General features: G+C 41.0%; 4 protein-coding genes across 6 annotated transcripts in view; 1 reads left to right on the top strand and 3 right to left on the bottom strand.

Moving 5' to 3' along the window:
- LOC127656476 (transmembrane protein 245-like) overlaps nucleotides 1-4,849 on the bottom strand; it is a 41,304-nt gene extending 36,455 nt beyond the window's left edge. Inside the window, exons 1-2 of the mRNA XM_052144822.1 lie at nucleotides 4,223-4,849; nucleotides 3,383-3,500 (exon numbers count right to left, since the gene is read on the bottom strand). Coding sequence (XP_052000782.1) covers nucleotides 3,383-3,500; nucleotides 4,223-4,816 — 712 coding nt within the window. The 5' untranslated portion in view covers nucleotides 4,817-4,849. The remainder of the gene's footprint in view (nucleotides 1-3,382; nucleotides 3,501-4,222) is intronic.
- Nucleotides 4,850-14,373: 9,524 nt separating this feature from the next.
- LOC127655567 (DOMON domain-containing protein FRRS1L) lies at nucleotides 14,374-20,699 on the bottom strand. Its single transcript, XM_052143464.1, has 5 exons — nucleotides 20,328-20,699; nucleotides 19,456-19,540; nucleotides 17,939-18,077; nucleotides 17,605-17,851; nucleotides 14,374-16,611 (listed from the first exon to the last, which is right to left on the bottom strand). The coding sequence occupies exons 1-5, from the start codon at nucleotides 20,530-20,532 to the stop codon at nucleotides 16,439-16,441; spliced, it is 849 nt and encodes a 282-aa protein (XP_051999424.1). The 5' UTR covers nucleotides 20,533-20,699; the 3' UTR covers nucleotides 14,374-16,438.
- Nucleotides 20,700-50,284: 29,585 nt separating this feature from the next.
- On the bottom strand, nucleotides 50,285-55,515 carry alg2 (ALG2 alpha-1,3/1,6-mannosyltransferase). Of its 3 annotated transcripts, none has more exons than XM_052143460.1 (4): nucleotides 55,422-55,506; nucleotides 54,218-54,262; nucleotides 52,887-53,196; nucleotides 50,285-51,725 (listed from the first exon to the last, which is right to left on the bottom strand). In XM_052143460.1, exons 3-4 carry the CDS (start codon nucleotides 53,193-53,195, stop codon nucleotides 50,826-50,828), a joined length of 1,209 nt encoding a protein of 402 aa, XP_051999420.1. In that variant the 5' UTR covers nucleotide 53,196; nucleotides 54,218-54,262; nucleotides 55,422-55,506; the 3' UTR covers nucleotides 50,285-50,825. The 3 variants fall into 3 exon arrangements, with proteins under 3 accessions (XP_051999420.1, XP_051999422.1, XP_051999421.1); XM_052143462.1 differs by having other exon boundaries at nucleotides 54,218-54,259; nucleotides 55,422-55,474; XM_052143461.1 differs by lacking the exon at nucleotides 54,218-54,262 and having other exon boundaries at nucleotides 55,422-55,515.
- Nucleotides 55,516-55,782: 267 nt separating this feature from the next.
- Nucleotides 55,783-61,554, top strand: sec61b (SEC61 translocon subunit beta). Its single transcript, XM_052143466.1, has 4 exons — nucleotides 55,783-55,921; nucleotides 56,582-56,679; nucleotides 57,776-57,880; nucleotides 61,236-61,554. Exons 1-4 carry the CDS (start codon nucleotides 55,919-55,921, stop codon nucleotides 61,321-61,323), a joined length of 294 nt encoding a protein of 97 aa, XP_051999426.1. The 5' UTR covers nucleotides 55,783-55,918; the 3' UTR covers nucleotides 61,324-61,554.
- The last annotated feature ends 10,535 nt before the right edge of the window (nucleotides 61,555-72,089 follow it).

Here is a 72,089-nt window from a genome sequence, read left to right as displayed (position 1 = left end):
CACCAAGCCAAGGCAATTAAAGAACTGCACCTGGGTAGTCCCGACCCCGATGTGCTGCAGGAACTGCGCTCTGCCACCGACCTCGCTCTTAGAGCCACTAAGGTCACAGCGTGGGCACTCGGGCAGGCAATGACCACCCTCGTGGTCCAGGAACGCCACCTCTGGCTGAACATGGTCACAATGTGCAACGTTGACAAGGCCCGCTTTCTCAATGCCCGTCTCCCAGCTTGACCTATTCGGCGACATAGTCGAGGACTTCGCCCAGCAGTTTTTGGTGGTAAAGAGACAGAAGGAGGCTATCTCTCACATCATGCACTGCCCCAGCGAAGCCTGCGCCCTGCCTGCCCGCCGAGGGTCGCCCCCGTGTCCAAACAACAGAAAGCTCTGCCTCAACCTGGGCCCAGCTCTCAGCCCCAGCGTTGAGCGCCCCGCAGGTGGCATAAGCCCCCCGTCTCAAAGACCCCCCCTGTAGGACCCTGAAAGCTCCTAAGCGCTCCTGAGATGGAAGACCCGGGCAGTCAGATTTTCGCTCCGGAGCTGGTTATGTGTCTGCTGCACGACAATCATATCCCGGGCAACCTCAGCGCGACAGCTGTCGCCCCGCAGAGAGTGGAGGCTTCACCACCCTCAGGCGGACCAGCTGATTTTGGACCGGTTCGGCATGGCACAGGTAGATCTCTTTGCCTCCCAAGACAATTCTCACTTCCCGCTCTAGTACTCCCTGACAGAGGCCCAGACGCATTGGCACACAGCTGACCCCAGTGGCTGCGCAAGTACGCATTTCCCCCAGTGAACCTTCTTGCACTGGTGCTGTGCAAGATCAGGGAGGACGAGTAACAAGTCACCTTAGTGGCCCCTTACTGGCCCACTCGGACTTGGTTCTTGGATCTCACGCTCCTCGTGACAGCACCTCCCTGGCAAGTTCCCCTGAGGAAGGACCTTCTTTCCCAGGGACGGGGCACCCTCTGGCATCTGCGCCCAGACCTCTGGAACTTCCACATCTGGCCCCAGGATGGGACGTGGAAGATCTGAGTGACCTACCACCTGCAGTCATAGACACGACCAACCAAGCCAGAGCTCCCTCTACCAGGTAGCTTTACGCCCTAAAGTGGCGCTTGTTCGCAAATTGGTGCGACCCACAGAGATGCACAGTTCGGTCAGTGCTTTCGGTGGACCCGCGGCTCTCTTGGGCAGTCCCTCTGCCCCCGGTCGCTGTGTTTGTGGAGCTTCTCCCTCATCAGGTAGGACCTGCCACCGGGCCATTCCCACATATGGTGTATTGGCCACATATCACCTCCCCCTAATCTGATCAGGATGTGGTCTCTGCAGGGTCTTTTGCCCCTGAAAGAATAGGATCGGGAAAGATCGCCTTCCCCGACGCATTTCATAGCGTAAAGATAGCCCCAGCTGCTTTACGCTCTACGCGAGAAACATAGAGAGAGAAAAGGCCGCGGCTGGATGGCTTGCTCCCATTATGGTCATGTAGTGCCTGTTCCCCCCTTAGGGGACACCTTTTTCTGGGGCCATTGGGGAGGGCTACGTGTGGCCGATACAGTTGCTTCTAGCACGCAGCAGCCTGCTTGCACCCGTTCACATAACACGGACTAGTGCATGGTGCTTTGAAATGGGACCCCTTGTGTCACTACATTCGACACAACGTTGAGTGAGTGACAGAAGGGGAACATCATGTTTACTGTTGTAATCTCCATTCCCTGATGGAGGGAACGAGATGTTTTGTCACCTTTGCCACAACACTAGACCTACTACTGTAAATGGCCATAACTTAGGGCTGGGTGATAAAACGATATCGATATATATCACGATAAAGAAAATCCATGCTAAGCTTTTGAGGAATTTTCGATATTTACCGCGTGTGGCTAAAACACAAGCAGTTCGGCTTTCTGAGGATGCATTTCCACTGGGGTGGACGAAATCCGCTCAAAGGCACTCACAGCGCTAGGAGAGAGCTTGCTCCGCATCGCTGCCAATCCTACGATCCACCTTGCGAGCATGTTGCTCGGCTTTCATAGGAATTAATTGAAAACGCTCTCAGCTTGGTAACGTAGGGTCAGTGATAACGTAGGGTCAGACTGGATGATCTTACTAATGCTAGCTGCCTTGCTAACAATTAGGTTATGTCGGACACCGGATTGATTCCATCCACACCGCAAGACTTCATGACAACGGTTGCGCCCTCACATCGTCTTTAGTGAAGAGCACAACAGAACAACAGTGATGTGGACAACAGCTCTGATCTTTCTACACTGTAATCTTGAATATTGTTCTCGAGCACCAAACATGCATCATTTCTGCCCTGTCCCGCTCCGCACGCATTGCCTCTTTTCCCTGCATGTGTGTAGACATGAAGCACCGCATGAGTTAATGTGGTTTCAAAGCACCTTTTAAACCATACAATTTTTCCCTTCTAAATGCATCTTTAATAACCAGCATGTTTATCCGGACCAGCTCCGGAATATAATGTTTATGTTTACAAATGTTTTTTTTAAAATGTTTTCTAAGTTTTCCAAATTTTCTCTCGGGACACCACTGAAACCACATTCAGCATCATTCCACAGTCACAAGGGCTTCTATGCACCATACTTGGGTATCTGAATCTAAAGAAATATAAAAAAATATTTAATTTCAATGTAAAATATTCCAACAAATACTGGACTGCTGCCACTATGCTTCAGAACAAACAGGTGATCTTTTAACATTCATTTTCAATTGATAAACGGTTCAACGGTAAAATTGGTAAAAGATCCCGCAGACCCCACTGCTTTGGCCGTCTCTGGACCCCCTGTGCAGTTTTGTCGATACTATTTTGACTGTTTAGAATTTATTTTTTATTTTCTTCTGTCAAATTTGAAATAAAAAATAAATAAATGTGTAAATGTATATCGTGATAAATATCAATATTGAACAATATGAAAACGATTATCTTTATAACAATTTTTGCCATATTGCCCAGCCTTGTACCTTATTCTCTGCTCCTCAGTGAAAAAACCTGACTGACAGACGCACGCCGCTTCCCTTTATACCCGTATGTCCGGGGCGGGACATGCTAATTCTGTCTGCCAATTTCTCCTTTTCTCAAGTTCAGAGGTATGCGAGGCTCTCAAGAAAGACACCTTGTGTCACTACATTCGACACAACGTCTCGTTCCCTCCATCAGGGAATGGAGGTTACAACAGTAACCATGGCGTTTTTCTGATATCTCACTGAATCATGACTAAAGATTAGAACTTAAAACCCTGTATTATACATTTTGGTGATGCAGGTTAACTTTTGTTTTTATTTAGTATAACTCTCAACAGGGAGGCTGAATGGCACATAATACCCAAACAGAATTATACACCCCTTCCAAACAAGAGGGTCTTACCAATGTAGAAAATTAGAGCTGTCCAAACGGGCACAGACAGTGCATGCAAGTAACCTTCCATGCCAGGTGTCCACTTAAATGCCACAGCCAAAACATAGCCCACAACTAAAGTGCCAACCTAAAAATGAGAGAGAGAGAGAGAGAGAGAGAGAGAGAGAGAGAATATGTTGGGATCTCTGGTAACACAAGAGCTACTGTGTCTACACCAGACATTTCCCACTGATCTATGAATTATCACAAAACCTTCAGTATGTTCCTAGGCCTCATTCATGAACCAATGTGAGGGTGTATTAATGCAAGCCTTTATGCCACTTTTAAGACAACAGGCAATCAGATTAGTTTGGGTCTCACTCGAGTTTCCTTGCAATGAAGTGATCACAAGGCTCTACTGGATGGGAATTTTGTTAGGTAATTACATTCTGGACTACAACCAGACATCACATGGCCTGTAAGAATTAAATGATGCCCCACACATAGGTAAAAAACAAGCGTTGTGATTGTGAGCACACATTACAATTAAAGATTGAATGGTGAGAAAATAAAGTCAGGGGGAAACTTTGTCTTCTAGGTCTTGTACCCTTAATAAGAACTTGGAATATGTTTTTATGGAGCACAATCTTGGCTGTGCAAATATTTTTAGAGGGAACTTCACATGCCAAGTTGTGTTCAGAATATGCATTTTTTTTTATATATATATAAACATCATTACACGTGGTCAGGTCATCAGAAGCAATATTTGCTGTTCAAATATTAGGTTTTCTTTGGGATAAAAGACCACTTTCACCTGCGCATCTGACAAGGGCCGTGTCAGTGTCCCATTCACATGTCATGTATACTCACCCACACAGTGTTGAAACAATCCAGGCTGAAACAGATGATGGTACATACATGGCTGAGTATCACCTGCATGCCAATAACACTCCAGAACAGATATAAGAAATAAATCAGGGGTACGCCAGCCCCGATTGCCAACAACACATTGAGTCTCTTTATGACCAGTCCGCCAACAGTCTCCACCCCGTAGTTCACACACCACACCGGTACCAGCAGAGTCCCCACCACTATCGGCGTACCGCTGTCCTGCAGCCTGCTAAGCCAAGAACGTCCCAGCCGGGCGAGCGAGTACTTGAACGGGTGTAGGAAGGTGCCGCACAGCACTGCCCACAGCAACGGCCGTAGAAAAGCCTCCAGGATGAAGTAAACCAACACGGCCGCTCCGCAACAGATGGCCACGAAGATCATTGCTCCAGTGTTGTAGAAGGCCTGCTTTATGTTTTTGTCGAACTTCAGAGAAGACTGCTGGCTCAGGAGTTGGCTAACCATCCCGACTGCTGGCTGCACCGTCTCGCTGAAGGAGACGTAGTGCGGCCGGGTTCTGCGCGGGGTGTGCGGGGCAGCGGCAGCGCCTGGACCCGGGTCCTCAGTTTCTGACATGGTCGGTGGCGTCGCTCCGCTTCTGTCCGGAGGATCCACCACCACATGCGGAACTGCGTGTTGGGCAAAAAGTGACGTAACATTAAGAAGGCAGTCTGGGAAATGAATTCAAAGTCAGAATGTTGTAGTTTTTTTGTACTGTATATCAGTCAAGCGAACATGACCATTGTTTTGTTTTACATGGCACCAGTGGTCACATACATACCCAAAGCAGTAACATACATCAACAAAAATATTAACATATAAATGACAACCACACACTCCTGTGCCTTGAACTCAACTCAGTAATTTATTTTCTCAATAAACGTATTAATCCTTTAGAAATGAAAATTAATATTGAAGCATTTATAAAATCATGACCACTCAAATGAGAATTCAGTCATGTCAGTAACATTATAAAAGCGGTTTTATTGTACATGGTGAGGGTCTCCTACAGTCTGCCATGCTAAGGCCCTTATAGGGTTTCCCACGTGCTGTTATATTTCACACAGTACAGGTGTAGCAACTTTCGTCACCATCACTAAAACTACATTCGGAGATGACCAGAATGTCCTGGGCAATAGCTAGAGGACAGTTGGCATCCTTATTATCCGGTCACAATAATGCAGTAATTAATTAGCTTAAATTCGCTGTGAACAGCCTTGAGGATCTCAGTTTGATTTGGTGTTTTGACGTATTTCCTACTGAAACAGGAAGTGAGGATGGGACATGTGAAATGACTTATTTTAAAAAATAGACAATAGGCTTTAGTTTACAGCCACACATACATTCCACCGTGCTGCTCATGTTAGAGCTGCTTACCGGGAAAACTTGAGAACCGATCTCAGTACCGGCCAGCTTTTCCAAAGACTTGAGAACCAAACGATGATCTAACCGACAACATTAATCCACAACAGCGACTATTTAGCAGAGAATGGCTACTTCTATTAAAATAATGGGTGAAATTGGAATGCCTAATGGTCAACGGATGTAGAAAAGGATGTCCCGCCTTTCAGCTAAAAGAGCCAATCACCTTTTACATACAGACATGGCCTGTCAATCAACTTGAAAACACATGCCCATTAGCTATGCGTGCTAGAAAAACTGAGTTCCCTATCGAGAGGTCTCTCCTATTGCGTAAGTAGCTTACGCTATGGGAAAACTCCGTTTCTCGAGAAATATTGAAGTCTTTATGTAAAACGCATTGCAGCTGCACAGCAGACAGTAATGAGCGAGGCAGCTCGGTCATTGGCTGTGCTGCGGCAACTGCTCGAACCAATGACGGGGCGACTCTGAACGCGCGACCAATGGGGGCGCGCCTCGCGTTCGCGCGCTCAGAGCCTGCCGAAATTAGCATAGCCAGGCTATATAATGGGCACCCCGTCATACGAGTTCCTTTAGATTTAATCTCCTTCAGCGAACACCTTTCAACTTTCTCCGGATTGTTGGAGTCTTTCGCCGTCGAAAAGCCTACAGCAGGACTGCTTAGAGGACGCCGGCGCCTTCAGCCGCCTTCGAAGCCTTCTGCTACGCCATCCGGCGCACATCGCATATCCTTTACTGCAAGCGCTCGCCCCCGCGACGCTTTTTAAAGTAAAAGAGCAATTTTTCAAGGCATTGTTTCAAATGCCTTCAGCCTGCGCCTCGTGCAGAGGCCCTCTTCCTGACGGAGATCGGCACGTCATTTGCACTCGCTGTCTGGGACCGGACCACGCAGAAGCTGCACTCATTCAGGGCGGATGCCCCGAATGCGACTCCCTGGGCCTCGCCGAGCTGCGCTTCGCTTTGCCGCTTCGCCGCAAACGAAGCCTGCTTCCACCGCGCTGCCACCTCTGTTCGAGCCAGCGCAAGAAAAGCGCCGCTCACAGAGGCTGCCGGAGCACGTAGACTTCCGTGACGTCACGCCGGCCCAGTCCCCGCGTGCGTCACCGCTACCAGAGATCTCCCGCCGCCAGTCCATTTCACGAAGCGGACCTGCACCCCTCCAGCAGAGCGGTGGGTCTCGTCTCGTTTGGCACGTCAGGGGACGACGATGAAAAGGATGACAGCTTTTCTATCAACGCTGCATCCGACGACTGGCCGGGCTCGTTCGACCCGCGCCATCGACATCAGCGGACACGAGCGGGCACCAGCATGGACTCTGAGATCGTCCGTATCCTGTCCAAGGCCGTGGAAGACCTCGGGCTCGACTGGTCTTCTCCAGAAGAACCCGCCCGCAGCCGGCTGGACGAGTGGTTCCTGCAGGCGCCGGCAGGCCCCCGACAGAGACCCTCTCCTTTCTTCCCGAAGTCCACAACGAACTCACGAAGTCGTGGAAAGCCCCGCACTCTGCTCGTCTAAAGCCTTCTTTTTCTTCCTCGCTCTCCTCAGTGGACGGCGCGAGAGAAAGAGGCTACGAGGCAACTCCGCCCCTCGAGGAGGCCGTGGCCAACCAACTGTGCCCACCCTCCACCGCTGGATGGAAGGCCAAAGCTTCTCATCCCTCGAAGCCCTGCAGATCCACGTCAGCTATCGCCGGTCGCGCATACGCCGCCGCCGGCCAAGCTGAATCAGCGCTTCACTCAATGGCGGTCTTACAAGTCTATCAGGCCAAACTTCTCCGCACCATGGACGAGTCTGGACCTGAACCTGAGCCTTTCAAGGACCTGCGCAGCGCCACGGACGTAGCCCTGCAAGCCACAAAGGCCACCACCCAATCCATCGGCCGGGCCATGGCTAACTTGACTGTCCTTGAGCGCCATCTGTGGTTGACGTTAACGGAGATGAAGGACGCGGATAAGGCGCCATTCCTTGATGCGCCTATCACTCCGAGCGGCCTGTTCGGACCGCGGTGAAAGAATTCGCTGAGCGCTTCACTGAGGCCCGGAAGGATTCGCAGGCTATGCATCACTTCCTGCCCAAGCGCTCCAGCTCGTCTCAGAAACCGCTTCAGCAGCAGCAGCGAGCCAGGGCGGCGCCTCCCGTCTCCCAGCCAAGGAGCAGACCTGAAAAGGACGCTCGACGCCGCTCGCGTTCGCTGGCCAAGAAAGCCGCGATGAGCAATGAGGTCCTCGGCCCAAGATCACACTGAACCCGAGCCTCGTAAGTCTTCCTAGCAATAGGAAGAAAAAGAGAGAGTACGCGTCTCGCAAAAGCCGGACTACTCTCTCTCAAACATGTAAACATTACCCAGTCCCCTTACAGGCGGCTGGAAATGTCTATACAGCAGTCAATGGGCCAGTCAAAGAACTTCGATCACCTGCAATCAAACGCCGTTTTACGGCGACACACAGAAATCACGAAAAGAGTCATTTTCTGCCTGTGTCACTAAGGGTTCACATGTCCACACTAAAGTGCGCATTCCCACATATCAATACTGTCCAAACAGTGCCAAATACCTCCCCAGTTCAGGCTGGACGTCCCAAAAATGTAGATCGTGTGCCTATTGTCATGTATGCACCACTACACACAAGCACTGTTCCCACAGTTATATACACTTCCCCAGTAAAAATGGGAAATACTATAAATGTAGCGCGCGTGCCTGCTGTACTGCACGCAACCCTACACACAAACACTGTATGCATAGCCAAGACATCCCCGCCGCGAGCGGAAGACTTTATGGAAGTGGTGCACGTGCCTACTACAGTATGTGCACCCCCACCCATAAGCGCTGCCCATACAGTTCCAAACAGCTCTCTATCTCATGCCGCAAGCATCACAGATGCAATGCGCGAGCCAAGAAACTCCCCGCTAAATGCGGGAAGCTTTATGAATGTGGCGCACGTGCCTATTACGATGTATGCACCCCCACCACAAAACACTGTTCATACAGTTTCAAGCATCTCTCCGACTCATGCCGCGAGCATCTCGGAGATAGCGTGCGTGCCTGTACTCTCACACGCACCCCTGCACTCGGTACTCAACACGGCGGCTCAGCGCGCACCTGCGCCTCTGGGAGCTGTAGACTCTGTGTTAGCACAAGGCAATTTGCCGGTGGGGCCCATACGTCACTGTGACATGCCCCCAGCCAGCATTCAGCCCATATCTGTGCGAGCAGAAGCCTGGGAAAAAATCCCTGACATGCCGAAATGGGTTTTGAACATAATAAAACACGGTTACTCACTTCAATTCGCTCGCAGACCGCCCCGCTTTTCAGCGGTGGTCGAGACGAAAGTGAGGAAAGATGTGTCACATGTTCTACGCACCGAGGTGCTCGAACTGATAGAGAAGGGCGCTATAGAAACTGTTCCTCCCTCTATGAGCGAGGCGGGTTTTTACAGCCACTATTTTCTCGTCCCGAAAAAGGACGGTGGCCTCCGCCCCATCCTAGATCTCAGACATCTGAACAAAGCTTTAATGATTTGCTCGTTCAGAATGTTAACAACCAAACATATCCTTGCGCAAGTTCGCCCCGGGGATTGGTTTCTATCAGTGGATTTGAAAGACGCTAACTTTCACATTCCGATAGCGCCTCATCACAGGCCTTTTCTGAGATTCGCTTTTGAGGGACAGTCATACCAGTACACAGTACTACCATTCGGCCTATCATTGGCCCCCCGTACATTCACGAAATGTATGGACGCGGCACTTTCCCCCCTGAGACAGCGGGGAGTGCGACTACTGAATTACCTCGACGATTGGCTAATCATAGCACAATCAGAGGATCAGTTAACGACGCACAGATCTTGGATTATCAGCCATCTAGAATGCCTGGGTCTGAGAATCAATTTTGCAAAGAGCGTGCTATCCCCCAGCCAGAATATCTCTTTCTGGGAATAGTGCTAGACTCAGTGCAGATGACAGCGCGCCTCTCATCAGAGCGCGCGCTCTCTATTCGACGCCTTGCAACATCATTCAGAAAGGGCGCGCACGCCCCCGTCAAACGATTTCAAAGAATGCTCGGTCTCATGGCCTCGGCATCAGCTGTACTCCAGCTAGGATTGTTGCACATGCGTCCTCTCCAGCGCTGGCTCAAGAGCCGTGTCCCCACTCACGCGTGGCGCTCGGGCCACTTTTTGATCAGAGCGAATCACGGCTGTATAAAAGCCCTGACGCCCCGGAAAGCCATCAACTGGTATCAAACTGGCGTGAGTTTGGGCGTGAATGCACGGAGAAAAATGATCACGACAGATGCCTCCAAAATAGGATGGGGGGCCCTTTACGAGGGCAGGCCTGTCTCCGGCTTTTGGTCAAACCCGGAAAAGCGCCTACACATAAACTGTCTGGAAATGAAAGCGGTCGCCTTGGCTCTCAGAGCCCTGCTTCCGTACCTGAAAAACGAACACGTCCTGGTCAACATGACGGTAGTTTCGTATATAAATCGCCAGGGTGGACTCAGGTCGAGCTCCCTGCACTCTATGGCCAGGGAGCTCATCCTATGGTCACAGCACCACCTGCGCTTGCTAAGAGCAGCGCATGTGCCAGGCGCCCTGAACCGGGGGGGGACATGCTGTCCAGAGACAAGGTTCTCCCAGGGGAATGGTCTCTCCACCCCCTGACGGTGCAGTGGTTATGGCAAACCCTTGGCGAGGCGGAGGTCGACCTCTTCGCCTAAAGGGATAATGCGCACTGCCCCCTTTTCTTTTCAAAAAGCACGGATGCGCTCGCCCAGGTCTGGCCGAGCCACCCCTTGTATGCTTTTCCCCCGATCGCGATGCTACCTCAGGTCATCAGTCGGATCAGGGAAGTGAAATGTGCAGTGCTCCTGGTAGCCCCACTCTGGAAAAACCAGACGTGGTTTCCAGAACTGATGCAGATGATGCAATCTGCCCCATGGCCGATTCCGTTGAGGCTAGACCTCCTCAGGCAGGCCAACGGGATGATTTTTCATCCCCGCCCCGATCTGTGGGCCCTCCATGCATGGCCCCTCAACGGGTTCCCGAGAACCTCCCCAGTGGAGTTTTGAGAACCATCACTGAGGCGCGAGTGCCCTCTACTAGGCGCTTATATGCCCAAAAGTGGAACGTGTTCAGCGACTGGTGTGATACCAAGAGCTTGAACCCCAAATTGTGCGAGATACCAAGTGTACTCGCCTTTTTGCAAGAGCTGCTGGAGGCGGGCCGCACACCCTCCACGCTCAAAGTCTATGTGGCTGCCATAGCTGCGTCACACAATCCTGACAAAGGACATTCATTAGGGAAAAACGATCTATTCATTCGTTTCCTAAGAGGCGCTAGGAGGATGAACCCTCCTCGCCCCCCCTCGGTGCCGATCTGGGACCTGGCCACGGTCCTGGACGCACTCAAGGGTGCCCCGTTCGAACCTCTCCGAACCGCGCACCTTAAACAGCTCTCACTCAAAACCACGCTCTTGCTGGCACTCGCTTCAGTCAAGAGAGTGGGCGACCTGCACGCGCTGTCATCAAGCGCTGCTTGCCTGGAATTTGGACCTAACGACTGCAGAGTTGTCCTTAGGCCAAAGCACGGGTATATTCCTAAAGTGCTCTCTACACCCTTCAGAGTACAGGTGATATCTCTGGCAGCGCTATCGTCCCCAGCAGACGAAAGCGACGCTAATTTACTCTGCCCGGTCAGGGCGCTCAGAGTATATTTGGAACGTTCTGCCCTGTTCAGACAGACGGAACAACTATTCGTATGCTTTGGCGGCCGCACTAAAGGTCTTGCAGTTTCAAAGCAAAGAATATCGCGCTGGATAGTGGATGCTATAGTGCTGGCTTATGAAGCCAAGGGCCTTCAATGCCCCTTAGGCGTCAGAGCTCACTCTACGAGGAGCATGGCCTCCTCGTGGGCGTGGTCGAGTGGGATACCCATTGAAGATATTTGTGCGGCGGCAGGCTGGGCCTCGCCTTCGACATTTATCAGGTTTTATAACCTACAGGTCCCCTCATTATATTCCAACATTCTATCAGCCTGACTATAGAATGGAATAGAGTATGTATATGCTGGGCATTGTCTCCTCCCTTATAAGGTCCGTCTCTGACCGACTTAGAGGATTTTTATGCGTACCAGTACATAGAAAACTCAGTACATAAGATATGTGCTTGTGTTTGTACAATGAGCGCCCCACCTTGGGGCAAAGGCGCGCTCTGTGTTATCCCATTATGTAGCTCGCCGTTGGCCGGCTCGTGGAATATTCACTTTGCTTTAAGGCTCAGGCATCTGCCTCTGGCTTTATAGAGCGAAGTCAGCACGCACGGCATTTTGCAGGGTGTTCCCATAGCGTAAGCTACTTACGCAATAGGAGAGACCTCTCGATAGGGAACGACTCGGGTTACTAACGTAACCTCGGTTCCCTGAGAGGAGGGAACGAGTATTGCGTAAGCTGCCGTGCTTGTGCTTGGTCAGTTCGCTTCAGTCGATTGAACCTAAAGGAACTCGTATGACGGGGTGCCCATTATATAGCCTGGCTATGCTAATTTCGGCGGGCTCTGAGCGCGCGAACGCGAGGCGCGCGCCCATTGGTCGCGCGTTCAGAGTCGCCCCGTCATTGGTTCGAGCAGTTGCCGCAGCACAGCCAATGACCGAGCTGCCTCGCTCATTACTGTCTGCTGTGCAGCTGCAATGCGTTTTACATAAAGACTTCAATATTTCTCGAGAAACTGAGTTTTCCCATAGCGTAAGCTACTTACGCAATACTCGTTCCCTCCTCTCAGGGAACCGAGGTTACGTCAGTAACCGAGTCGTTTTTAGTGTAATCTGAGGTAAAGAAGCACAATTTATGATACCAGTTTTGTCAGATTTTACTGCTTTTTTGTGAGATATGTTCTTGATCGTAATCTTGACAAACTGTTTTGGAGATTTTGGTCTTTCCCCGATTCAAGTAGATAGGAGCTGCACGTGTATGCTGATTGTTTACATAGAAAAATAGCTGCCTGAGAGCGTTCCACAGATGTGGACTGACTTGCTAAAAAAGACTTTGCCATGACCAGCCCACAAAGGTACACAGCGCATCACAGTTTTTGCTTAAGACGAAGCTGGGGCCGTTGTGCAAGTCCAATGCAGATGAATAAGAAACAAGTTAGTCAAATATAATATATACATGTTTTGAATCACAATACATTAAGCATAAAGAGTAAAGAACACTTGCTCAAGCTGTACATCCCAAGAAACTTCCGGCTGCACAAAAAATATAAATAAACTCCAGCAACTTTTCTGGCATCAAGCTCCAGCGTTGGCACGTCCCATTCAGAAGCGATCTGCAGATATGCCCTTTTCCCTTCGAAGACAATTGCCCTCCACTTTTAGAGCTTCAGAAGGCTGAAAGGTGATAAAGGTCAAAACTCACGTTAAAGTGATTCTTAATGGTTTCTGTTAGGAACCAAAACAAGTGCGTTCTCATTCTTGAAAGCATTTGATTGGACAAGGTTTCTCAATCTCAATCAGTCTTTTTAGCTGGAAGAGAGACTGCAGATTTATATATTTTTTAAGTGTTTAGAATTTTTTTTAAAACACTAGCATATAGACAGGTTTGGGAGGGTTAATTTTGAAATGTATTTCACTACAGATTACAGAATACATGCTGTAAAACTGAATTTGTAACATATTAACGTAGATTACTCAAGGTCAGTAACGTATTCTAAATACTTTGGATTACTTCTTCAGCACTGGTAGATTTTTTTCACTTGTTTTGTCTATAAAAACTTTGCCAGTACAGTAAGACAAAATACACATGTTAAAAATACATTCTCTGAAAAACATAAATATCTTATGCAGTGTTGTTTCTAAAACAAGATGACTCAATCTGATCTTATTTTTAAGGATTTTTAGATATTTTTACAGTACAATACAAAAATCAAGAATATGATTTCTGCCCTAATATCAAAGGTCTTACTATTTAAAAAAAAATTATGACCCAGCATGAATTTTCTTGAAAAAAAGAAAAAATATGATCGTGCCTGGGAACATGTGCATGTAAAATGGCTAGAAATAGCATTTTAGCTTAGCGTAAAGCTGACAATTTACACAAGCTTTATTTCTATTCCTTCTGCTCCAAACTTACCTCAAACGTACTTCTCTGTCTGCTCGTATGAATGTAACACATAATTAGAAAGTGTTTCACCACTGTTTAAATGCACTATGCATCGCATCATTATTAATATTAAATGAAACAAATATCAATAAAATGAAAAAGTAAACTCTTCAGAAATCAAAATACCTTTTGAAACTTTATTCTAATTACCAAAGATTTAAATTGAAACTGTAGTGGAATACAGTTACTTATATTGTATTTTAAATACGTAATCCCGTTACATGTATTCCGTTACTCCCCAACCCTGCATATAGGTAACCTTAAAACTAATATATATTGACTAAAAGTAGCAAAACTTAAAGTAATTAATTCAGCTAAAATATTCCAGATACAATGCAGACATAAAACGCATGTTAATGCCATGTGTAAAGGGGGGCATTAATTTCTACAATGGCATTGGTAACTGAAAACTATTGCGTTATGCTGAATAATGCTGCACCCGTGCCCCTAGTTGTCAGTGTAAATCCAAGGCAACATAATCTTAAAAAAAAATAAAAAATACTGAATGCACCTTTAAAGTAAGATTAAAGTTCATTATATAAGAAATGTAAAATGTTTGAACAGGATTTTTGAAGTAGGGAAGCAAAGGGAATATAATTCAGATAGCTTTATTTAAAAGTGCAGTGTGTGTATATATTGTACCACCAAACACAGGCATCTTTGTTTTCAATTAGAGTGAGATTTCACAGTAAACTCGTCAGAATGTAAATAAGCTGCTAATGTTGCAGGAAGATAGTGTAAGTAAATTATGTTTAAAACACTCACGGCGCACAGTCCTTTACTATGCATACTCATTATTGCATATTCTAATACTGTCAATGTCATGGTTTCAAACGTATTTTAAAATATATCAATAACAACTTTATTATTTAATTTCATTAGCATATATTGTCTCCATTCACAAAGAATGCTATATGACATGATTAGCGCTGCCTGTACACATCAAAAGGAATTGTATCACTCCCTAAAGTATGCTTCCTCATATATAACCTTTAGGTAAATATAACAATACTCACTGAGCACTTTATTAGGAACACCTGTACAGCCACATATTTATGCGATTATCTAATCGGCCAATCTTGCGGGAGCAGTGCAATGCATAAAATCATGCAGATCTGGGTCAGGAGCTTCAGTTAATGTTCACGTCAACCATCAGTATGGGGGAAAAAGGTGATCTCTGTGATTTCGACCGTGGCATGATTGTTGGTGCCAGACAGGCTGGTTTGATCTCCTAGGATTTTCACACACAACAGAATTTACTCAGAATGGTACCAAAATCAAAAAACATCCATTGAGTGGCAGTTTTGCAAACGGAAATGCCTTGTTGATGAGAGAGGTCAACAGAGAATGGCCAGATTGGTTCGAGCAGCCAGAAAGGATATGGTAACTCAGATAACCACTCTGTACAATTGCAGTGAGCAGAATAGCATCTCAGAATGCAGAACATGTCAAATCTTTAACCAGATGGGCTACAACAGCAGAAGACCACGTCTATAACTTTATTAAGACCATAGTGTTCCTAATAAAGAGCTCAATGAGTGTAATTAAGACATTACAATTAAAAAAATACTTCAATCCCAATACCCAATCATACTTACATGGCACACTTCAATCTCATAAACAGATTATTAAAAGGGACATTTTAAAAGTTCTATAAATTATTAGATCAGACCAGATTTTGAGATCCAGATCTTTCTAGATAGGCAGCAACTTGGACCATTTTGAGTTTTGCAATGGTATGAATCCATATAGTCCTTGGAATAGAAAGTCTTTGATTCCTTGGTATGAAGACAAGATGATCTATCCTGTTCCTGGAGTGGTTCTAATCCAGTGAGGATTCTGTTCTTAATGGTCAAAATGGCTCAGATGAGGCTGGTTGGCTGGCATGCATTATCAAATACTGTGCTGGCATTACTGGGATAAATACACTCTAAATGGAAGGCAGTGATGGTGTATGAATATTGTGTGCATGTGTGTGTTTGAGCTGTTGAGCTGAGGGTCATTTATGTACTGCTGTTATTTGCGTAATCAATCACAGGAGTTAATTTACATCAGTTCAATGTTCAGTTTGAAATTCAAAGCCTTAATAAATGTTTAACTATATAGAACTATAATGTAGTGGAAGGCAGACAACTACAAACAGCAGAAAAACTCTACTGAGGTACTCTGCTGACACATATTTCCAACATATTTTTTAAATAGTAGGTCAATTCAATAGTAGAAGGCAGATTAATAGGGCATTGAACAATTCACCTCTCTGAAGAACTCTTTAGTGGGTTTTAGTGCACCATACTTCGGAGTATGTCATGATATGTGCCATTGCAAGCATCAGTTTAGCTCAAAGTTTCACATTTTGTAGGCTACCAACTACACATGACATATAATTTTGGGTTGCTTAATTCTTGTATCAAAATAATATCTGTATGCCTGACCCTCTCCCTTCTATGAATGAGTATCAACATTGCTGTAAATAAAATAAAATTAATCCATGGTCTTAATACTCGTGTACATAGGTTGAAGATGCTATATGATCACAATGCTCTTAGTCTTCTTATTAATTGCTGCTTGTTTCTAATACTATTACATTGGCACAGATATGTTAATGGTTGCTCCACGGTATGTTGTAGTCATTCTCTCCATCTATTTTCTCAGTGACATTGTTGCTGGTTGTAGTGGTTATGGTGTGCCCATTAGCAGGTAGAAAGTAAGAGCAACAATGAGAAGAAGGCAAAAGGGAGAGTTGAATGTCTGATAGGCTGTGGCAGGCATAAAAATGTCTTCATATTTATAGATGCTTATCATGCGATCTGACACCGGTGGTGAGTCAATGTCATGCCTTGTGATGGAACCTGAGATAATGGGAAGAGAAAAGAGAATGCAATCTGTGTAAAGAAGGCAATAATGGAACCATAATTTAGGTCAAATATTTTTTTAAAAATCCAGGTTAACACACATAACGTGATACAGTACATAATAGCTCTTTTTTAATCTGGGATTAGTCATACACATGAGGGTGAGTAAATGATAGAGAACTTACATTTTTGGGAAAATGATCCCTTTAAGCTCAATCTACAGCATTTGTTGCGTAATGTTTACCACAAAATATTTCTTAAAAAGAAAGAAATAAGAAGCTTAAAGGTGCACAAAGACACTAATTTTGTCTTTGTGCCATCTTGGACTTACACTGACACCTAGCGGCTTGGATGTGGCATAATTTAAAATGAATAGTTTTCAGGTTCCGATGCCGTTCTAGAAATTTAGTATTCACAGTGAACCATGATTACTTTAATCAATTAGTGAAAGTGTCAAATAACAGGACAGTTACTGAGATTAAGCAAGTAGTATTCGGATTGTCATGTGATTCTAACATGGCAGCCCCCATGTGCGGACCCTCTACATGTAAAATAAAACAGCTTTTACTGATATGATTGGAGTCTTCATTTTAATGTGAGTGGTCATGATTTCCTACATATATTGTGAAATAATAATTAATGTCTTTAGGAGTTAAATTTTTTAATAAGGACAAAAGGGATTCTTACAATTGAAGTAAACAGTACCAATTTTCTTTTAATAGTTTTTGATAATATTTTTGTTAAAGCTGTGTGTAAAAATGTGCATTAATTGACCTCTAAAGTTGTCTAAATCATAATGTTTGAGCATTTATTTTCCTGTGGCTATAGTTTTGAAACGGTGTGTATTTTAATGTTTTGTTAAGTGCCTTATTGAAGGTAGTCAACATTATGCCACAAATGCTTTAGAAAAGAGTTTAACTTGTACTCAATCCAGAACATTCCTCTAGCATGCATTGTTCCTGCAGTTTGCATGCATGTACAAACACTTACCTTGTATGGCAGGTCCCCAGGCAAACAGATAGTACCAGCTAAGGTGTAGGTCCACCAATGTCTCTTCACGTGCGACATGAAGAGGACGCTTGAAGCGGCAGGTGACACGGTTGTTTTCAAAGATGCCCTCCTCGTCCCGTGCTGGGTTTCTCTTGATTTCTTTGGCCCACTGGCCCACGTTATAGAAATGATGGATCCTTACACGCCCATTATCATCATGAACACAGCCCATAACATCATCCCCTCCCTAAAACCAAAATATGTTGATGTAATTTTTATTGTGCCATTGCACTGATTTTAAGACATAAACATTATAATGTTCACTCCCACTTACCATTTTTTTGTCAGAGGAAAAACCAACAGCGACCCAGCCATCAGTGTCTGCACTCATCTCATATTCCACATCTGTGCCAATGCGTCTGTAACTCAGGAAGTATTCACAGGTCTCTGCATCACAGCCTGGCTTCCCATATCTATATCAAGAGAAAAAGACAAACAAAATGAGGCAAAATTTTGACAATTAATTCATGTAAAAATTACCGCAAACACCAGAATAGCCAGAGTCATAGAATTGTACAAACCATTTAAACAGTTGATTCAGTATAAACGCAACACAAAATATGAATATTCTTCATGATGTGTATGTATGTCATGCAGAATTTTTTATTAGGTTGACTTGTCTGATTGACATTATTAACACTTGAACAGCATTGCAGGCTGCAGCTTGATACCGCATTACGCAGTTTGCTGAGCAAGACAGTAACCACATATTCAGGGCTGTAGGGGATTAAATTTAATAGTGTAAGAAAAACCCACAATGGTAGAACACTAATCTTAAAGGAATACTTCAGGTTCGTTACAAGTTAAACTCAATCAATAGCATTTGTGACATAATATGGATAACCACAAAAATTAAATAAGCAAAAATCTGGGTTCCAGTGAGGCACTTACATTGGCAGTGAATGTATCCAATTTATAAATGTTAAAATACTCACTGTTTCAAAAGTATAGCCACAAGACATAAACAATATGCGTGTTAACACGATTTTAGTGTGATGACATCACTAACTCGCCTTTTTTGTGTGAAGCTATAGCCAATTTCACAACTTATTTGCCATGTCGATGTAATGTCAACAAACCCTAAAACCTTAAAATGACTGTAAAAATGACAATTTGAGCAACTTTACAGCTCAAATATTACATGAGTTTTAACTGAAGAATTAATTTAAGTGTTTTTATAAAATTATAAGCTTCACATTTCTGCATTTAAACCCTCCTAATATTGGCAATTTTCACTTCCGTTGTAAGTGCTTCACTGTATGTTTTTTTTTAAAGAAAAGTAGGGACAAGTCGAAATCAATTATGCCACAAATGCTGTCGATTGATCTTAACATATATTGAACCCGGAATATTCCTTTAAACTGTTAGTTCACCCTAAAATGAAAATTCTGTCATCATTTACTCACACTCATGTTGTTCCAAACTTGTATGACTTTCTTTCTCAAGTGGAATACAGAAGGAGATGTTAGGCAGAATGACAGCCCTCAGTCACCATTCACTTTTCTTGAATGGAAAAAGATGTAATTAAAGTGAATGGTGACTGAGATGAACATACTGTCTAACATCTGCTTTACTCTTCAACTGAACAAAGTAAGTCGTGTGAGTTTGGAACAATATTAGGAAGAGTAAATGATGACAGAATTGTCATTTTTGGGTGAATATCCCATTAATAATGGGGGCAATAACAATGGTGGGACCCGGATACTGAGCAAAACTACTAGCTATGAATCTGACACCACAAGAGCCACTTGTTCATATAGCATAATTTAAAATTGTATTCCATTCACTCACCTGATGCATCCTTTGGTTATTCCACAGTCGATAACTTTGATTCGGGCGAATGGGTCCACAGGCGGTGCAGTTGGAAAGGGGTAACCTATGAGACATCAAAGAACAGTATGACTGATGCTTCAGATGTGTTTTGAATTTAGAAATCAATTTCTCCGGAGAGAAAGAGAGGGAATATTACATTTTCATAAAAACATTGATCACACAGTATACTGTTGCATGAATGAGGTAAAAACGTCACAAAACAGTCATATGGGTTCGGAAGGTCTTGAGGTTACCGGATGCGAGTTTCAAAGCCAAGCTCGCGGGGCGCTGACCGAGGTGCTGTTTCTGTGGCGCTCCGAGGAAAAACAATAGGCTACGCAAATCTCCAAAAACATAGGCCTACATTAAAAAGAGAGAATTAAGCCTCTTCCAAAACTATTGCTGATAATTATAAATGAGGGACTATCTACTTATTCTAATTAAAAGGCCTAATTATCAGGCGGTAAACATTCCTTAGATGTAGGCTATAGCCTACTTGGGGTTGTTCACACCGAACGATTTTTTTCGTCCGTTTGCGCTGTTTTTCCATTGTTTTTCTACGTAAACATCCGCTAGCTAGACGGACGTCTTTGACCGTTTTTTAGACGTCATGTCAAGTTAAAACGGAACGTCAACTTTTAAAAACGCGTCTGGAGACTCCTTTGTTTTGTTCTTTGCGCTGCGTCTATTATTATTTATTTTTAGCGCAATGAACTCGTTCGGTCTGAACAGCCCTAAAGACTGTTCGAGCAACTCCGATTAACAGAGAATGATGTATGAACATAATTAAAACAGCAGAGACGCATAAAAATGTATTCAAATTAAATGACACAAAAATTCTTCCTTCGTACCTTCGTCTGAGAGGTATCTGGACTCGAGGAATTCTGAGGCGAACGTGCTATAGGAATCTTTATGGGGTTCCTCGTGCCCTGGCTCTCCGTGATCTCCATGGCCGGCCCGCAGAACATTGTCATCGGTTGGGCTGGCTGAGCCTGCCAGCCACAGTGTCGGATCAAAAAGCACAAATATCTGCAGCAACGGATGCAGAAGAAACATGACTGGATGTGTTGAACCAATTCGATTTCGCTTATTGCACACGCTAAGAGACGGGGTTCTGGTTTACTAGTCGCATTACTATACTGATGCTGATAACATAGGCTATAACAAAATAAAGCTAATTAAATCGCGTTCATGATACGTTTCGGTTAGTCCGCGGGGGTGGCGGTGCTGAGGCGAGAGGGTAGGATACCACTAATGAATAGGGCTAAACCAATCCGCTCATGGTGAGATTTGTAACGGATAGTGATGTAGTTTGTTACGGCAATTTCTCTCACGTCAATATTAATTGCATTCGTGATTTTGCGAAATGCAGTTTTTCTTTGATTGTAAATTATTATACATTTTCTTTATATAGCGGACCATTATACAGTGATTTCACACATTATGTCTCCCCTTCTCTGCCCTAGTTTTCCTCGCCTCCCATGTCAATCGATAGAGATTGCCAGTATTGCCTTCAAATAACATCGCACTACGTGTGATCATGAATTACATTCACAGCTTAGAAATTATGCTCAATAATTAGCCATTTTTATAAATGCATTTGAATTCCCATGGGTATCCATAAACGTCTAACAGCCGGGTTAAATTAATATACCGGGCTTAATACAAGTTAAACTCATTCGAAAAGCATTTGTGGCATAATGTTGATTACCACAAAAATGTATTTTGACTTGCCCCTTCTTTAAAAAAATTAAATAAAAATAGCAATAACATGGATTTACAGTGAGGCACTAACAATGGAAGTGATTGTGGCCAATACTATTTCAAAAGTCTATAGCCACCAGACATAAACAATATGCATGTTAACGTGATTTAAATGTGATGAAATTGCTTCCTTTTCTGTGTAAAGTTATAGCCAATTTTACAACTTCCTTGCCATTTTCGATGTAATGTCAGCAAGCTCTAAAGACACTTAAATGACTGTAAAAGACGATTTAAACAACTTTACAGTTCAAATAATACATGAGGTTTAACAGAAGAATTTATGTAAGTGCTTTTATTAAATTATAAGATTCACATTTCTGCCTTTAAACCCTCCAGAAATTGGCCCCATTCACTTCCATTGTAAGTGCCTCACTGTAATCTCAATCTTTGCTCTTTTTTTAAGAAAAGCAGTGAGTCAAAATTATTTTTTGTGGTAATCAACATTATGCCACAAATGGTCGATTGAACTTAACCTGTATTGACCCTGGAATATTCCTTTACGTTTTTTTTTTTACTTATACACAACAGCAAATTACTATTCACTGAAAGAAGGAAAAAAAATGAAAGTCTGCTCCTGAACCTTAATACTTAACACCACAAAAAGTCCACACCACAATGTCCATCATCTTCTATAAGCATTTCAATTGGAAGTAGGGCATATATGTTTGTTTTTACACATATTAGGGCAAATTACTTTGTTTAATGTATTCAAACCATAGCTTTCGTGTATTTCATAACAAAACTGAATGCAAAATCAAGTTTCATTCATTGTAGTCACCTGGAAGTGTCCGTCCATCAATCACTAGATGGCAGTGTTTACTTTCTCAACAGAAAGAAGAGTCCGCCTGTGTGGCAATACATATTTAAGTTTTGATCAATAAACAGGTTGTAAACTGTATTCCACTACAGCTACAATTTAAATAATTGGTAATTAGAATACAGTTACATTCAAAAAGTATTTTGATTACTGAAGAAATTAATTTGCATTTTTTTGACATTTGTTTCATTTAATATTATATATAGCATTTGAACAGCGGTGAAACACTTTCTTATCACGTGTTACATTCATACAAGCAGACAGAGAAGTAAGTGTGTAGTAAGTTTGGAGCAGAATAAATAACAACTGTCAGCTTTACCCTAAACTAAAATGCTATTTCTAGCCATTTTACATGCACATGTTACCAGACATGATCATATTTCTTCATCAAGAAAATTCATGTTGGATCATAATTTCTTTTTTCTAGTAGGACCGTATAAAATCGTATTCTTGATAATAATTTTTGTATTGCTTTCCTGTAAATGTTTTTTTTTTAAATCCATCAATTAGATTGATCTTGTTTTAGAAACAACACCGCATAAGATATGTATATGTGATATGTTTTTCAGAGAATGTATTTTTAATGTGCATTTTATCTTACTGTAGGCTACTGATAGAGTTTTTATAGTCAAAACAAGTGAAAATATCTACCAGTGCTGAAGAAGTAATCCAAAGTATTTAGAATACGTTACTGACCTTGAATAATCTAATGGAATATGTTACAAATTACATTTTACAGTATGTATTCTGTAGTGGAATACATTTCAAAAGTAACCCTCCCAAACCTGTCAATGAAGAATGGAAATTTATGATTTTTGGAAATGTATAAAATATAAAAAAATATTAAACACACTATAATTTTGATACAATACAATATCAAAAGTATTATTTTTTAAATATTTTTTATTCTTACCTGTATTTTGCACCATAAATTCTGTCTTCTGTTTTAACTGAGGAAAACTACAAGTGAACAACCATAGGTATGTTTTTATATATTTCTATTTCTAAATGTGGACTTGCGTGCTCTGTAAAAAAAAAAAAAAAAAAGCAAAAAAAAAGTACATTCAAACTGCTTTTTAAGGAGCTGTTTCTACCTGATCTGACCCTTGAAAATTACTTAAATTAGTGTACCTAATGTGTTCCTGTTGATTCAGTCATGTACACTTTTTTTATTTGACATAACTAAAGCCCATTTATTTCCACATTATGTATTTTTAGGTTATCAAAACATTTTCACAATGTAGTTTTGTAGCAAATTTAGTTGATTTTTGACTATAAGCTTTTTCTTTGTCTGTTCCGACCACTTCAAAACTAGGTTACTGTAATGGCTTTGTTGTGCAACCCTCACATATAGGCTAATGTTTTCTAGATCTCCTGGTATGGTTCACTGGTGCACATTCATTCTGAGCTCTAAGCAATTGAACTCTATAGCTTCCTCAAGTGATCATCGGACTCTCTGTGGCAAGAAGTGGTTTGATGGAACGTAATCCAAGACTGCCACTAAAGCCACTAGAATCAGTAGCAAATTACCACCATAAGTGTGTACAAGTACAACCAACCACTACACTTACAGAAAAAAATAAACTGATATTTTTCTCAGCTGATTCTTAAGATGCTCCAGAGTTTGAAATAAAGAGCACACGAAGAGAGATCAGCCGGCTGGCTGAATTACAAAATGTATCAAAGATCTAGGATAGCACTTAAGAAATGCAGTGGCATGTCCATAATTGAAGCCCTGCAAAATGTTAAACACAAGACAACAGCTATATCAGAAACAGAGGCTAACAACTAAACCAATTTCTTCAAAAAGATCTCACTGCTGGGGCCTGGGTAGCTCAGCATGTATTGATGCTGACTTCCACACCTGGAGTCGTGAGTTTGAATCCAGGGCGTGCTGACTGACTCCAGTCAGGTCTCCTAAGCAACCAAATTGGCCCGGTTGCTAGAGAGGGTAGAGCCACATGGGGTAGCCTCCTCGTGGTCACGATTAGTGGTTCTCTCTTTCAATGTGGCAATTGATAAGTTGTGTGTGGGTCGTAGTGTGGATGCTGGGAGTCTCCGTGGTGTCATGCACAGCTAGCCACGTGATAAAATGCGAGCCATGGATTGACGGTCTCAGAAGCAGAGGCATCTGAGACTTGTCCTCCAACACCCGGATTGTGGTGAGTAACCTCGCCACCACAAGGACCTAATAAGTGGTGGGAATTGGGTATTCCAAATTGGGAGAAAAGGGGATAAAAAAAAAGCTCTCACTGCATAAGAGGCCATCAGCCGACTCATGAAAATCTGAAATTGAACAATACTGGACAAGTATATGGGAAAAGGACTCAAAAATAACAGCATTGCTTAGCAGCCAAAGCACCTAAGAGCATATCACTGAGATCATTAAAAAAAAACTTACCATCATTAAAGCAGCTATCCAAAAAACAGCTTACGAGTCTCCTCTCAAAGCAAAAAATATATATGAATGCATGTAATATTTGAGTATATTTGTGATTATATAGAATTAAATTATTAGGATTAGGGATTTCATATTCATATATTCACTTTTTTAATGAAATAGTGTAGTTGCAGGAATGGCACTACATTAAACCTAAACTTGCAGTTTAAAATTCATCCCTTCAAGGTGTCCACTTAAACCCTGGCACCTCTATCTCAACCTCTCTTATTTTCTCTGGATATAGCCAATTACCTACTGCTTAGCAGGACTATTAAAGTCTACCTGAACTGACATCAGCCTTAATAGCTCTATCCGATCAGCACACATATGCACTTCAGCATCTAGACATGCACACATACACACATGCATTCACATACTGAAGTTATACCAAGATTCCATCCTCCCCCATCAACCAAACCATCCCCCCTCCTGCCATCATACACACATGCATGATCTCTCTGTGTCTAATAGCCTTATCCAATTATGGCCACAGTGCTAGGGGAGAAAGGATGATGAGATCCCCTAACATGTTAATGAAGAACCTACGGCATACCTGCCTTATCTTAATAACTTAAAACACACACATACACCTGCTCACACTCACACAGCAATCTGCCAAATGTCAATTGTGTGTGTCCTGGGTATGAGTGTGTGATTGACACAGAGACAATGGCCGCCGGTCCCATTCATAAATGCAGAAGGGAGAGAGAAAGAGAGAACGAGAGAGAGAGAGAGAGAGAGAGAGAGAGAGAGAGAGAGAGAGAGAGAGTGGAAGAGTGAGACAAATGTATTCAAGTACTACAATTGGGACCATATGACCACTGAGTTTTTAAAACAAAAATGTATCTGCCATAAACGTAATAATTGCAAGCAACAAAAAAAAATCAACCACTAAGGTTTCAACAGGGAAAAATATCAATTTCACAAGAATTCATGCCATGTCAAGTTTGAACGCCAGGCCTTTTGTTATTTGTTGTATTCAGCTCTGTTCAGGCAAGTCACAGTTTCATGTCCAAGGCTATAGAGACAATGGGGTTCAAAATTCTAAATCCACATTGAGCAACTGGGATTCCAAATTTTATTTAAAGTTTTAGAATTTTGAAAAATTTAAAACATGGAAATGCTATGATGTCAAGTAACTATCTGCACTATTTCTAGGTCACTAAACAAAAAGGAAATTTGTAACATTTACCATTTGATCTCCTTGGTGCAAAAGCTCAGATTTCCTTGCTTCAATTGAGGAACACAAGATGCTCTTTGGAACGTTCTCAAATCATGGAGGGCTAACATGGATCATCAGGTTTCTTACAAACCTAAAAAGCATTACTCACCCTAATGTCATCTCATATATATATATATATATATATATATATATATATATATATATATATATATATATATATACAGTATATACTTTCTTTCTTCTGCTGAACACAAATGAAGAGCTTTTAGAAGAATATTCAACTGTAGGTCCACACATGCAAGTGAATGGGTACCAAAATGTTGAGGCTCCAAAAAGCATATAAATGCAGCATAAAAGTAATCCATAAGACTCCCGTGATTGTATATTGTATTGTATATTGTGTATTCTATATTGTGTGTACTGTACTGAAATACTGTATATAATTATCGTGTTGTGTAAGTATGTGTACATTTGATATGTAAATTGTGTTGTGTAAATATGTTGTTTATTGTAATTGGTATATGTCTCGTCACTGTCATGACTGCTATGTTGCTCGGAACTGCACACAAGAATTTCACCTACTGTTGCACTTGTGTACATGGTAGTGTGACAATAAAGTGATTTGATTTGATAAATCTATATCTTCAGATGATAAGTGTGGGTGAGAAACAGATCAATATTTCATTCCTTTTTAACATAAATTCTCTTCCCTGCCCAGTAGGTGGTGTGAATGAGTGTGAATCTCCAAAAACAAAAGAAGAAGAATGTGAAAGTTAAAGTGAAGATTAATAACAAAAATGGCATTAGGGTGAGTGAATGATGAGAGAACTTAATTTTTTTAGGTAAACTAACCCTTTAAATACAACTAAATAAGTTCGGATATTCAGGTACATTTTTCAATTCAACCTAGTTATGCTAATAATATACTTTTGATGTATTATGATATTATCATTTTTAATAATAATAATAATAATAATAATAATATATTATGTATTATTAAATTATTATTGTATTATAATTTGTAAACATTTTGTATTAAAAGGATAGTTCACCAAGAATATTTTGTAATCATTTACTCACCATTAACTCACCTTGTGCTTCCATAAAACACAGAAGGAGATGTTAGACAGAATGACAGCTTCTGTCACCATTCAGTTTCATTGTATGAAAAGGAGCAGACCAAACACTCTTGAAAATTACTTTTCTTGTGTTCCACGGAAGAAAGAATATCATATGCACATGGAACAACATGAGGGTTAGTAAATTACAAGATCATTTTTTATTTTTGGTTAAACTAACTGTTTAATTTAGGAAAATACATAATAGAAGCATTTTCACTAGTGGTCTCAGACTTTTGGACCCCACAGTATTTTATACATATGTAAATGGTAGTAGCATATACAGTATATGTATAGTAATGTATGTATAGTTTGAGTGCACACATACACTGAAATACTATATGCTTACTGACAGAATGAAAAAGGGCCCTATTATTCCTGAGAGAGCTTGTGTGTGTGAGGCTTCATCTTAACTTGTCAACAGTCCTTACATAATGACAGCAGAGCAAGCACTTGTGGCATACCCATCACTCTGTCCTTCACTTTGAGTCTAGTACACAGAGCAGACACACACATACATAGAGAGGGATCGATAGACGTCCGTGTTGCTTACCGAAAACAGCACTGTCTGGCGGGGCCTAATCTCTGCGAGTCTCCATTGTCCCCGGGAGCACATTATGGGCACGTGCCTGGTGTTAGCCCATTAATCTGGTGATGGTCTGATGTGTTATATTCCCTCTCCCTTTGTCTCCCACGGGAGAGAGTTGTGGTGATAGATTGAGCCCTGTGTGCCCCAAAAAGAGTGATCTTAATTTCTTTGTTTGAGGAAATAGAGATGGAGGATGAGCATTTGTAAGCTTTCTGTTTCTCTATTTCTCCATGGCTCTCCATCTCCTGTGCTCATTTGAAGTCTGGTCACAGATATCTCTCCTTTGTCTGACTGCCGCTTGATTGCTATTTGATCCTGGAGCATTCGCAGCATTTCTCTCTCATGCAATGTCTCTGTGAGCGATCTCCCTGTCAATCTGTTTGCTTTGCAGTATTTGGTTCTCCGATTATACAGATGTACTTGGCTAATCTGAATGGTTTGACAGAGGCTGTCAGAACACAAACTACAGCATGTTCCAATCAATAGCGTCATTAAATGTGAATTAGCACTTACTCAATCAAACTACACAGTTTAGCACCAATCTCGGTCATTTACCATGGTAACCCAGAGAGGCCATCGCTAACTGATGTGCAGATCTTTGTGGACCACAGCAGGGGCTGTCAATCACTCTCCTCTACCCTCAGGATGGATGAAATGGGGATGATGGGAGGGTAAAATAAGGAGTCGCCTTGGTCTCCTCCAACATATTTAATAACTCTGGGCGAGTTGCTAGAATGGAAAGACAGAGATTTTGTAACAGACTCTTAATGTTTCACAATTTATAGAGGTGAAGAGTGCAGTTTCTGCTCCATTAGAGTTTACAAATGGGATTTGCAAAAATAACTACATAAGTAAAATTTGTCAAGACATACTCTGATGTTGGCTTGACAAAGCCTTTAAATCAGTTCTAAAAGTTTAAAGTTTGAGGGTTATACAGACATTACAGTAAGACAAACAGCTAGCTAGCTAGGTATATAGCCACACGGATGGATGGACAGATGGACGGAGGGATAGATAGATTGTAGAAATATTGATTACGTTTGTTTACATTTTAATTTCTAAATATTTTAAATAGTCGTGGCCCATTAGAACATTCTGTCAATCTACAGTGGGTCAGTGAGTTTTGATCGCCACTCTTTGAAAACTGTAATTACGATCAGTTAGAAAAGTGGTACTGCATTGACTAGTTACAATTTGTAATTTTAGATTTTAGAAAAAACCCTAAACAAAGTTTGTAGAATAACAAGATGTTGACTTTGTCAAGTAGGTTTCCCAAACACTCTCCCCACCTGCCATTGCTTGGACAAAAAATAAAAATGCCAAACTAACGCAATTGGTTGTACCAATGTTTTTGTGTTGAACTGGTCAGGATGATCAAACAAACAAAGCAATTCTTTGATAATGCCACAGAGACACATTGTTTACACTTTTCAGGGGAATAAACCTGCAAATTATAGTTGTCTCTGCTTATTGGTTTTGGGTGGAACTATATTTTTGTCTGGCTAATGGCAGAGGAGGGGAGTATTCGGAAAAGCCATTTGAAAACAATAATTATTTTTGTAATTCTGTGTGGTGGCACTAGTGGTGTAGAAATTACTGGGAAAGTAGCTGGAATATGGAAAGTATTTTAACAAAGAAAAAAATTACTTTATAGTAATTTAAATAGCTTTAAAAGGATAGTTCACCCAAAAACGTTCCCTTATCATTTACTCTCCCTCATGCCATCCCAGATGTGTATGACTTTCTTTCTTCTGCAGAACACAAACAAAGATTTTTAGAAGAATATCTCAACTCTGTAGGCCCATACAATGCAAGTGAATGGTGACCAGAACTCCAAAAGCGCCAAAAAAAGAGATGAAGACTGCATTAAAATAATCAATGTGACTCCAGTGGTTAAATCAATGTCTTGTTTTAGCTGAGAACAGACCAAAATATAACAGTTTTTTTACTGTACATCTTGACATCTTTAGTCTCCTTTGCGATCAAGATTTCAAGCTGAATTACACTTCCTATAGCACCATCTAGCGCTCTGCGCATGCGTCAAGCACTAGGAAGTGTAATCGAGCTTGAAATCATGATTGTGCCTAGAGACTGCAATTACAAGATGCACAATGAAAAAGTTATATTTTGGTCTGTTCTCGCCTAAAACCAGTGGGATCACTTCAGAAGACATTATTTAAACCTCTGGATTACTTTATGTATTACTTTAATGCATCTCATTTTTGGAGCTTTTGGATGTCTGGTCACCATTCACATTGTATGGACCTACAGAGCTGAGATATTCTTCTAAAAAACTTAATTTGTGTTCTGCGGAAGAAAGAAAGTCATACACATCTGGAATGGCATGAGAGTGAGTAAATGATAAGTGAATTTTTATTTTTGGGTAAACTAACCCTTTAAATCCACAGTGTGATTGCTGAGTGATACTTGACTTGTTGATGTGTTGTTTGCTGAAATGCATGCATTTGTCTGGGGTGATCAGTGTGTCAAGATTAACACAAAGACAACGATCAGTCAACTCTTTCCATTTATGGATGCCATGTGTCAAGATTTACAGACAACTGGTTCCTCCTGGTTATTTCTTGGTGATGCAATCCACAGACCTCTTTCCAAACGTGTCAAGAGAAGAAACCCATTTTTTTTAAACTGAAAGATGTCGACAGATGAGTGAAGATCTGTCTAAGCAGGAAAAAGGATAATGATGAATGTATACATGATAGAATATAATTAAGCAATATCACACAAGAAAATCTGTTTTTGGAAAGAGGGGTCGTGTCTAAGGTCACGTCCACACTAATTCATATTCACATGAAAAATCAGTTTTCAGTTTCATAATGTCATCGTTTTCCAAAGTATGCATGAGAGCATTTTTCAAAATGCTCCATTTTCTGTGGATGAGGGGCAGAGTGAATTTTTTTTTTGAGTGGGGCATGTTCACCTACATTATAGACACAAATGGCCAGTTTCTTTGTTATTGTTATTTTATTTTTTTGTTCTAACAATTAAAACATTTCAAAAGAAGATAAATCAGGGTCTGGGTAGCTCAGCAAGTGAAGATGCTGACCACCACACCTGGAGTCTCAAGTTCGAATCCAGGGTGTGCTGAGTGACTCCAGTCAGGCTTCCTAAGCAACCAAATAGCCCGGATGCTAGGGTGGGTAGAGTCACACGAGGACTTAGAGTGCATTGGGATTTGGGCATTCCAAATTGAAGAGATAACAAATGCACAGACTTCAGTCCAAAGACTGTCTGAAACACAGACAAGGAGAATAATACAAACAGTAAAATGTTACAGTGCTGTTACATGAAATACTACATATGAGCAATCTTGGAACACTGCTTATCCAATCGAATTAGAGTACCTTATGTTGATAGTTTTAATCACGAACAAACAGCTACTGTATATAAAGCATGTCGATACCATAAGAACATTATTTTCTGTTACTGTTTCTGTTCTTGGATGCCATGAAAACGTTTTATACTAAGGAAAGTATACACCCAGCATGTACACAGTACACTGCAGTCGTGTGGCTGTATGTGGATTTGATATATTAGGATTGTAGATAGAAGCCCCCCGCTCTGCCCCATGGACAGATCCTTCTAATTAAAGACCATTTATGTTCTGTACTAACATCATTACAGACACTGATGAGGTTATCATTATCACTATGTTCCTGTATGTACACAGATAAAAAATCTACTGTCAGCGTGTTTGTTAATGTAATTCATGTAGATATGAAAATAACCTGCAGTTCCTGCTGTAATTGGTAATAAGTATAAAATGTGATGAATACATAACACACTACGTAATAACCACATAATGGGTAATAACACACATTATCCACTACACCTCTCTCTCCACTGTCCCTCCCTGAGAGCCCCACAAACAAGTCTTAATTCTCCAGTCTTCTGGATGACCCTTATTCAAAAGCTGCCAACCTGCCCTTCTCCGAGCACCACTCCTGAAATGGGGGTGCTCCAGCCGACTTCCATCCCCTTAAAACTATCTGTCTGGCGATCATAACACTAGTTTGGACCCAGTTTTTATGTGCTTATTCTATATATTGATGACATGTCCATCATTTAAAATACAGAGTCTGGGGCAAAATAACATTTGACTGCCCATTACCTCACACTTAATCTCTGAATCTTCAATCAAAATTCTTGGATCTTAACAAACCCGCAAAAGACATGGGTTGTGCTTCCATCTTCTGATTGATATCGCCAGCACGTGGGTGTGTCTTTAAGACCAAGTCTATACAACCTAGAGGGGGTCCAATAGATTATGTTAAATCCAATGTTAAATCTTGAATTGCATAAAGTGCACCCCTTGCATCTCTAGATGCAGATTTGATGTTTTTTAGAATACTAGCCCCAGTGTCTAGGAAGAGAAATCGGCCCGGGATTTTACATGGCAACTGTCCTTTTCTGCACATTGCTGCACGGTTTTGTGGTCCGTTCTGCATAAAACGGCGGCTCATTTGAGCTTATCATGGCCCATTCGGCATGTTTCGCAGCCAACCCACCGGCCTGCTCAGTTCTACCGATGGCAATTCCGCCCCTGATCGGCCCCAAAATGTGTCGGCCCACAGGGAAAATGCCCGGTATGCCAGATTACCAGTCCAGCCCTGACTAGCCCACACTCCCTCCTCCAATACCAAGTTTAAATCTTTCTCCCATACTCTCTTGATAGAAGTTAAAGCTCAATCCCCCAGACTCTGAATTAGCAGGGAGTAATACACTGATGCCTCACAACCTTTTCCAAAAGCAGTAATCACCACTTCCAGAGTGTCTGTCGCTTTAAGGGGGGTGTAAACTACTCCCAAAAACAGTACAGAGCAGGTAGCGCAGCTGTAAATATTTATAGAACTGAGATCTTGAAATTTTCCATGGATCTCAACACTCCACTCACATATAGGTCACCTAGTGTAGTAACCCTCACATTCCACTCTGACCAGCAAAAAGGGGACTTATTAATACTTAATTTGGGGTTCAGTCATATGCTCGATGCAACATTTAAATAAATTTCTGAATTAAACATTGACTAGACTGGCTGCGATCAGCTCCGGTGGTCGGGTCAGAGCCGGAATGTGCCGCAGAAGCACCTGGTGTAATCTAGGCGCAATTGAATGAGCAATTTAAGTCAGATTGTCAGATTCATCAGCCAATCAGATTGATTTATTTGTTCTTGGTGGGTGTGATCTTTAGGATATGTTCCGGTCTAGGCCTTCTTGCTGGCCTTGAGTGACGCAATCACGCTTTAAGTGATGTACATAAGACATCTCTTAGGAGACATCTCTGGGGGAGTAGAGCGCACGTCATCACCCGGCCAGCTGTTGTCACCCTATTACCAAATTCTACATGTTCAGACCTGTCAAAACACGGACGAAACCGGAGATTGTAAGACTTCGTGAAGTAGGAACCTTGGGCACGTAGACATAGAATTTGCCAGGGAGGTGCTGTCGTGAGGAGTGTGAGATCTGAGAACCAAGTCCAAGTGGGCCTGTAGGGGGCCACGAGAATGACTTGTTCCTCGTCCTCCCTGACATTGCACAGGACTTGTGCAAGTAGGCTTACTGGGGGAAATGCGTACTTGCGCAGCCCCCGGGGCCAGTTGTGCGCCAACGCGTCTGTGTTGAGGGGGGCTTCCATCAGAGAGTACCAGAGCAGGCAGTATCTCGGGAGGTGCACAGATCTACCTGTGCTGTGCCAAACCAAGCCCAAATCAGCTGGACCATCTGAGGGTGGAGGTTCCACTCTCCGCTGAGCATTACCTGTCGTGACAGCGTGTCCGCTGTGGCATTTAGGTTGCCCGGGATATGAGTGGCGTGTAGCGACCTCAGTCAGTGCTAATGCTTCTTTATTAAAAGTTACTCTTTGGAACTCTTCATCTTTGGCCTCCTGTGTCTCTTTCTGTCTTAAGAGAGAAAAATCACTCAGCTCAAACATTCTTGGCATAGTGAGCAGAATAAAAGAAAGTGAACTGAGGGAATCTGGGAAGAATTCACACTGAAAGACAGGAGATGGCGGGCGAGTTGGGACATGCGACGAGAGTGAACGCCGCCCTAGCAATTTATATACCCTACTGTCGCTGTGTTGTTTGAATGAATCAACACGTGTTTGCCACACATAAATGGCAGAAATCTGTGCAGGGCAAGAAGTACAGCCAGCAGCTCTAGGCAGTTGATGTGCCAACCCAGCCGGGGCCCCAACCAGGAGCCAGCGACTGAGTGTCCATTGCACACAGCACCCCAGCCCAACTGGGAGGCGTCCATAGTAACTATGACACTTCTGGACACCTGCTGTAGGGGTACTCCTGCCCATAGAAAACAGAGGTCTGTCCAAGGGCTGAATAAGTGACGGCAGGAAGGGGTGAGGGTCACACGGTATGTGCCGCAGCGCCATGCCCATCTCGGGACTCGAGTTTGAAGTCAGTACTGAAGGGGTCTCATATGCATCAACCCGAACGGCGTGACCATCGCTGAGGATGCCATATGCCCAAGGAGCCTCTGAAATTGTTTCAGTGGAACCGCTGTGCCCGGTCTGAACGTACTCAGGCAGTTCAGCATCATCTGTCATTGAGACTGAGTCTAACTCCATGCCGAGAATAGAGATACTCTGAACCGGGGAGAGCTTGCTCTTTCCAGTTGACCCGAATCTATAAACTGCTGAGGTGCATGAGCACCAGGTCCCTGTGTGCACAGAGCAACTGTCGAGAGTGTGCTAAGATTAGCCAGTCATAGAGGTAGTCGAGTATACAAATACCCACAGCCCTTAATGGGGAAAGAGATGCCTCTGCGACTTTCGTGAAGACACAAGGGGACAGGGACAGACCAAAGGGGAGGACCTTGTACTGATACACCTGGCCATCGAAAGCGGACCGTAGAAAGGGTCTGTGATGGGGTAATATTGAGACGTGAAAGTACACATCCTTCAGTTCTACCGCCACAAACCAATCTTGATGCCGGGCACATGACAGAATAAGTTTCTGCATCAGCATCTTGATCGGGAGTCCGGTTCAGAACTCGAAGGTCCAAGATGCCGCAACCGCAACCTTTCTTGGGTACGATGAAGTAAGGGCTGTAGAAACCCTTTTCCATCTTGGCTGAAGGGACAGGCTCTATCGCGTCCTTGCGCAAAATGGTTACAATCTCCACACGCAGGGTGGAGGAGTTTTTGCCCTGCACTGAGTTAAAGCAAATGCTGCTAAAACGGGGATGACGCCTGGTGAACTGAATTGTGTAGCCGAGTCGGATGGTCCTGGCCAGCCACCACGACGGGTTGGAAAGCGTAAGCCACGCATCCTAGCTCCGGGCAAGGGGCACTAAAAGGACAATCACATGTGACATACTTGGAGATGGGGCCTCGTTGTGGGGGGAGCGTTGCTTCATCCTGAGGTGGTTGTGCTGAGGAGAGCACTTACCTTGCTCCGTGTACCCGGCCTGGGATGAGTAGGTTACTGAGGAGGAGGTTGTGTAGCGACTACCTCTAGATTCGTCACCACCTGCAAGCATGAGGCGTGGGTGTTGCAGTTGGGTACGTGAAAGCGGTAGGGTCCGCATCTGCCCGGCTGCAGGTGCTCGTTGTCTGTTCTCCGTGAGAACGGCAGTTTTGGGCACCAGCTAAGTAACCCAGGGAGTGAGGAAACTGTTCTTTTTTTGACAATGTGGGTACCACTGCCCGTCAGGGGTGCGGAAAACAAAGAAAAGGAACAAAATATTCTCCATCTGGCCCTCTACCAGGGGATGGAGTGGTCTGAGCTCAGTGGCATATGTCTCTCTCACTGGGTTGCCAATCTCAGGAGTTTTTGGGGGCCTTCCGGGTCCGGGAGGAGGTCCGTGAGACAGGGGGCGTCCCCACCGGCAGGGAGCTCTATGCTGGGGCTGAGAGCTGGGCCCGGGCTCAGGGGAGCCTCCTGGGGTTTTACCACTGCAGGGGTACGCCCTCGGTGACAGACGGGGTGCGGTATCTTGAGCCTCGGCAGGGCAAGATGTGTTGGATGGCCTCTGTCTGCTTCTTCACTGCCAAGAACTGCTGGGACAAGTCCTCTACAGTGTCGCAGAATAGGCTGATCTGAGAGATGAGGCGTTGAGAATGTGTGCCTTGTCAGGGTCTCGCATCTCAACCAGATTCAGCCACAGATGACGTTCCTGGACCATGAGGGTGGCCATCACCTGTCCTTTGTGGCCCGGAGGGCGAGGTTGGTTGCCAAGCGCAGTTCCTGCAGCACATCAGGATCAGGACAATCCAAGTGCAGATCTCATAGTGCCTTGGCCTGGTGGATTTACAGGCCTTGGAGGGGAGTGATGGTAGATTCCACCAGGTGGCGGCGTTTTGCGTGCACCGGTGTACCACCACAGCCTTATCCACCTGAGGGAGTTCCATGTATCCGTGGTCTGCCACACCATAAATATTAGTGAGAGTGGACGAGCGAGGAAGTCTGTTTCGGCAGTAAAAGGTGCCCTCCACAACCTTTTCAACTCATCGTGCACCTCCGGTAAGAAAGGAACTGTGTGTGTGTGTGTGTGGGGGGTGGCTGTGAGTGGCGGCATGTGCCAACACTCGCGGCGGCCCGGGCAAGATCAAACTGGGTGGGTATGCCCGAAGGCACCTGCCCGGTTGAGTCCTCAGCGTTGGAGTCCGCCATGATGCTCTCCGATGCAGCAGCGAAACTCTCATCCAGCTTGGGGGGTCCGAAAGTGATATCAGACTGTCCGTAAGGCGATCCGGTCTCATCTCGGACCCGGTTGGAGACAGATGAGCATGCTGGGGAACGGGTAGTCCACTGGGTTTTACCCGGCAAAACTGCAACCGTTGCCCCCAGCGCCAGACTCGCTGGCCCCATACCTGTGAGAAGAAGTTGTGATTGCTGGAGAGGGTTTTCCCCGGAAGAAGGAAAGCTGCGACCGCAATGTTGCCATGGTCATGTTCTCAAAACCCCCCTCTCTCAACCACTTTTTGCTAATTTTGATAGAGAGAGAAGAAATGTTGCCATGGTCATGTTCTCACAACCCCCCTCTCTCAACCACTTTTTGCTAATTTTGACAGAGAGAGAAGAAACTAAGTAAAACCGTCAGCAACTCACACACTGTAGGCACCATAGACGTCGTTAACCATTCAGCTACACCAGTTCCTCAGTACCACAGGGTGTTTGTGGCTTTGTGTGTGAATTCTTCCCAGATTCCCTCAGTTAACTTTCTTCTATTCTGCTGACTATGCCAAGAATGTTGGAGCAGAGTGTTTTTTTCTCTTAAGACAGAAAGAGACACAGGAGGCCGAGGATGAAGGGTTCCAAAGAGTAACTTTTATTAAAGCAGTATTAGCACTCAAGCATGCATCAGTTGATACACAACGAAGAGAAGAAAAGAAGAAGAAAATCTGCAAAACAACAGCTGTACTTTTTACCCTCTAAATGGGTCACGAGTGTAACCACACAAGTCATAAGATATGTCTGTTTGCACACTTTGTCCCTTATTGGAGAACCACAAGTTTCCACACCTCACTTACCTGAGGCAAACACACACAGAGAATGTAATAAAAAGGGCAATGCAAAGTAATAAGAAAACATGTATTAATATATTGATTATAGATCCCACATATGGGTTAGAAACAGATCAATATTTAAGTCTTTTTTTACTATAAATCTCCACATTCACTTTCACAGTCTTGTTATTTTATTTTTGGTGATTCACATTCTTCGTGCATATTGCTAGAGAGGAGAATTTATAGGAAAAAAAAAAAGACTTAAATATTGATCTGTTTCTTACCCACACATATAATATAATTTCTGAAGACATGTGCTGCGTCTGAAACCCCGTACTGTCACAGTATGTACTGTATTTGATGAAGGACACACTTATCTGCCAGCAAAACAGTATATTCTTTTAGGTGTGCATGCAAGTATAATAGATTTCAGACATTCTTCATCCGGGGAAGTTGGCATCGTCTCGTGATCTGAATTAATGACGTATTAACAAAAACGCAAAAACGATCTACTTTGGTTTTGTTAAACAAGCACCATTCAAGCACAAGGGACAGTTCTCTTGGTATATATAGCACTTAAAGTTGAGAAAAGACATCCGCCTTGAGATAGTGTTTTGAATGTGACGTCGCCTCAGCTCCCGAGGGATTATGGGATTGTTAATATCCAGTCAATCTACACTTCAAAATCTCGCCGGAAATACTAGGCCATCCTGGTAGTTCTCACATACTACTTCGTGAATACTGTGGATTCGGACATATTACTTCATTGTCATACTGATTTAGGCCTAGAAGTATGGATATTAGGACGCTAGCTTAAATTTTTGAAACCATTCTCTTCCATTGAATGGGCCTACAGAGCTGAAATATTCTTCTAAATATCTTTATTTGTGTTCAGCAGAAGAAAGAAACTCATACACATCTGGAATGGGTGAGAATTTACATTTTGGTGTGAACTATCCCTTTAAGGCCTTTGCGCACCAAAGGCAAATTTCCGTCGTGATGAACATTTTGAAAAAACCAGTGGATGCCTATGAAGCCAATTCATACCTGGAGGGAACATTCATGCGCCAAAAAATCAATAATGTTTTAACGGTGAGCATGCCGATTTTTCTTTTCCATCTGCCCATGAAACGCTCTGACCAATAAAACATTGCACAGATCTATACTGCAGTGTCTCTCATTAAAGAAATAGGTCACCCTAATGAAAATTCTTTCATTCTTTACTCACCCTCATGTCACCCCGAAACCCTTTTTTCTATGGAACACAAAAGGTTAATGGTGTACACAATAATTTTTTCCGGTTTCTTTTTCCACTGTGGTAATGTGATTAGAATGTATATAACAGTTGACGATGCCGCGAGAGGCAAACATTGGAGGGAGTGCACTATGGAGGATGATCACATATTCCAGTTTTTATGACCACCTTGCTTTCTTCCATAGTTTTTACTCTGCTAAAGCACAGGAAAGACACAGCCCATGTCGCAAAAATAAAAGCAAAGAGAAAAGGTGAGAGGGTTACCATCATATAACGAGTTGTGAATGTCAATGGACAAAAACACACAGAAAGGTAAAAACTCCCAGAATAACTAAAGGACATTTATTGAAAAAATATTATAAGAGCAATATTTTGATGTATCATATGAGTTTAATGAGCTAGTTAGCATTATAATGCAATGCTATACAAGTTAAATCATTAAGATACACTAAAAGTACAATAAACATCATTTTATTAACTTTTGTTAACTTCATCAGATATTAGCAAACTTGGCCAACTACCAAGAGACAACTGAGTTACCTTGGCATTGGCAAATTGACGATTGGGTGCCCTGTACTAAAGCCATTTCGCCAGCATGGGTGAGCGTAGTTAGCTAACCATGCTGAGAAATCCGCGTTGAGAATGGTTTGTAATAGTTCTGTGCTCAACTGGAACCGTTCCTTACATTGCTCAGAACCATTTAGCTCGATGGTGGAAAAGAAGCTATTGATTCGGTCACAATGTTTAACAGTTGGAGGGGATAGGGGAATATTTTCAGTGAATCAGCTTTGGTCTGTACCTCACACAAACATATCATATAGCTTCAGAATGAGAAGAGTAGAGAAGAGAAGAGAAGAGGGAACAATGGGATTATTGGAGGAAATGACACATCCAAGTGTCTTTGTCCTGCTTGCCCTCTCTCTATTGACCCTCAGTATCTCAGTAGCTCCTCTGTGGATCGTAGTACAGATGTCTGCGGTGCTGCAGAGTGGAGTGATTTCCCATGTGTTCTCCCCTCCCTCCACCTTTCCTTCTTGCCTCTCCTCCATCTGATATAGATTGCTGGTTGGGTTCATTTGCTAATTGAATATGTTATGCGTCTGTTCAGATGTCAGGAATTGGGGGGATGATGATTAAGAGATTGAATTAATTGAGCCTGACAGATGCTGATTTCAGTCATATTTATTACAGGCATTCAGCTAAAAGATTGTGACATTTAAACCTGTTAGCATGTTAAGTGGACAACTTCCATATTGAAATCCTGCCTGATACAACACCTCTTTAATTTTCCTGGATCTTTATGCTTCCTTATTAACGCAAATGTAACACAATGGACTGATGCTTGTAGAACTGCCAAATTAATATGTCTAATCTCGCTAGATAGGGCTATGTGCTTACCTGAATCAATGTACGCTGCTTTACTGGAATCACACACACACACGCATGCACGCACTCACACACACAAATAGTTTAGCCTCCCCCTAAACTGTGATTATCTGCACAGGTAGCATAGGGATAACTCATAAGCATCCTAACCCCTGCCTGCCAATAATTAGCCCCTGTTAATTACAGCCCTACTGCAGGTTAAGCTAGTGAAAATCACCCAGGAGATACCCTCACACCATCAGGTGCACACACGTACAAGCTTACACCTCCAGAGGCCAGATTTATGAGCTCAGTGTCCAGAGCTGAGCCTGATCAGCATCAATATTGAAATTGACAGCTAACAAAATTGGCCCTTAACACTTGCATACACACAGCAGCGGGGAGGAAAGGACGGACAGATTAAGAAATGGCTTTGGGTCTTTTGCTTTGCCTGGTTGCCTTTCCTCCCTCAGATTTCTTCCTATCTCCTTTCTCTCTTCCTCTCCCCCTCCACATACATTCCAGTTATCCTTCTTTATTTGTAATAAAATTGTTTATGTTGTGCTGACCAATATGTCAGTCATCTTGGATTTATACTGACAACTAGCAGAGTGGATGCAGAATCATACAAATGCAAAGTTTTTCTGTTACCGATGCCATAGAAATACACTATTCGCAATCAGCAATGATGATTCATAAATTCCGCAAGCAAAAGAGTCTAATAATAGGGAGGTTACCAGGACAAAGTAAGTAGTATTCAGCTTTTCATATGATCTCACTTTGATTAATTAAAAGGTAAACTTGATGGGAGTCTTGTTTCGTGTAATATAATTTTTCAATTGGTAACTACCAATTCACTTTTTTTTTTTTTTTTACTGTTGCATTTTAAAATTATTTTTCTGTTAAAATTAGGGGGTAAATATAAATAATATGTTATATATATATTTAAATAATATATATAAAAAATGTCAGAATGCACACTATATACCCCCCCCCCCCCCCTTAATTTTAACAGAAAAATAATTTTAAAATGCAACAGTAAAAAAAAAAAAAAAAAAAAGTCACTTGGTTAACTGGTAGTTACCAAGAAGTGAAAAATTATATTACACAGACAATATATATAATTCTATTGTAAAAAAAGTTTGACCTTATAGTTAACAATGAAAATGTAAAGACAATACATGTACTTTTAATGTAAACTATGGTTAAAATTAAGGTGAAAAACAATAATCGAGTCCCTTGCACGACACATCACATTTGATTATATTTTTTGTAAATACCGGTAGTTATGTTTCTTCTTATTTGTTATATCAGTAATGTACATGGGTGTTTTTTTTACAGTGCACTTTCAACATCAAAAAATCCCTACTAGGATTTGTTTTATGTTGAATTGCAAAGCACCAATTATATTATCAGAAAAATAGGGGTGATACAAATAATGTGAAAAACTACACTCAATGAGCTCTTTATTAGGAAGACCTGTACACCTACATATTCATGTGATTATCTAATCAGCCAATCATGTGGCAGCAGTGCAATGCACAAAATCACACAGATATGGGTCAGGAGCTTCAGTTAATGTTCACATCAAACATCCGAATGGAAAATAAAATAAAATGTGATCTCAGTGATTTTGACCATGGAGGTTGGTGCCAGATGTGCTGGTTTGAGTATTTCTGTAACTGCTGATCTCCTGGGATTTTCATGTACAACAGAGGATTCTCGGAATGGTGCCAAAAAGAAAAAAACATCCAGTGAGCGGTAGTTCTGTGGATGGAAACGCCTTATTGATGAGTGAGGTCAACAGAGAATGGCCAGACTGGTTCGAACTGACAGAAAGGCTACAGTAACTCAGATTATCACTCTGTACAATTGTAGTGAGCAGAATATAATCTCAGAATGCACAACACAAGAACTTGAGGCGGATGGGCTTTCAACAGCAGAAGACCATGTTGGGCACTTTATTAGGACCATAGTGTTCCTAATAAAGTACACAGTGAGTGTTCTTCCTGGTGTAGCTACTGATATAGCTAAAAATAGAATACTTTTAATGTTTTTTAAAGCTCAAAATCATTCATCGTACCATATAAAGACTTCCTGTATACTCTTTCAGGACAAAATCCTTGTATAAACCGAGCACACTCACATTAACAACAGTTGTAAACTCTATGTTAACTCTGTTGAGTCATTATAATCTTATGACCTTCATCATCCTCATGGGAATCTGAGTGATACTGTAGCTGGCCATTCAACAACACAATTAACCAATAGAGTTTAGTAATGAGCCAATTAGCAATTACAGACTGTTTAAGAGGCACCAGGGTGTGCTTAATTCACACCTCTGTAAATTGTTAAAGCTGTGTTTCATTCCTGCCCCATAATCCCCCTTTACCACTCCCAGTCATAGGGTCATCATATATTCATACCCCTGTCAAATCTAAAAAAAAAAAGCAAATAATCTGACTTGAAGCTTAGAGATAACTCCAGTTATTACCCCATGATATTAAATGCTATTCCAGTGGAGGCTTCTTGAATGGTCCCCAATGACCTTATTACCCTAAAATGCCCTTTTGTTCCAACAAAACACCTCTATATACACTGTTAACACACACACACACACACACACACACACGCACACGCACACGCACACGCACACACACGCGCACACACACGCGCACACACACACACGCGCACACACACACGCGCACACACACACACACACACACACACACACACACACAATGGGGATAGCCAAGGCCAAGTTGCCCCTTACGAATAGTTAGGGAAACAAAGTTGTAAACACACGCATGCGTAGTAGACTTTGAGTTTGGCATGTTGTCGCTTTTGGAGTGTGTTGTATTCCACTTCTAAAACAGATTCTCAATTACTAATAAAAATCAATGATCTACATTGTCATTATCTCAATAAGTTAGTTTCCCCCTCACAAGCTAGCAGCTCACCCTCTTAATTAAATACTTGGTGTGCGCATACTTTTACCTTTTCATCGTACACACATTTGCACAATTAAGTGTTGTCTGAGGAGCTGATAGCTTTTAAGTGTGGCTGCCTTTATTGAGGGGCTGTGTGTTGGGTTCATCAGAGCGGTCTCTGAATAAATATCTGCCCCTTGTGCCCTCTCTCTTGACTGTCTCTGTAATTCCAGCGCTTCCATTAGCTGCTGTATTGATAACGATCATTAGCATATTTATGGTGATGGCAGGAACGTTATTGTTTGTGTTGTTATTAATCTTCCCTCTGAGCAACTGCTCTGACAGCTCAATCTATTCTGCCATCGCGACACACACTCTCTCAAGCGCGCGGCACTTTCAAGTTGAACGCTGCTTTTGTTTGAGGGTAAATAGGCAGTGTCTGGGGGCACGAGGGATGCAGCAGGGGAGGGGTGATTGACGCGACCCCACCTCCGGTGAGTGCTGATCTCCAGCTGGGCCGAGGGCTCGATGGCATCGCTGTCACTTTGCCAACCGCTGCCAGCCTCACGTGATAGGTCCTTCTGATTACAACAGCCCTCTCTAAACACACAAATTAAAAAACAATTCTGTACACAGATGCGCAAATAGAATTCAACATGATTTAAAGCCGATTCTAGAGTGATAGAAGTGGGACAGTTATGGAGTCATTGTTCAAGAATGTGTGATTGATTTGTAATGGGCTGTCTTGTAATGGGGCTTGCTGTTGTGTGTGGTTTACTCTGTGGGGAGCCTGAGGATGGCTGATGGGGGTAGATCTAATCGGGATTCCTAGGTGACTAGTGAATATGCATGGTGTCACTCCCTCTGTTTGAGTGACAATTCCCTGATTAAGGGCCAACTGAGGTTTGGAAACCAGCCAGGATCACTGAGGGCAATGAGCATCTCCACCACACATTCTCCACCTCAATTGGCCTGCGGTGCTCTATAATACAGCAAACAAAAAATAAGAAAAAAGCATGTATTTGCTCCAGAAGCTAAAAAATGAGAAAAATGGCACCATCTGGTGGAATATATATATATATATATATATATATATATATATATATTATATATATATATATATATATATATATATATATGATATATATATATATATATATATATATATATATATATATATATATATATATATATATATATATATATATATATATATATATATATATATATATATATGATCTTTCATTCTGGAGCCCTAACTTCAATTTTTATATATATATATATATATATATATATATATATATATATAAATTGAAGTCAGGGCTCCAGAATGAAAGCAGAAAATCATAGAATTGCTTTAATGGCACTTGGATCAAATATTGCAGTTTTATTGGGGTTCAATGGGGAAATTTCTGTCTTTAAGGTCCTGAGTGTAACTATTTTGTGTACCCAGTGTATTAAAGATGTATTATAGGAACTGAGGTTGAAATACAAACACACCTTTGGCCAAATTTATGCCGTTGACATTAACACAGCCAAAATGATCGAAAAAAACTAAATGAAAAAGACAAAAATGTTCCGAAGGTCGCACAAAGGTTAAAAATTGATTCCCTAAAGAAGAGCAGATAAAGCTGCATTTCAGTTACGCACATTTACATTTCAAGGTAAAATTATATGTATGGAACAGGATCTCTAATGGTGACTTAACACAAAACAACTAATTACAGTGAAACAACATCATTAAAACTATAAAGAATTCTTAAATTCTTAAAAACCACTAATTAAATGCCCCAAGAAGTTCCTTTTGACCAAACAAACGTGCTTACATTATTCAAGCATGAGGGCATACGGGTATTCCCCACAACCTCAATTCCGCTAATAAAAACAAAAAGTGATTTGTAAATTATATTCACCTTTTGCTATATTGAAAGCAGCACAACTACACATTATATGTTTTATCTTTATTGCATTTTATTTTTTTATGTAGAGTAATTTTAAATCAGATGATTGCAACACGCTCCAAAAAAGTTGAGACAGGGGCTTGTGTTATTCCCAACCCAGTCTAGGGTTGGGTAAGAGTAACAAAATTAAAAAGGTTTGGCATTCCCCTTCTCCCATGCCAGCACGCAATGATCACTAGAATTTAAAATCCAAAAAGTATTTATTTAATCAAAACAAGAAAAGGAAGTCAAAAAGGCTTCATGAGGGGGTAAAGCTAAAATAACAAACAAAACTTAAATATCTGTTGGGGAGTCAAAACTACCTTACCTACAAAATAAAAAGTGCAAATAAACATTAACTTCCCTACTTCCCTCACTAACCAAAACACAGTAGAAATGATGATGGCGTGGGTTGACCAATCAGTGGAAAGGTGTGTTTCATGCCCAACCACATGTGCAAATCAAATATTTATCTATTTTCTTCCTACCAACAATTTTTAAAAACAACCCATCAAAATGTACACGGCTGTTCTCTCTACCTGTAGCTCAGGCCCGGCTCCACAGGGGGGCCTGGGTGGGCCTGGCCCACCCAATCATGAACTTGGCCCACCTTGAGAACTACACCTACACACACCCCTTCAACTTCGGCCCACCTTACATCTTAGTGCTGAAGCCAGGACTGCTGGAGCTTTGGTCTTTAGCAGTCAACACCCGATTGCATTGCGCCACCTACTGGTGAGAATGAATATCTTGAGATTGTGCATCGGTAATCTGCTGCTTTTACTGCAGTTCCCGGATGTGGAAGTTTGAATTTCCAACCGAATTTGAATCACTGAATTTGAGGAAGCAAATTTTGTTAAGCGAAATATAACTGGCTGAATTTTATATAAAAAAATCTAGATTGAACTGAATATTTTGGAAATTAACTTTGGAAGGTGAATATTTATTGTTGAAAATGTTATCATTAAATTGGTTCAAATTCAGCCTCCCAAAATGCAAGCACTGTAAATACAACAGATTGAATTACAAGCACTGTAAATTCAACATATTTAAATGCAAGCACTAATAATTGAATGTATACATTTTTTCAATTAGAGCAATTCAACATGCTTTTATGCTTCAAAGACTTTAAACATGAATATGCTTCCATAGAAGGGTCCACATTTCAAAATATTTTTGAAAAACACTGCCATCATGTTATCCAGGCTAAAGAGGAAAAGGACCAACCAAGCTGTTATTAGTGTCAGGTCCAAAAGCCAGTGTCTGTATGGGCCAGGGGTGTGTCCTTGCCCATGGCATGGGTAACTCTCACATCTGTGAGAACATCATGAATACAGAGAGTTCCCCTTCTGTCACTCACTCAATATTATGTCGATTGTAGTGACACAAGGGGTCTTTCTTGAGAGTCTGGCATACCTCTGAACTTGAGAATAGGCCAATGTGAAATTGCCGCTACCAGCCACACCCTGTCCACAGCAACCGCGCTACAAACGGCGCTAGGTAGGAAGGCCAGAGGAATCAGGTAGACCGGATAAGACACCGTACCAGGCCGGTGAGCAGAGCAGCCCAAACCCCACACACCAGCGGGAACCACGAAAACTGGCTAAAGTTCGTTGGAATTAAATCCAAATGTGTAAATTTTATGGGTGTGTGAAACGAAAGGGAAAAAAGTGCATTTAAGCAAATACAAAAATGAGATGGAGCAAAAAGTCTCGGTTACTTGTGTAACCTCCTTTCCCTGAGATGAAGGGAACGAGATATTGTGTAGCTACGCATATGGGAGTGCCTTCATACACAACCTAGTTGAAACCTCTCTACAATAATACCAATATTCCAATATTGGCTAATGGTGTTTGAGACCCGCCCGTTCTGGCGTGAAACTGTCTGCTATAAAACAGGTCCACAGACACCATTTCCTCAGAATTTCTGACTGAGAACAAGGAGCACATCACTCATGCCTCAAGAACTCTGAGTCTTTAAGTGCGGCTAGCATTCGCAATTTCTTATTCCCTTTGTCTCAAGGAACCAAGGTTATGTAAGTAACCGAGACGTTCCCTTACGACTCAGTACACTTGACACTAGATGCCACACAACACGACACGACCCAGTTTGAACTGAGATGGACACTGTAGAATGTCTGAAGCAGTAGGTCTGTGCTGGCATAACAAAGCCTCTGATTGCAGCAGTAATAGCCAATCGTTGAAGTAGTTCAAGATGCGCACGCCGCTCAGTTTCAGAGGGTCAATGCACTTTGTGAATGAGCGAGGAGCCAGAGACAGTCTGAAGAGCAGGACTTTGAATTGATACGCTGTTCCCTCGAACGCGAATCTCAAAAACATCCTGTGATGTCGTACAATTTGGATATGAAAGTACGCATCCATCAGATCTTTCGACTCAAACTTATCATGTGGGCATACATGCGATAAGATCCGTTTCTGAATAATCATTCTGAATGGGCACTTTATAAGTGTGCGATTTAAATGTCTCAGATCCAGGATTGGCTGAAGTCTGCTGTCATTCTTTGGAACAAGAAAATAATGGCTGTAAAACCCTTTTTGTGCTTGACAATTTGGCACAATCTCTACCGCGTTTTTCACGATGAGACAATTAGATGTGTATTTTGGCTCGTAACACTGGCACGTCTTCTGACGAAATCGTGGAAGAGAGAACACCAATGAAACGTGGTGGCCGGTGTGCAAAACTGGATCGCATAACCATGTTCGATCATTTTTGCACCCATTCTGAAATACACGTTAGGGCTCGCCATGCATCCGCGTAATGGGACAGAGGGAAATTTGGTTTGCTTACTATGATATCATGCAACACTCACTATAGGGAAGTGGTTGCGCATAATGTGTGTGCTTTGAAGAGGAAAAATGGGCTCTTTATTGAGAATGTGTGAGCATCTCGTGCATTTGCAATGAATGCTGTATTCTTTTTTGCACTTATTGCATTTTTAATTGTATTTATTTGAGTACAAGACACAGAAACAACATTTTGAACAATATTGTGAATGACAATATTCCTTTCTCGCAAACAATAACGGGGAGATGGGAAACAGTGTTTTGTGTCTACAATCGAGCCTTTTTTGGAGCAGACCCGGAGGGAACCGCGGGCTCTGCTTTCCGCTTCAAAGGGTTGTGCCCATAATTTTCTGCGTGTGCTGACACACAGGTACCGGTGAGACAGCAGGTCGGGTGCTGGCTCAAAACAGAGCGAGGGCAAACCGGCTGTGATATACTCTGTTTGGGTATAAAGTGTCTCATAGCCTGTGACTGCTGCTGAATCGAGACGTAATGCTCAGCAAACCTATTCACAGAGCCACCAAAAAGGCCGGCTGGAGACACTGGAGCATCCAAAAGAGTGGCTTTTTCCTTATCACGCATTTCTGTGAGGGTCAGCCATATACGTCGATCCAGAACTGCCAGGTTGACCATGGCCTTGCCGATGGCCAGCACAGTGATTTCGTGGTATACAGCGCTAAATCTGTAGCAGTGCAGAGCTGTTTGAATATCTTTAGAATGAAGCTGTGCTTGTCCATTTGCCTGAGGAGCTTGGCTTGAAATTGCTGTCACAGTCTGTCTCCATGAGAGCTGACTCTGCGTGGGTGCGGCCCAGACAGTAAATGCAGCTCTCATGCTGATCTAACGGCAGGATGTGCCTCTCGCACAAGGAAAACTTGAATAACATCTTTAAAAAGATGCGAACATGTAAGTGACACTTTTAGATATATAAATATATAAGTTAATATATATTTATATCACACAGTATACAATACACAATTGCTTTATAAGGATACACAAACCCTGCCGAAGCTCTGCGGGGAATCAGGATGCTGAGGCCTGTTCACCAGCGAAGCATCAACTGGCGAAGCAGTGTGATGTTCTCCGGAAACCTGCAGGGGCGCGGAAAGTTTTCCCACAAAGATTCCGCCTGCTGACTCATGAATATCGAGGGCGAAGGTAGAGGTCTTCTAGACATGAGATGATCGCTGTCTTGAAGGAAGAAATTCTGAGGAAATGGTGTCTGTGCACCTGTTTTATAGCAGACAGTTTCGCACCAGAATGGGCGGGGCTCAAACACCATAGCCAATACTGGAATATTGGCGTTATTCTAGAGAGGTTTCAACTAGGTTGTGTATGAAGGCAATCCCATATGTGTATAGCTATGCAATGTCAAGTGTACAGAGTCGTAAGGGAACTAAAGACCAATGAACAGCTTCATAGTAAAGCGGCATCTAAAACACACACAGCGTAGGCTTCTCACACCAGAAACACAACATCCTTAAGGATTATTGTTGGTGCCAGTCGGGCTGGTTTGAATATTTCTGTAACTGCTGATCTGTACTGTGCTGCTTCTTTCAGGAAGATCAACTTCTGCTATGAGAGATTTACCACTAGTTAGCTAATACTTAAATAGAAATGACAGTTAGGAAGACAAGTTTTTTCCTCTTAAGTACAACTTTATAACATTAATGTAAATTGTTGGGATATCGATTCTTTTCAGTCACATTTTAGAGCTAGTTTGGAGGAAAACTCTGTTTAATTAATTACAGCAAGTAATATAATATCCAGTATTTCTCACTTATTCTACTCTCAAGTGCAAATCTAGAATTCCTTATGTGTATACAGTGTATTTATAATTAGTTTGAATTGTATGGTCCTGGTGTTGCACTGTATTGTTCTTGATTAAACTATCACTGTCTTATGCTTAAAAACAAAACAAATTAGAATGAATTATTGCAGTAGAAAATAAAGAGATTCTGGTATTGATTCAAATTGACTTAATATTTTATTTAATCTTTTGATAAAAACAATTAGAGACCATTTCCATAAAAATGTACACTGCTAAACTAAAACTTAATTATATTCAACAATTGTATCGGAGGTTCTTTAGCACTTAGATGAGGTGTGGGTGAAGACTTGTTCCCTTGCACAGTGACGGTTATGCAGTCTGACCTTGTTATTGTGCCCGGTTGATTTACATGTTCTCTGGCCTCATAACACCTCTTTTATATACGATTAAAACCCAATCAGTGCACAGCTAAAAATAAGGGCCTCATCTTTAACACATTGTGGGTTAATGAGGAAACGCAACAAGAACTGCTCCCAAACTGCCAACAAAACTGATGCGACTCTAGAGAAGCAATACATCTGACGTCTGTGTTACAAAATTAAAGCCTATTTAATAGACACCCTCACCCCCTTTTCTTTTTTTTTTTTTTTTAACTAATTTAGTGTGCAAGCTGCAAGAGCACTCACCTTTGAGGTTATTGCAGATATTCAGGGTTTCATGGGTGTAAAACGGTCACAGGCTTGAATGTGGAGAGCTCTGTGCTAGGACAATAACTGATGTGAACAGCTTGAATTTGACAAAATAATTGTTTCTATATACATTATGTGCTTTTGGAATTTATAGCTGCAGTGTGTAATTTTTTCTATGTTAAAACACTTCTATACCATCTTAATATGGTGAGACACTTATAAGTGTGCCATTTGTATGGTCATTTTCCTAAAGTGTAAACACTGTAGTTTGTTTGACCATCCTTACCAGCCCAACACAGCAACATTGGCTCAACCAATGGATTGATGGGGGGAGTATTCAGGAAAGCTGTTTGCAAACAAGTATTATTTTTGCAACAATTGTTTTTTGCACCTTTCATCTTTAAACATTAAAGAAATAGTTCAACCAAATACTCAATTTCATGCCATCTCAGGTGTGTATGACATTCTTTCTTCTGCAGAACCAAAAGATATTTAGAATAACATGTCAGCTCTGTAGAGCCATACAATGCAAGTGAATTCTGGAACTGTAAATTGTCCACTGTTCTTTTTGGTCAGCATGCAAGAAAGAAAAGGAAAGAGTCGATTGCATCCAAAAAATTAAAAGATTCATTAGACAATGACAAACAACACAAACACATTATAGAATTTCATTTAATTAGTGCTTTGGTCTTGTATCAATAGAAGTTCCTCTATGAGGACATATACAACACAGCCAGTAACAACCTCAAACCAAAACAGCATATGACCTTCAGTGTCTTAGGAAAACTTTCTCTTTAGACTACTCAGACTAACTTGATATGAGCATCTTTAGTTGAGACTTAAATAACTCTTACCATCATCCATTGTTATCACCAAACAAAAGCAGCGACTCTGCAGAATAAGAGCAGGGCACAGAAAACTTCTCTATCGATTTCTGCCAAAGAAACACTCTAATGGCATAACATAAACACACATACAGTTCTCAGGCATTGCCATGCCACACTTCGATCAATGTGACCAGCACACAGTAATTAATTCACCTCTCAATGTGCTCCACATTCTTGTGCTGTCTTTACTACTCTTATCTTTCATTAGAGAACACATACTTTACATACTTAGTCCCTCTATGGCAACCTGACTGGCAGAATGCATTCATGTGCTGGTCCACAGCAGATCTGGTCCTTTAAGAGGTTACAGAGTGTTACTGGGTAAGGTTGATGATGTGATTTTGGAGCTGCTCAGTAAAGGCCTGCAGTGAGAAGCACTGCTGGACCCTCTCTCTGCCAGCCTGCCCCATGTGCTGCTTGAGTTTAGGGTCAACAACAAACTCTTGCATAGCCTCAGAGAAGTGCTCAGGCGTTGGTTCACACAAGAAGCCAGTTTTACCATGATCCACAGACTCCAGTGGTCCACCCGAGTTAACTGCAATAACTGGAGAACGTGAGTACATAGCCTCTATTGGTACAATGCCAAAGTGTTCATTGCTGGGTGTGTACAGTACACAAGTGCTGCTGTGCAGCAGGGACAATTTCTGTTTGTCCGAGAAGGAGCGCAGGAAGGTGACGTGGTCCTCCAGGCCATGAGAAGCCACTAGTGAACGCAGCTCTTCGTAATGCTCTACATTCTCAGTCACTCGCTCATCATATCCTCCCGCCATCACGAGGTGTACTTGCTCCCACTGATTTTCAGATAGGCGCTCCTTTAGAGCAGCTAATGCCTGCAGTGCTAACGGCAGGTTCTTCTTGCGTTCATAGCGGTTGATTGACAGAAAGAGGAAGCTCCGTCCCTCAGGGACCAGCCCACTGAGTCCCTCAACTTCACCATCAAAAGCTGCAAAGTTCAGAGAGGGATATAGGACATCGGTGTGGATCTCAGCTAATTTGGGGAAAGTCTGTTTGAAGACCCCTTTGGTGTACTGGCTGTTTACCAAAATGCAGTCTGCCATGCCAGTGGTCAGTTCCTCAAACCAGTCAATGGGACCACGATACAGGCGCTTCAAAGCAGAGTGACGCTGAGTCAGCAACTGGTCAGGGAAATGACAGTAGAACAGAACTTTCTTCCTTTGACGTGCCAAACGCAAAAAGGGAATACATGCCGAAACCTGAAAGAGTGGTAAATAAATAGAAATATGTTAAGACTTAACATGCTGTTGCACTAAAATAAGCTAGACACAGTGCAAGGAATAGGACAGAACGCAGGCCTTGAAATGCATTTGTAAACGATAAAAGTTATTTTGAACCTGACACAACATCTAAAAAATGCAGCGCTCCGCTTCGAGACGCTAAAAAAAGCGAGACATGGTGCAGCGGCCGAAGACATCCATCTAGCACATGTTTGCAAAGAAAATCAATTAAAAAACACAGCAGATGGATGCAAAAATGTGTTGTTCGGTGTGAACGCCTCCTAATGAACACTTAATTTTTGTAATTACTACATTTTGGCAGTCTTGAGTCTTTTGTCACACGTCCAAGTCAAGTCTCAAATCCTTTTTTACATTTACATTAATTCATTTGGTAGAAGCTTTTATCCAAAGTGACTTTCAAAAGAGAAAAACACAAGTGAATGATCTTAAGGAGACAGTGGTACAAAAGTGCCATATTACAAAGTTTCACTAGCATCAGAATAGAATTCAAAACATATAAAAGTGCAAATTATTATTATTTTTGTTGTTGTTAGTGACTAGTTAAGTGCTCTTGGAAAAATGCATTTTAAGTAGTTTTTTGAAGACAGAGAGTGAGTCTGCTTCACGGATGGAGTTGGGGAGGTCATTCCACCAACGTGGTATGATAAAGCTGAAAGTCCGAGAAAGTGTTTTGGTGCGTTTTTGGTAATATTATTCTATATACAGTAGAAATTTATATTCATATAAATGAATTTCATTTATTTAAAATGTATTCTTTCTAAGGAATTCCAAGAAGAAGAAAAAAATCCTGTGGAATACTGGAGCAGATGACAGCACATTCGCACAGGGAAAAAAAATTAGGTTCAAAGAGTGCACAAAAAAACTTCCTCTTATCTAAACAATGTTTTAATATTCTGTGAAAATATTTCTCCTTGTGGCCCTAAATATGTCTGTTTGCAAGTTTTTAATTTAATGACAAGTCTCAAGACAATTACCTACGAGTCTAAATAGAGTCGAGTCAATTTTTTGCAACTTGAGTCTCAGAGTCTAGTTTCCATCTCCGTATTTTGGTTGAAATCTAAATTTTTCTAAATAGAGTTGACAAAAGTAATGCAAAGGCAAAAATAAAAAGGGTTTTACCTGATCACAGAAGACAACATCAAACTCCTCCCCACTAAAGAACACAAGAAACATAGTAACGTAGATCATGCGTAGGTATGCACACAGGGCATGGAAATACCCAAACACACTGGTGGGCAGCCAGTCGCCCACACACACCACAGGTAGGTCAGGTGAGAGTGTCTCAGAGAAGCAGTGCTGGGGATCATAGTGGGCTGTCCAGATCTGCACACTGCAGCCACGAGAGCGCAGAGCTACAGCTGCATCCACCACTAGACGCTCTGCTCCACCTATACCCAGATCAGGGTGCAGGAACACCACCCGAACCATCCTGTTACAAAATCAAATGACAGGTACACCACATTTCTAAACAAAACATCTAGACTTTTCCAGATTTTTGGGTTGATGTTGCCCAAAAAAAAACAGGCAATCTCTCTCTCTCTCTCTCTCACTCACTCACACACACAGCTGAATTATTATAAGAAATATAAAAGTTGCCAGTGTTTTTCTTTTATTTATTTTTACCAATTTGGAATGTTCAATTCCCAATGTGCTCAAGTCCTCGTGGTGGCGTAGTGACTCGCCAATCTCAGTTGCCTCCGTGTCGGAGACCATCAATCCGCGCTTCTTATCACGTGGCTTGTTGAGCGCTTTACCGCGGAGACCTAGCAGGTGTGGAGGCTTCATGCTATTCTCCGTGGCATCCACGTACACCACAGAGAGCGAGAACCACATTATAGCCACCACGAGGAGGTTAACCCAACGTGACTCTACCCACCCTAGCAACCACTTGGTTGCTTAGGAAGCCTGACTGGAGTCACTCAGCATGCCCTTGAATCGAACTTGTGACTCCAGGTGTGGTAGTCAGAGTCTTTGCTTGCTGAGCTACCCAGGCCCCTCTTTAAGTTGCCAATGTTAAATAAAATCATGATTTTGTGGATTGTTCAGATCAAAAATCTCGGTACGGTGTTATCACTGGCCAGATCGCACTCACATGTTCTAATATTGTTGAACATGGTTGCAAAAATCCATCATTAAAGGAATATTCCTGGTGCAATACAAGTTAAGCTTAATAGGCAGCATTTGTGGCAAAATGTTGATTACCACAAAAAAATATTTTTGATTCGTCCATCCTTTTTAAAAAAACTAAAATCGAGGTTACAGTGAGGCACTTGAAATATAAGTGAATGGGACTGATTTTTCAATTTTATAAAAGTACTTACATTAATTCTTTTGTTAAAACGTGTATTATTTAAGCTGTAAATTTGTTTAAAATTAAATTTTAGGGTTGTAAAATTGTCTATACATTTAAGGTTTCAAAGTTTATTATTTGTCATATACATATTACTTACTTGTGATGTAATGTAACAATTTTTTTTCCTTAGGTCCTCGTCCTACTGTACAAAAACAAACAGAACCAGAAACTAAGGACATACACCCACAAAATGATAAACATTTTATAAAATATATAGATTATAAAGAAATATAAGGAAAATTAATAAAATATATTAGAAAATATATAAAAAATTGGTTAGGTTGTACAAATGTACACAGAACTATACCATGTGCAATTGTCTAGTTAATTATAGTGCAAGCTGTTTTGTGTCTGTGCGAAGCTGGATTATACAGACTGTCTCAAGTGTCCCTGTTCAGTAGCCGGATTGCCCGAGGATAAAAACTACACAGAACAGGTATCACACTAAAATCATCTTAACAACACTCATGTCGTTTGTCTTGTGGATATAATTTTGAAATAGTACATATTTTTAAGTTTAAGAATTGGCCCCATTCACTTCCATTGTAAGTGTCTCTGGCACCAGAAATTATTTAGCAGAGATGGGCCACTTCTACCTCTGAGCGGTCAAAGGATGTAGAAAGAAGTCCCGCCTTACAAGTAAAATAACCAACCACCTTTTAGATACAAACATCACCTGTCAATCAACCCTACAACACGCATGAACATTAGCTATACAAACCGGGATATCTGCGTTTTATTTTAGCGTAATAGGAGGTAAAATAATAATAATAAAAATCACCATTTAAATTCCAATATTGACAGATTTTATCGCTTATTTGAAATATGTTCTTTATTATATAAGCTTGGCCGACCGTTTTTGAGATTTCGGTGTGTCCCCTCCATTCAAGTAGATAGGAGCTGCACTGTAATGATTAGAAATACCCTTCCGAGAGCGTTCCAAAAACGGCAGACAGTACACTGACTTGGCAGAAAGACTTTGCTGTAACCCAGACTTTTTGTGTTTTTCAAAGATAAGGAGAGGCAATTCAAAATGTGTTTTTGCGGTAATTAATATTATGCCACAAATACTGTCGACTGATCTTAACATGTATCGAACCCAGAATATTCCTTTTAAATGTTTGTAGATCGTTATAAACAAGCCGGACACGTCAGTTATAAACTACGTAACACTAAAACAGCACTGTTTCGAATGTCGCGTTTTATGTTTGTTTACATAATATTCCGCAGTAGTGCCTTCAACACTAAACAAAAAGGCAGTGTTAAAACTGATCCTGAAATAAGGACGAGGAATTGCTTACCTGTCCTGTCACGTTTAATGGCTCAACCTCAGCTGCCTGTATGAACAACCATAATGGCTCAAAGTTCGCAAAGACAAAGCTATAGTGAAACTGGCTTCCGGATTGAACCAAAATGTCTGCCCAAAACAGTACACATCATCCATCGTACATGACACGTCACTGTACTCTATTCTCATTCCTTTGAGTTTACTTAAAATAAATGTATTTAAACTATTTTCATAATTTGTTTTAATACAATACATTTAGTTTTAGGATCAAATGCACACCCCAAACCATCCCAGAACACGGTAAAAGTAATACGCAGAACCTCATTTGAAGTCAGGCACTACTGACTTCTAAGAGGGTCCTTTCTACGGATGTCGTGGCTTTCTCGGTGAAACGTCATCAAGTGTCTCTCTTCTTCAGTGCTCTGAATCAGCTGGTCTTTAGTTACAGAGACAGTCAACTAGATTCAATCTTCTACCCCCAAACTTCTGAAACCTACAACATTAAACAAAATGGTAAGTTTCTCAATTGGTTTTGTATTTATTTTTAATCTTTAAAATGTTCGTTTTGTGCATATATGACCTTTACATCCGAGTTGCTAGCTGTCTAGCCAGCCATGCTCTTGTATTAACTTACCGTTATTTAAATAGTTTAGTTAGCCTAGTTTTTTAAAATTGTTTTACAGTTACTCAAATGCTAATTTTTAGTCTACGCACAAACTGAGTTTGTATTTAATTTTGTACAAGTTGTTTATAAACACTATGTATACTGTGTTCTCTGTTTGGGAGACGTGGCCCTTTTGGACCACCGGTTTAGCTCTTCAGACTTCATCTCACCAGGTTTCACGGCATAAATACTAACTTAAACTATAAACTGTATAAGGTGTTTTCCTACTCTCTTTAGGTTTGAGCGTTAGTATATACATTCGAATCTATTTTAAGGGGCTTTGTGGAGGTTTAAATGGTCAGTGGTTGTATACAAATATTAAGAGATGCTGTATTGATCTGCCTGCCTTCTGATATATGTACTATAACTTTATAAAATATATATATATATATATATATTTTTTAGGAGATTTTATTGTTAATTTTTAGTCCTGAAGTAATAAGCTCTCTAGGCATATTACACACCTAATTTATCACGTCGCTTATCTGCATGTCCCTCTCTTTTTTCAGCCTGGACCTGCAACAAGTGCAACAAATGTTGGTGCGTCCAGCCGTTCCCCAAGTAAGACAGTGGCCCCTCGCACTGCTGGCACCTCAGCCAGACAGAGGTAAGCAGCTTGCACAATCATCAGCTGAGCTCATATAGGCCTTAAATACCCCATTCAGCACAACTTTGGCTACTTAACCTCAGCACACATCATTCCATGAATTTCCTACTGGGTGTCTTCACATCTCTCATCCTACACTGATCATTGCTGTATCCAGAGGATTGAAAAGCTTTCCATTCATATTAGCTGGTATCTTTGTGTGTTTCTCTCTTTTAAAGGGATAGTTCACCAAACTAACAAAAAAAATATGTATTCTCTCATTTACTCACCCTCATGCCATCCCAGATGTGTATGATTTTCTTCTGCTGAATACAAAGATTTTGAGAAAAATATCTCAGTTCTGTAGGATCATACAATGCAAGTGAATGGTGAACAGAACTTTTAAGGTCCAAAAAGCATATAAAGGCAGCATGAGAGTAATCCATAAGAGTCCACATCTTCAGAAGCGATATGAAACTGATCAATATTTGCCTTGTTTTTTTTTATTTTTTTTACCATAAATCTCCGGTTTTACTTGCATTCTTTTGTTTTTGCCGATTCACATTATTTTGGCATATCGCTACCTACTGGTCAGGAGGAGAATTTATGGTTAAAAAGTACTTCAGTATTGATCTGTTTCTGACCCACACCTATCATATTGCTTCTGAAGATATGGATTTAACCACTGGAGAGTTTTATGCTGCCTTTATATGCTTTTTGAAGTTCTGAGAAATAAATAGACCTGTTGAGCTATTAAAAAAAAAAACATCTTCATTTGTGTTCTGCTGAAGAAAGTCATACACATCAGGGCTGACGTGAGGGTGAGTAAATTAATTTTCATTTTTGGGTGAACTATCCCTTTAACTGTGATTTGATCAGCAAAGCTGAGAGGTATTATTTATATGGACATCACTGAAAGTCGTTGACAATGATTACTTGCAATGTTTTGTCCTGCAGATTTTACATAATAAGTGTGTGATATTAACTGCATTGATATTCTGGCCCTAATCCGTTAGTTGACATTTTATCCACTTCAGATGCTTGATGATACCTGGCTGAGACATTTGACTTGTGTGTTAAATCTATGTGTTTGTTTATTTATTTTGCTTTTCCCCAGGAAAGCCCCCAGCAGTGGTGCACGCAGTGGAGCCAGATCCACAGCATCAGCTGGCACAGGAGGGATGTGGCGCTTTTACACTGAAGACTCCCCAGGTCTTAAAGTGTGAGTATACACATCATCGAGAATGACCAGGAATGTGTCAAACACTCAGTAGTGTTTTTTTTTTTTTTTAACTAAGAAGTTTGGTCTATTTAGTCAAATAAGAATACATTTGAAAGTTCAAATCATGTTACAAATAGTGCATGCTGTTGCTGTAACAGCAGTTTGTAACATAAGATATAATTCAAATATGTAGACCAATTCACAATTCTATATTATTTTTTAAATATCAATAAAAATACTTTTAGAATTTTAGTGAAGGTTTAATGGTTCTTTAGTGTATTATTTAAATTTTAAAGGAATATTCTGGGTTTAAAACAAGTTGCTCAATTGACAGCATTTTTGGCATAATGTTGATTACCACAAAAATGAATTTTGAATTTCCACCCCTTTTTTTTTTTTCTTCTTTTTTTTTTTTTAAAAAAACAGCACAAATCTGGGTTCCAAAAATGTTAACCTTTTTATAAAGAAAAGGAGGGGCAAGTCAAAATTAATTTTTGTGGTAATTAATATTATGCAATAAATTCTGTAGATTGGGCTTAACTTGTAGTGAACCTGGAATATTTATTTAATGCCTCATGCTAACAAATCTTTCCTATTTAACTGCTGTTTGTTTTTGTTTTTTTTGTTTTTTTGCACTTCCTTGCAAATGTGCAAATTCATCTCATTGGCCATTGAACAAATATTTTGCCCCACCCCTTTGCATTTTATTATTGTAACCTGCCGGATAGCCTCATGTTTCAATATGTTATTTAATGGAATTGTGGTGAAATTTGTGACTTCGAATTTATAGTATAGTCTGTGGTGTAGTCACTGACTATATTTTGTGGAAAAATATTTTAAACCTATATGATCTGAGTCTCTGGTTTCACAGAGAAAAGAGCGGACTGTGGATCAACTAAGAAATCAGACATCTTTATTGCTGTTTGTTGCTTAAATTGAAGGCAAAATAAGATGAGGTAACGATTAGAGATACTTGATGTGCAAAGAACAAACACACACAGATGCAATTTTTTTATTCATCTCCTCAGCTCGACAGGAAGTGACACGAAAGGGAGGGGCAGAGGGTTCTGAGAGGTTTAGCATTTATAAAGATAAACATGAAATTTTAATGACAGGAAATTGGCCTCATGGGCTCAACCTCCTCCTTTATTTGATGTCTTCCCTGCCGTTTTCCCTCCTACAGCTGTGTGCATGTGTACATGTGTACATGTGTGTGCCTTATATTTAGACGCAGACTCTTACTGCAACGTTAACATTTCTCTAAAGCGAATGGGTGTTTTCCTCTGTAGTGATTTCTGTGCCGATCATTTCAAGGGCCTAATGTTCTTCATATACTTGTAGATGTGTTCAAAAGCATTTTTTCTAGACTAGTAATTTTTTACCCAGTTAATGCATGAGAGGCGTTTCATCAGTTCATTCTTATGGACAAATTGGCTGAGAGTTTTAGAATGGATTTGTCAGAGTCTGCAGTGGGCATATTTACAGTCAAGTGTCTCTTACAGAGTAAGAGAGTCTGTGTGGAGTTATGTGTCTGAAGTTTATTTTTTTTCCCCTTAAACCGCTCTTTAGGTTTACGTGCGTGTCTGTGTTTTGTAGCTTAATTAAAGTTCCATCAGAAAAGGTCACATCAATTAAAGCCTGAGGGGTTGGCCTACAGTCGGCATGGTTACACTGCTGCCTAGCAACTCAGGGGATGGTCAGTTCCTGCTTTAATAAAGCCCCACATTTTCCATCTAGCTTGTTAATAGTATCTTCCTCACCAACATTTATTATCCTAATTAGCCCTCTGTCACAATCAAGATGAGCAGTCCTGATTGGCCGTGCTTTATACATCGTTATTTTATTTATATTTAAAAACGGGAGTCACCATTGGACAGATACCAAAACACTGATTTTAATTAAAGTTAAGCTAATTAATTAATTAAGGAGTTGAAGTCGTTTAGTTGATGTATGTAATTGGCTTAATTTTGCCCAGGCTGAATGTCAGTGTAACGCAGTTCAATGGAAAGGAGGAGGCGAGAACCAGTTTGGCAATATAAATAATATTTTATTGAGAAACAAAAGACAAACACACATGACGGACATGTCCGTAACTGATCTCTCTCCCACACAATCCTCCGCAGTCGGCCTTTATCCCTCTCGGAGGCTTGATTAGCCTGATAAGGGACCGGGTGTGTAGAATCACACCCCGCCCTCCGCCCTGCCACATTCCTCCCTCGTTCTCTCAGGCTGGGGAGCCCCTGGCATGATGTACACCCCCACCCCCCCCTTTCCCTTGGGAGGGGCGTGTCTGCCGGCAGGTCATCCCCATCTACCTGGATGAGGGAGGGGACAAGGGGAGGGAAACAGAAATAATAAAAATGGGGGGTACTTCCTGTAACAGTGTAGTACCCCCCCAAAACGAGAGGGAAAAAGCCAACGCAGAGTGGCAGTGAGTGAGTGAGGGGAAAAAAAACACTTGCCAGATTCCTTCTGCCGTAACTATTTTGTGGTTGAATATTTAACCAGCATGATCACTCACATGCTGATTCTAATTATTTCTCAAATTGTGATTATTACTTTTTCAATTAAGTAGTAATAACATTACTAATTACTAAATTACTTTCTAATCACTTTTTCACTCAACAAATTCAAAATTGAATTTTTACACAAGTCATACACTCAACACTTCACATTTCTCCTTCACAATGATTCGTTACATGGCCATAATTCATGTATTCTACATAAATCATATATTAGAAATAGGCAAAACGCTATAATGTACTTTTAAAATTAATCAAATTATTAAAGTCAGTAATCTGATTACAAGAATTAAAAATGATATGTAACACTACTTTTGACTAAAATAATTAATTACAGTAACTAATTACTTTGTAATTGAACAACACCCAACACTGGTCACATGACATAAACCAATGGCATTTGGTGTCAATGACATCAGACCTGGCCTGACACTCAAAGGCTCCATATGTGATTTGTGGGCACTGGTGGAAGCCAAGTTTATCAGTGAATTGCATAAATTCAGGTTTGTTCCTTATGACTGGTGCACTATTTGTTTAGCTTTGTAGAAGGACTTTTTATGATGTTTCTATGCTTTTATTTTTGGGTGCTTTGTAATATAAATTGCCATCCAGTTTTGTTGGGAAAAAGATAATCTCGAGCAACCTGCATAACATCTCTTTTGTATTAGGATAAGGGATGAATATTTACATTTTGGGAGTTGGTCAGTGACTCTGATCTAATCTTTCTGAACTTGAGACTGTCAAACCTCCACTAGGAGTCTCTGTATCTTACTGTTTGTTAATGATCATAATAAGAGCTGACAGTAATTTCTTCTATCTCTCTTTCCATGCAGTGGCCCAGTACCAGTTTTGGTGATGAGTCTGCTCTTTATCGCATCTGTATTCATGCTGCACATTTGGGGAAAGTACACCCGTTCTTAAGCCTGAACGACCTCTAAAATCCGACCCTACAACCTGTCACTGAATCTTAAGCCATTGGACTTGGACCAAACTCTGACCATCAACACCCCAGTCCCCTTACTTTTATTATAACCTCCATTTCAAGGTGTTTTCAACCCCCAAGAGTTTACCCAGCCCCTACAAACATTAACACCCCCCAATCCTTGTTCAAACAAATTTGTAAAATTGTACAATAAAATGTTATTAAACATCTTTCATGAGTTTTGTCTTCAATGTACAATACGGAAAAAGAAAATCACAGGGTATGATTTGAATCATAAGGTGGAATTTGCATATCTTCAGTCTATGACATAAGATGTTCTATGCAAATTTACATTCCAGACATACTGTTAATGTGTGAGCTGGTTTGTCTCCACCCATCTCTGAATATGATGTCATAATGTGCTGTTGCCCCAATTTCATTGAGCCTGCAGCTACATCCAATCAACACTAAATCAAACCTCACCTTACTCAAGCATGCTAATGCAACTCAAAAAATGAAAAAAACCTGCTTGGTGCACCACTTATTCACATGTTCCAAAAATCTAGCTCAAAAATAAGCGAATTTTAGCCTTAATTTGTTTTTCTTTCAATAAAAATAATTTTATGTTTTAGAAATGAATAATAGAAAGTATCTGGCTATACTTCAAGGAATAGTTCACCCCAAAATTAAAATTCTGTCTATTTATTCACCCTAATTTTTGTTAAAACCTGTATGACTCTATTCTGTAAACCAAAAGTTTTTTTTTTTTTTTAAAGATATCCTGGCTACTCTGCATATAATGGAAATGAAACTGTCAAGCTCCTAAACATACAAAAATAGTCCAGACAACTCATGAGCTGTGTTTCAAGTCTTCTGAAGTAATACTATTGCATTGTGTGCAAGCAAAATTTTAAAACGGACCAAAATTTCAGTTATTCACTGATAATTTTACCCTCAAATGAGCTGTTAACCACCGTAAACAAATCAATCATTAGGTCAGTATTATGTAACCCAGAAATCGAATCGGTACAACTCATGAATTAAAAATTCTGATAGATTTTGTGAATCTGAATCAGCTATTTAATTGACAAGATCTAACTCAAACAAATCATTCGTTCATGAAATGGACTTTGCTACTATTCTTATGAACTTGAGAGTTTCAGTGAACAGTGACTAAAATTTGGGTCTGTTCCTCACACAAAGCTATCATATGGCTTCAGAAGACTTTAGGGTATAATCAGTGCTTGAAGTGGGGCGTTACACAGCAGTATGCAGTACCAGGACTTCTAGAATTTACTGTACAAAGTACCGGCAGTATTTCTTTGTGTACCACCACTTCTCAGAGACACCCGGAACGATGTAATGTCTTTATTAATGTAAGCAAGTGATTTGATGCAGCCCACCAATCACTTTTATCTAACCTTCCAAATGATTTTGATAAAACCTTGGTAAACATCTGAACACTTTCTGAGTTTAACAACACTTGACATGTGCAACAGCATAGATGGCCATCAAGCAATCCGTGGTCCAGTGCCGCAGGAGTGCGCTTGTTTAAGCATGTCTGGGCGTAGTTCAGTTTCACTCTTCTCCAAAACATGGACCAGGAACTTTTGGGTGAGCGCATTTTATCGAGTCTTATTCAATTAAATATATTTATGCAAACCGCTTAGCTGCTGGGTGCAGTCAAAACTACAGACTTAAAAAAAAACAAAAAAACTGTTACAGAAGTGATGTCAGCTCATATGCACAGCCTTTTTTCACAAGAGGGAAAAAAGAATATACATAGGAAATTTGCTTTTATTCTCCATTCTTTTCCATAGTGCTCGTAAAAAGATTATGTTGTCATTGAACTTGCCTGTGCATAAATCCTTACAATGCTTGGTTCTACATCATCAAATCAGTTTGTTCACCATTTCTAATGATTATTATCTGCACAAGTATCTGACTCCTGTATTCAAATAAATGTGTGCAGGACAAGGAAGGCAAATTTGAACTCATTGAATGGGAGAATAGGCTAATAAACATTTTAAAAAGGAAAAACAGACAAAATGCTCTTTTTCAGTTTTAAGCTATAATTATTTTGTGTAAAAATACTTTTGCCATATGTGTTGATATTGACAAAGGTACAGACTTCAGCAGATCTAAATATTCTTTTTCAGTTTTCATAAACTATAACCCTAATTTGTATGTTCTTATTTTCAAAGTAAAGCTTACCAACCTATTTGTTAGATGAGGATGCGGCCAGACCTTGAAAATATTATTTAAATACCTCTTTAAAAGTAATTGAATTGAATACTATTTTAATGTAAATAAACAATGAACTGGGGTTCAGTTTATAACGATGAGAGTACCTGCACTTTTGTGTGTATGTATGATACTTTTATGGAGATTTTGTTTGGTCTCATTTACTTTCGTAATACTGACAACAGTGGGCCGGATATTCTTCAAAATTCCCCTTTTGAGAAAGTCAAGAAGAAAGTCATAGTCTGATTTGGAACAACAAAAGGGTGAGTAAATAATGACAGAACTTAACATTTTCTGTAATCTATTTCTTTAAATCCCCTAGTTTACATGCTGTTTACATGCTACACCATGTGTAGTGAGATTGTGTAATGTTTTTTTAGTCATATAAATGGTTTCCATTGGTGTGTCAATGTGAGTGTGAATGTGTGTGCGAATGGGTGAATAAGACACAATGTAAAGCGCTTTGGTAACATCTAAGGTTAAAAAAGGCGCTATAAGTGCAGACCATTGACCATTTCTCAACTTGCTAGAAACAAGAGCATCTGTAACAGCAGCCATAACGTATGAACTCCCTTGACCTCATAGGTTTCGGTTCATAGGGTCACATAGGCTATATGATTTATTTGACATGATTAGCTTTAGTGTGTAATGTCTGAGCTTGACACGCGACTCAAGCTCTGAGTTCCTGAGGTAAATAATGAGAGTAGAGGTGAAACTATTTGAAGTTAAACCCAGAAATCGTTAACAGAAAGCATATTTATTTGAAGGATAAATATTCCTGACAGTTTTGCACCACTAATACAACTACAATTGGTCAGAAATATATTAAAAAAGTATAAATTTTGTTTGTATATTTAATGACATTCGAGACACATTTAGGTATGTTTAGGATCAAAATAAGACAGCTGATATCTATTTGTCTTTATACATCCTTTAAATTTGATACTCTGGATTGTTCTCAAATGTTTTCGCCAATTTGTTTCTAACATATTCATAAAACGTCCATCATAGTCTGTCCTTAGCCTGTAGGAGGCGCTATGACCCACTCTTACAAGTTCAACATCCTCTCAGCGCGGTCACCGTCAGATCACCGCGTGTGTGTGGTTGACTCGGTGCTCACTTTGTGTTTGTGTCTGTGCTCTTTATTATTCATGTCCTAACTGAGTGTAAGGTTTCCCCCTGGTTCACTGTAATCCCAGCAGCTAACAAAACAGTCCGAATTATTCAGTATCATCTTAAAAAAATCCATATGGGCAAGGAGTGGTGCATTTGTGTGTGAGAGAAATATTGCATAGAGTCTGTTTTATTTGTTGTCATCTGGGGCCTATGTGCTACTTTAGGCAGAGATCCAGATTTGAGGACTAATGCAATATATAATATAAACCTCATACAAACAATATTGTTAAATCTCTGTTCAGATAAAGAGGAGAGTGATCATGATGTATCAAAAAATTAAATGCACATACAACATAATTCTATAGATTGAAACGTGGCTGTTATTTTTTCAATGTTAAAAAATATTATTATTTTACATTGATTTGGGCCCATAGTAGCATAGTTGTGCACTGCACATGCAGGAAGGCACATTGAAAGGTTTGATACATTTCTTTAATTTTGTTTAAATGTGTTTAGATGAGCGTTCAAGATTAACTGTTTTTTCTGTTCATATATTTTTCTTTTTTTCTTATGACCATATCCTGAGCTGTAACCACTGCCTGTGTAGAGGGACAGCCCCAGTGAACACACTTTCTCAGATATCACCACTAGAGCTGCATGCACAACTAACCAAATGCTTTCATTTACACAGATACAAACAGCAACATGGATCAAATTAAATGCAAATACATATCTTTTGACCCCCCTCTCTCACACACACACACACACACACACACACACACACACACACACACACACACACTCTGTCTATTTCAGAGATTTCTGCACAGATGAAATCTAAATTAGGTCAAGTCTTCAACACTGTCCTCAAGCAATGTCACTTTCAATACATTAGTTACCTGGATACAATTAAAATGACTAATAAAACACGAATTCACTTGTTCTCTCTAAAAACAGTGGTAGTGAGCAAGAGTGAGGGAGTGGGGTTTGATGTGGAGGAAACCAGAAATGGAGCGGGTCTGTGTGGAAACCCCAGGTTGGCAGGTCGAGGTGGAAATACAGGTTTAGCTAATACTGAAAGGATGTGGTCCAGGAAAGAGTGCAGATTGTCTCTGCCCTCAAAAGCTGGTCAGATGGACCCTTCCACGTGGGGAAATTCGGTATAATTTTGAAACAAGTAAGGGGCTAAGGGACTGCTCTAGAGCACACATTTCACTGGAGGTATGGCAGCTTTGCCACATAGTCTGGTAATGCTCTATTGGGTCTATGCAGTGGTTACTTCAAACGGTTCCATCAAAACAAATGTTTAAAAACGTCACAACAAGTTCTTCTATATGTTTCTTTCACCATACCTCAGTGGCATCATGCACCAATGTTTTAATTATTCCCTTTTGTTTTAAGTGGCAACAGTGGAAGTGCTGGCACACTTAGTGGCATAGGTGAGATAAGACATGACCAGAGGGTAAAAAAAAACTTTTACATACACTTACTGAGCAATTTATAAGGAACACTATGGTCTTAATAAAGTGCCAGATGTTGTCTTCTGCTGTTGTAGCACATCAACCTCAAGGTTTGATGTGTTCTGCAATCTGAGATGCTATTCTGCTCGCTACAATTGTACAGAGTGGTTATTTGAGTTACCATAGCCTTTCTGTCAGCTCGAACCAGTCAGGCCATTCTATGTGGACCTCTCTCATCAACAAGGCGTTTCCATCCGTGGAACTGCAGCTCACTTGATGTTTTTGTTTTTGACACCATTCGGAGTAAACTCTAGAGACTGTTGTGCGTGAAAATCACAGGAGATCAGCCGTTACAGCAATACTCAAACCATCCCGTCTTGCACCAACAATCATGCCATGGTCTAAATCACTGAGATCACAATTTTCCACATTCTGATTTTTGATATGAACATTGACTGATGCTTCTGACCCAAATCTACATGATTTTATGCATTGCACTGCTGCCAGATGATTGGCTAATTAGATAATCACATAAATGCATAGGTGCACAGGTATACCTAATAAAGTGCTATGTAAGTGAGCGTAACTTTGTAGTTTGTAAATTGACAGTGTAGCGGTACTGTTTTTTTAATTGACAAGCTAAATCCCAGCTAAATTTCCATGAAAAAGTGAACATGATCACCATGCATTTTTGTAGTATGGAAAAGAGCTGCTTTGACATTTTTATAACTTCTTTTATTATTCCATGGGGGAAAAAATAACTCAAGTTTTTTGTGACATGAGGGTGGGTACATGATGATAGAATTTTCAGTTTGTTCTGCAAATGGTCTGCGGAAGGTGCAGCTGAGTCTGACTGACCAGATTTAGAAATGTAAATTTAACCTTTTCAGTGACGTCAATGTTTCCTCGCAGCCGCCATATTTGTGACCATCAGCGGGAGAAAACAATGGTGGTGAATGGAAAAACATCCATATATAACAATCAAGAAAAAAACAAACCCTCCTTTGATTCATGCCAAGTCCCAGTAAAGGTGTATACATGTCTGAGGTCAGCACAAATATTGCCAAATCTTACTTTCGTGGACATTTCAATATATTTTATCCACGATTTACCTCCGTACACCGGTGAGTCTAATGTGTGACCCGGGAGTACACGCTTACCGGTACATCACCACAAACATCTCTCATTCAGAACTTTCTACTCTGATTTGGTCAAAATATTACAAAATGTCTGTGATAATCCTGTCTCTATTTTAATGTAAGAGCTGCTTTAAACTAAAAAAAAAAGCAACCAAAGCATATTAGTGAATGCGAAAAACATTGACATTGAAGTCTGGCGGTGTGAATGAAGTCCGTGCTTCATGATCTTATGTTGTGTCATTTATTTATTAATTTTACCATATACACATTAAATATTTACTATATATTCACATTTTAGTGTTTTTTTATTTAGTACAAATGTGTTCCAGTTATGACATACTGTTAAATATAACATCGTCCATGTGCAATGTGCATTTCCAGCTGAATTGTATCCAAATTAATGGTTTTATAAATACAATTGACACATGTACAGGTAACTGACATGTCTGAATAAATGAGCAAAGACCCACAAGTGTTTTTATACCTGCTCTCTCCCTTCATCGCTGCTTGACTTGAAATGAAGCCATGTGTGATAAAAAATGAAACTTTATTGAAAGAATAATTTCATTTTGGCTATGGTAGGTAAACATCAGGATCACATTTTCAGGATTTATAAATAGAAACAAAAGTTTAGCAGACATTTGCTGCATCACACAGCCCAGTACAATGAAGGTATACGGTAAGAATTTATAGGAATGTAAGTAGTAGTTGGTTTATAGGAAGGTATATTGTAGGAAGGTAATATATCAGAGTTTTGGTAACAAACATGGCGCCGTGGTCATACAGTGACGTCACATGATAGAGTACGTGACTTTTTCCATTGTGTTTGTGGACCACTTGTTTTTAAAAAAGTAAAATAGACCTTATTCAGAGTAGCATCATATTTAATTTTGTGAAAGCAAGGCTGTCAGGGAGAGACTTAAAATTGGTACAGTGCACTGTTTAAAGCTTTATAAAGGTCATAGATCACACCACATTTTCACAACTTTCTGGAGTTATACTTAATTTGTTTTTGAAAATGTTTAAATGTTTTATCAGTGTAATGATCAACACACATTTAAACAGCATTTCAACCCATTGATGAGACTTTAGGACTAATTTACATTCCTGTCAAAAATCAAATATGGCTCTCCTCTAAATAAGGTCCATAATCGTGTAACTTAATTATCAAAGATACAAAAAGACAAATTATGAAAGTTGCATTCAAAATCCTTTTGTCTTAATCTGCCATACATTATATTATTTCAGTATATGTATATACCCACACATACCCACACACACGCACAACAACCCAGGTCACACATTTCATCTGCTAATACGTACAGCAGGGAAATAGTTGACAGCAGTCAGACTTGACACAAAGCAAAATAAAGCCAGACAAGTGTGGTTTGCCTTCTTGACAGATAAATAAAATGTAAAGGTGTGATGAAGGTGATGATACAATGACATTTGCATAAGTAGAGCCAGAGATAAATTGAATTACTACTTGTCTAATCATGACTGAACACATAAACAAAGATATACAAATGCACATCTTGTGGTTATGACACCTTCACCGATTTATGGTTCAGACTTTGAAAAAGTAAAAATGAAAGCTCATTTCTGTTCGCCATTTTTAATCTGAGTCTTTGATCTATGCGTTTCTGATGTTTGGGTGTATTTGTGTTTGTTCTGTGTCTCGCCATTGTGCCTTGTGTACTTGCTGTGTGTTTGGGTGGTAGTGTAGCTTGAGTTTATGGCTCAGTGAGTTTGTATTGGAATCAGCAACTCTCCTGAGGGAGTAAGAGCGGGCAACTGTTCTGGAATGGCGGGAGAAGAGAAAAATTAGGATGGCAGTTTGTGTGTGTGTACATGTGTGTGTATGTGTAGGGAAGCGTGCTAGTAGAGAGTGCCTGGTTTTAATGGATCATATGGTTGATAAAGCGTGGAATGGAGAGAGAGTCGCTATTGATCCTACACTAAGGCCAGTGCAGAGGTCCTTTGGGAAACACACAGATACACAGAGCCATCCTCAATGCAGTTCTTTAATATTACAGTTAAAACACAAGATGACACTCATTAGAGCAGCGTTTCCCAACCTTTTTTGCCTTAGGTACCCCCACAGCACCATCAGTAAGGCTCAAGTACCCCTTCATCGACACAAAAAGACCAAAAGATAGCGAAGACTAAATATAATTTAACATTATCATTATTATTGATTATCTAATGACATCCCAAAAGGGCTGGGTATTTATCTCAGATAATGCTGTTAATAATACAAAAGCAATTAATTCTAATCACACATACTGTAGCATGGATGCGTTTTTATATATACACTCACCTAAAGGATTATTAGGAACACCTGTTCAATTTCTCATTAATGCAATTATCTAATCAACCAATCACATGGCAGTTGCTTCAATGCATTTAGGGGTGTGGTCCTGGTCAAGACAATCTCCTGAACTCCAAACTGAATGTCAGAATGGGAAAGAAAGGTGATTTAAGCAATTTTGAGCGTGGCATGGTTGATGGTGCCAGACGGGCCAGTCTGAGTATTTCACAATCTGCTCAGTTACTGGGATTTTCACGCACAACCATTTCTAGGGTTTACAAAGAATGGTGTGAAAAGGGAAAAACATCCAGTATGCGGCAGTCCTGTGGGCTGAAAATGCCTTGTTGATGCTAGAGGTCAGAGGAGAATGGGCCGACTGATTCAAGCTGATAGAAGAGCAACTTTGCCTGAAATAACCACTCATTACAACCGAGGTATGCAGCAAAGCATTTGTGAAGCCACAACACGCACAACCTTGAGGCGGATGAGCTACAACAGCAGAAGACCCCACCGGGTACCACTCATCTCCACTACAAATAGGAAAAAGAGGCTACAATTTGCAAGAGCTTACCAAAATTGGACAGTTGAAGACTGGAAAAATGTTGCCTGGTCTGATGAGTCTCGATTTCTGTTGAGACATTCAGATGGTAGAGTCAGAATTTGGCGTAAACAGAATGAGAACATGGATCCATCATGCCTTGTTACCACTGTGCAGGCTGCTGGTGGTGGTGTAATGATGTTTTCTTGGCACACTTTAGGCCCCTTAGTGCAAATTGGGCATCGTTTAAATGCCACGGCCTACCTGAGCATTGTTTCTGACCATGTCCATCCCTTTATGGCCACCATGTACCCATCCTCTGATGGCTACTTCCAGCAGGATAATGCACCATGTCACAAAGCTCGAATCATTTCAAATTGGTTTCTTGAACATGACAATGAGTTCACTGTACTAAAATGGCCCCCACAGTCACCAGATCTCAACCCAATAGAGCATCTTTGGGATGTGGTGGAACAGGAGCTCAGTGCCCTGGATGTGCATCCCACAAATCTCCATCAACTGCAAGATGCTATCCTATCAATATGGGCCAACATTTCTAAAGAATGCTTTCAGCACCTTGTTGAATCAATGCCACGTAGAATTAAGGCAGTTCTGAAGGCGAAAGGGGTCAAACACAGTATTAGTATGGTGTTCCTAATAATCCTTTAGGTGAGTGTATATATATATATATATATATATATATATATATATATATAGATAGAGAGAGAGAGAGAGAGAGAGAGAGAGAGAGAGAGAGAGAGAGAGAGACAGACAGACAACCATGTGGACACAAGAGGCCAAGAACACAAACTGTCAGAACACGCAAATGATCACAAGCCAAAGAGCTCAATATCATCATCTGATGTTAAGTGATAATGGTGTCATCACTTCTTCATTCAAATATTGGCGAGTGGCCAAACTTCAGCTAGCATGGTGCTGGTTTAAACCAAACTCAGCCGATCATCTGGAAATGTTCTAAGGCTGTATCCCTGACAGACAGTGAGTTGGCCTAATGTGATCCTGTCAGAAAGGACCGAATACACCCCACCTTCCTTACATCTTTCTCTCTTTCCCCCTTTTCCAGGTCCAGACTGACAAAAATAGCCATAGCACTGAAGAGGCAGCACAAGTCAGCAGTGATGATGTAGTGCGTGTGACTGCCACTGGAATGTGGGAAAGTTTGTGTGTACATACTGTATATGTATGTGTGTGTGGCCTGCCGTGGAATGCACAACGTTTATGTGACGAGGAGGGGCACGAGGAGATCCCAAGTCACAGATTAAAATGGGGTGGCAAAGCAGTTGAACTCCACTACTCCTCTTACTGTATGTGCTGTGCTATCTAATATTAACCTCCCCAGCCCCACGCATGTTCTGTCCCATCCACGAGGTGGGTGAGTGTGTGAGTTTTATTTTTAGGGCCTGCTTTTTCCACTACTGCATCAGTACACTTGAGGTGCTCGGTCAGGTGGTGAGATATGAGAGGGGCTTGCCTAATGAGACAATGCCAAAAGCGGGGCTATGCAACAAACACTTAGCACCACTAATATTTTACTGATCTCATTTTCTTAAAAGCTGCTTCATTATTTACTGACACTTATGTTGTTTCAAAACTATGTTATTGGTTCTGTGGAACACAAAAGGAGATATTTAGCAGAATATCCTGGCTGCTCATTTATTGAAGGTACACAGTGACCACAGATGATCAAACTCCAAAAAAAGCACTATAAATGTCGTCCTTATGACTCATGTGCCATATTTCAAGTCTTCTGAAGACATGTGATAGCTTTGCGTAAGGAGCAGACCAAAATTTCACAGTTGCTATTCACTGATAATCTCAACTTCTGCCGTAGCACTTAAATCTCATTCACGCTACTGAATATTCAAACTGATTTCACAGTGAATTTGTAAACAGTAGATTGACTATTCTTGAGCTAAACTTAACATGTGCTTACTGA

Source organism: Xyrauchen texanus, chromosome 15 (assembly GCF_025860055.1).
Source record: "Xyrauchen texanus isolate HMW12.3.18 chromosome 15, RBS_HiC_50CHRs, whole genome shotgun sequence".
NCBI classification, from domain to species: Eukaryota; Metazoa; Chordata; class Actinopteri; order Cypriniformes; family Catostomidae; genus Xyrauchen; species Xyrauchen texanus.
Note: the sequence above shows the minus strand (reverse complement) of the source record. Positions and strands in the feature narration are given on the sequence as shown.

Bases quoted from the DNA above. Each gene is read 5' to 3' on its own strand.
- LOC127655567 (XM_052143464.1), bottom strand. From the start codon at position 20,532: ATGTTTCTTCTGCATCCGTTGCTGCAGATATTTGTGCTTTTTGATCCG. The intron at 19,541-20,327 runs GTACGAAGGAAG...GATGTCTCATAG, and splicing joins CAGATACCTCTCAGACGAAG to GTTACCCCTTTCCAACTGCA. The intron at 17,852-17,938 runs GTAAGTGGGAGT...TTTTGGTTTTAG, and splicing joins TTTCCTCTGACAAAAAAATG to GGAGGGGATGATGTTATGGG.
- alg2 (XM_052143461.1), bottom strand. From the start codon at position 53,195: ATGGTTCGGGTGGTGTTCCTGCACCCTGATCTGGGTATAGGTGGAGCA. The intron at 51,726-52,886 runs GTAAAACCCTTT...CCACTCTTTCAG, and splicing joins ATGTTGTCTTCTGTGATCAG to GTTTCGGCATGTATTCCCTT.
- sec61b (XM_052143466.1), top strand. The intron at 56,680-57,775 runs GTAAGCAGCTTG...GCTTTTCCCCAG, and splicing joins GGCACCTCAGCCAGACAGAG to GAAAGCCCCCAGCAGTGGTG. The intron at 57,881-61,235 runs GTGAGTATACAC...CTTTCCATGCAG, and splicing joins GACTCCCCAGGTCTTAAAGT to TGGCCCAGTACCAGTTTTGG.